Source organism: Scyliorhinus torazame, chromosome X (genome assembly GCF_047496885.1).
Source record: "Scyliorhinus torazame isolate Kashiwa2021f chromosome X, sScyTor2.1, whole genome shotgun sequence".
Lineage (NCBI taxonomy): Eukaryota > Metazoa > Chordata > Chondrichthyes > Carcharhiniformes > Scyliorhinidae > Scyliorhinus > Scyliorhinus torazame.
The window spans coordinates 45,815,464-45,883,243 of NC_092738.1; positions in this window are offsets into that span (position 1 = coordinate 45,815,464).

Here is a 67,780-nt window from a genome sequence, read left to right on the forward strand (position 1 = left end):
CTGTTTCACCCTCCTTCGTCTCGTTTCACCCTCTTTGACCTTCCTTCATCTCGTTTCGCTCTCTTTGACCCTCCTTCGTCTCCTTTAGCTCTCTTTCACGTTCCTTCGTCTCGTTTCGCTCTCTTTAACCCTCCTTCGTCTCGTTTCACTCTCTTTCATCCTCCTTCCTCTCGTTTCGCTCTCTTTCACCCTCCTTCATCTCGTTTCGCTCTCTTTCACCCTCCTTCCTCTCGTTTCGCTCTCTTTCACCCTCCTTCATCTCGTTTCGCTCTCTTTCACCCTCCTTCCTCTCTTTTCGCTCTCTTTCACCCTCCATCATCTCGTTTCACTCTCTTTTACCCTCTTTCGTCTTGTTTCGCTCTCTTTTACCCTCCTTCATCTTGTTTCGCTCTCTTTCATGCTCCTTCGTCTCGCTTCGCCCTGTTCCACCCGCCTTCGTCTCGTTTCGCCGTCTTTCACCCTCCTTCGTCTCGTTTCGCTCTCTTTCACCCTCCTTCATCTCGTTTCGCTCTCTTTCACCCTCCTTTGTCTCGTTTTGCTCCCTTTCACCCTCCTTTGTCTCGTTTCACTCTCTTTCACCTTCCTTCGTCTCGTTTCTCTCTCTTTCACCCTCTTTGGTCTCGTTTCGCTCTCTTTCACCTTCCTTCGTCTCGTTTCACTCTCTTTCACCTTCCTTCGTCTCGTTTCGCTCTCTTCCACCCTCCTTCATTTCGTTTTGCTCTCTTTCACCCTCCTTCGTCTCGTTTCGCTCTCTTTCACGCTCATTCTTCTCGTTTCGCTCTCTTTCACCCTCCTTCGTCTCGTTTCACTCTCTTTCACCCTCCTTCGTCTCGTTTCAGTCTCTTTCACCCTCCTTTGTCTTGTTTCGCTCTCTTTCACCCTCCTTCGTCTCTTTTCGCTCTCTTTCACCCTCCTTCGTCTCGTTCCGCTCTCTTTCACCCTCCTTCGTCTCGTTTCCCTCTCTTTCACCGTCCACCGTCTCGTTTCGCTCTCTTTCACCCTTCTTTGGCTCGTTTCACTCTCTTTCACGCTCCTTCGTCTCGTTTCGCTCTCTTTCACCCTCCTTCCTCTCTTTTCGCTCTCTTTCACCCTCCATCGTCTCGTTACATTCTCTTTTACCCCCTTTCGTCTCGTTTCGCTATCTTTTACCCTCCTTCATCTCGTTTCGCTCTCTTTCATGCTCCTTCGTCTCGCTTCGCCCTGTTTCACACTCCTTCGTCTCGTTTCGCCCTCTTTGACCCTCCTTCATCTCGTTTCGCTCTCTTTGACCTCCTTCGTCTCGTTTCGCTCTCTTTTACCCTCCTTCATCTCGTTTTGCTCTCTTTCATGCTCCTTCGTCTCGCTTCGCCCTGTTTCACCCTCCTTCGTCTCGTTTCACCCTCTTTGACCTTCCTTCATCTCGTTTCGCTCTCTTTGACCCTCCTTCGTCTCCTTTAGCTCTCTTTCACGTTCCTTCGTCTCGTTTCGCTCTGTTTCACACTCCTTCGTCTCGTTTTGCTCTCTTTCACCCTCCTTCGTCTCGTTTCGCTCTCTTTCACCCTCCTTCATCTCGTTCCGCTCTCTTTCACCCTCCTTCGACTCCTTTCGCTCTCTTTCACCCTCCTTCGTCTTGTTACGCTCTCTTTCACCCTCCTTTGTCTCCTTCCGCTCTCTTTCACCCTCCTTCGTCTCGTTTCGCTCTCTTTAACCCTTCTTCGTCTCGTTTCGCTCTCTTTCACCCTCCTTCATCTCGTTTCGCTCTCTTTCACCCTCCTTTGTCTCGTTTCGCTCTCTTTCACCTTCCTTCTTCTCGTTTCTCTCTCTTTCTCCCTCTTTGGTCTCGTTTCACTCCCTTTCACCTTCCTACATCTCGTTTCACTCTCTTTCACCCTCCTTCGTCTCTTTTCTTTCTCTTTCACCCTCCTTCCTCTCTTTTCGCTCTCTTTCACCCTCCATCGTCTCGTTTCACTCTCTTTTACCCTCTTTCATCTCGTTTCGCTCTCTTTTACTCTCCTTCACCTCGTTTCACTCTCTTTCACCCTCCTTCGTCTCGTTTGGCTCTCTTTCACCCTCCTTCCTCTCTTTTCGCTCTCTTTCACCCTCCACCGTCTCGTTTCGCTCTCTTTCACCCTTCTTTGGTTCGTTTCACTCTCTTTCATGCACCTTCGTCTCGTTTTGCTCTCTTTCACCCTCCTTCCTCTCTTTTCGCTCTCTTTCACCCTCCATCGTCTCGTTTCATTCTCTTTTACCCCCTTTCGTCTCGTTTCGCTCTCTTTTACCCTCCTTCATCTCGTTTCGCTCTCTTTCATGCTCCTTCGTATCGCTTCGCCCTGTTTCACACTCCTTCGTCTCGTTTCGCCCTCTTTGACCTCCTTCATCTCGTTTCGCTCTCTTTGACCTCCTTCGTCTCGTTTCGCTCTCTTTTACCCTCCTTCATCTCGTTTTGCTCTCTTTCATGCTCCTTCGTCTCGCTTCGCCCTGTTTCACCCTCCTTCGTCTCGTTTCACCCTCTTTGACCTTCCTTCATCTCGTTTCGCTCTCTTTGACCCTCCTTCGTTTCCTTTAGCTCTCTTTCACGTTCCTTCGTCTCGTTTCGCTCTCTTTAACCCTCCTTCGTCTCGTTTCACTCTCTTTCATCCTCCTTCCTCTCGTTTCGCTCTCTTTCACCCTCCTTCATCTCGTTTCGCTCTCTTTCACCCTCCTTCCTCTCTTTTCGCTCTCTTTCACCCTCCATCATCTCGTTTCACTCTCTTTTACCCTCTTTCGTCTTGTTTCGCTCTCTTTTACCCTCCTTCATCTTGTTTCCCTCTCTTTCATGCTCCTTCGTCTCGCTTCGCCCTGTTTCACCCGCCTTCGTCTCGTTTCGCCGTCTTTCACCCTCCTTCGTCTCGTTTCGCTCTCTTTCACCCTCCTTCATCTCGTTTCGCTCTCTTTCACCCTCCTTTGTCTCGTTTTGCTCCCTTTCACCCTCCTTTGTCTCGTTTCACTCTCTTTCACCTTCCTTCGTCTCGTTTCTCTCTCTTTCACCCTCTTTGGTCTCGTTTCGCTCTCTTTCACCTTCCTTCGTCTCGTTTCACTCTCTTTCACCTTCCTTCGTCTCGTTTCGCTCTCTTCCACCCTCCTTTATTTCGTTTTGCTCTCTTTCACCCTCCTTCGTCTCGTTTCGCTCTCTTTCACGCTCATTCTTCTCGTTTCGCTCTCTTTCACCCTCCTTCGTCTCGTTTCCCTCTCTTTCACCGTCCACCGTCTCGTTTCGCTCTCTTTCACCCTTCTTTGGCTCGTTTCACTCTCTTTCACGCTCCTTCGTCTCGTTTCGCTCTCTTTCACCCTCCTTCCTCTCTTTTCGCTCTCTTTCACCCTCCATCGTCTCGTTTCATTCTCTTTTACCCCCTTTCGTCTCGTTTCGCTATCTTTTACCCTCCTTCATCTCGTTTCGCTCTCTTTCATGCTCCTTCGTCTCGCTTCGCCCTGTTTCACACTCCTTCGTCTCGTTTCGCCCTCTTTGACCCTCCTTCATCTCGTTTCGCTCTCTTTGACCTCCTTCGTCTCGTTTCGCTCTCTTTTACCCTCCTTCATCTCGTTTTGCTCTCTTTCATGCTCCTTCGTCTCGCTTCGCCCTGTTTCACCCTCCTTCGTCTCGTTTCACCCTCTTTGACCTTCCTTCATCTCGTTTCGCTCTCTTTGACCCTCCTTCGTCTCCTTTAGCTCTCTTTCACGTTCCTTCGTCTCGTTTCGCTCTGTTTCACACTCCTTCGTCTCGTTTTGCTCTCTTTCACCCTCCTTCGTCTCGTTTCGCTCTCTTTCACCCTCCTTCATCTCGTTCCGCTCTCTTTCACCCTCCTTCGACTCCTTTCGCTCTCTTTCACCCTCCTTCGTCTTGTTACGCTCTCTTTCACCCTCCTTTGTCTCCTTCCGCTCTCTTTCACCCTCCTTCGTCTCGTTTCGCTCTCTTTAACCCTTCTTCGTCTCGTTTCGCTCTCTTTCACCCTCCTTCATCTCGTTTCGCTCTCTTTCACCCTCCTTTGTCTCGTTTCGCTCTCTTTCACCTTCCTTCTTCTCGTTTCTCTCTCTTTCTCCCTCTTTGGTCTCGTTTCACTCCCTTTCACCTTCCTACATCTCGTTTCACTCTCTTTCACCCTCCTTCGTCTCGTTTCGCTCTCTTTCACCCTCCTTCCTCTCTTTTCGCTCTCTTTCATCCTCCATCGTCTCGTTTCACTCTCTTTTACCCTCTTTCATCTCGTTTCGCTCTCTTTTACCCTCCTTCACCTCGTTTCACTCTCTTTCACCCTCCTTCGTCTCGTTTGGCTCTCTTTCACCCTCCTTCCTCTCTTTTCGCTCTCTTTCACCCTCCATCGTCTCGTTTCACTCACTTTTACCCTCTTTCGTCTCGTTTCGCTCTCTTTTACCCTCCTTCATTGTGTTTCGCTCTCTTTCACCCTCCTTCATCTCGTTTCGCCCTCTTTGACCCTCCTTCACCTCGTTTCGCTCTCTTTGACTCTCCTTCATCTCGTTTAGCTCTCTTTCACCCTCCTTCGTCTCGTTTCGCTCTGTTTCACCTTCCTTCTTCTCGTTTCTCTCTCTTTCTCCCTCCTTGGTCTCGTTTCACTCTCTTTCACCTTCCTTCATCTCGTTTCACTATCTTTCACCCTCCTCCGTCTCGTTTCGCTCTCTTTCACCATCCTTCCTCTCTTTTCGCTCTCTTTCACCCTCCATCGTCTCGTTTCACTCACTTTTACCCTCTTTCGTCTCGTTTCGCTCTCTTTTACCGTCCTTCATTGTGTTTCGCTCTCTTTCATGCTCCTTCATCTCGCTTCGCCCTGTTTCACCCTCCTTCATCTCGTTTCGCCCTCTTTGACCCTCCTTCATCTCGTTTCGCTCTCTTTGACTCTCCTTCATCTCGTTTAGCTCTCTTTCACTCTCCTTCGTCTCGTTTCGCTCTGTTTCACACTCCTTCGTCTTGTTTTGCTCTCTTTCACCCTCCTTCGTCTCGTTTCGCTCTCTTTCACCCTCCTTCCTCTCGTTTCGCTCTCTTTCACCCTCCTTCGTCTCTTTTCGCTCTCTTTCACCTTCCTTCTTCTCGTTTCTCTCTCTTTCTCCCTCTTTGGTCTCGTTTCACTCTCTTTCACCTTCCTTCATCTCGTTTCACTATCTTTCACCCTCCTTCGTCTCGTTTCGCTCTCTTTCACCATCCTTCCTCTCTTTTCGCTCTCTTTCCCCCTCCATCGTCTCGTTTCACTCACTTTTACCCTCTTTCGTCTCGTTTCGCTCTCTTTTACCCTCCTTCATTGTGTTTCGCTCTCTTTCACCCTCCTTCATCTCGTTTCGCCCTCTTTGACCCTCCTTCACCTCGTTTCGCTCTCTTTGACTCTCCTTCATCTCGTTTAGCTCTCTTTCACCCTCCTTCGTCTCGTTTCGCTCTGTTTCACCTTCCTTCTTCTCGTTTCTCTCTCTTTCTCCCTCCTTGGTCTCGTTTCACTCTCTTTCACCTTCCTTCATCTCGTTTCACTATCTTTCACCCTCCTCCGTCTCGTTTCGCTCTCTTTCACCATCCTTCCTCTCTTTTCGCTCTCTTTCACCCTCCATCGTCTCGTTTCACTCACTTTTACCCTCTTTCGTCTCGTTTCGCTCTCTTTTACCGTCCTTCATTGTGTTTCGCTCTCTTTCATGCTCCTTCATCTCGCTTCGCCCTGTTTCACCCTCCTTCATCTCGTTTCGCCCTCTTTGACCCTCCTTCATCTCGTTTCGCTCTCTTTGACTCTCCTTCATCTCGTTTAGCTCTCTTTCACTCTCCTTCGTCTCGTTTCGCTCTGTTTCACACTCCTTCGTCTTGTTTTGCTCTCTTTCACCCTCCTTCGTCTCGTTTCGCTCTCTTTCACCCTCCTTCCTCTCGTTTCGCTCTCTTTCACCCTCCTTCGTCTCTTTTCGCTCTCTTTCACCCTCCTTCGTCTCGTTCCGCTCTCTTTAACCCTCCTTCGACTCCTTTCGCTCTCTTTCACCCTCCTTCGTCTCGTTTCGCTCACTTTCACCCTCCTTCGTCTCCTTTCGCTCTCTTTCACCCTCCTTCGTCTCGTTTCGCTCTCTTTCACCCTTCTTCGTCTCGTTTCGCTCTCTTTCACCCTCCTTCATCTCGTTTCGCTCTCTTTTACCCTCCTTTGTCTCGTTTCGCTCTCTTTCACCTTCCTTCTTCTCGTTTCTCTCTCTTTCACCCTCTTTGGTCTCTTTTTGCTCTCTTTCACCTTTCTTCGTCTCGTTTCAATCTCTTTCACCCTCCTTCATCTCGGATCGCTCTCTTCCACCCTCCTTCATCTTGTTTCGCTCTCTTTCGCCCTCCTTCGTCTCGTTTCGCTCTCTTTCACCCTCCTTCTTCTCGTTTCGTTCTCTTTCACCCTCCTTCGTCTCGTTCCGCTTTCTTTCACCCTCCTTCGATTCCTTTCGCTCTCTTTCACCCTCATTCATCTCGTTTAGCTCTCTTTCACGCTCCTTCGTCTCGTTTCGCTCTGTTTCACACTCCTTCGTCTTGTTTTGCTCTCTTTCACCCTCCTTCGTCTCGTTTCGCTCTCTTTCACCCTCCTTCCTCTCGTTTCGCTCTCTTTCACCCTCCTTCATCTCTTTTCGCTCTCTTTCACCCTCCATTGTCTCGTTTCACTCTCTTTTACCCTCTTTCGTCTCGTTTCGCTCTCTTTTACCCTCCTTCATCTTGTTTCGCTCTCTTTCATGCTCCTTCGTCTCGCTTCGCCCTGTTCCACCCGCCTTCGTCTCGTTTCGCCGTCTTTCACCCTCCTTCGTCTCGTTTCGCTCTCTTTCACCCTCCTTCATCTCGTTTCGCTCTCTTTCACCCTCCTTTGTCTCGTTTTGCTCCCTTTCACCCTCCTTTGTCTCGTTTCACTCTCTTTCACCTTCCTTCGTCTCGTTTCTCTCTCTTTCACCCTCTTTGGTCTCGTTTCGCTCTCTTTCACCTTCCTTCGTCTCGTTTCACTCTCTTTCACCTTCCTTCGTCTCGTTTCGCTCTCTTCCACCCTCCTTCATTTTGTTTTGCTCTCTTTCACCCTCCTTCGTCTCGTTTCGCTCTCTTTCACGCTCATTCTTCTCGTTTCGCTCTCTTTCACCCTCCTTCGTCTCGTTTCGGTCTCTTTCACCCTCCTTTGTCTTGTTTCGCTCTCTTTCACCCTCCTTTGTCTCTTTTCGCTCTCTTTCACCCTCCTTCGTCTCGTTCCGCTCTCTTTCACCCTCCTTCGTCTCGTGTCCCTCTCTTTCACCCTCCACCGTCTCGTTTCGCTCTCTTTCACCCTTCTTTGGTTCGTTTCACTCTCTTTCATGCACCTTCGTCTCGTTTTGCTCTCTTTCACCCTCCTTCCTCTCTTTTCGCTCTCTTTCACCCTCCATCGTCTCGTTTCATTCTCTTTTACCCCCTTTCGTCTCGTTTCGCTCTCTTTTACCCTCCTTCATCTCGTTTCGCTCTCTTTCATGCTCCTTCGTATCGCTTCGCCCTGTTTCACACTCCTTCGTCTCGTTTCGCTTTCTTTGACCCTCCTTCATCTCGTTTCGCTCTCTTTGACCTCCTTCGTCTCGTTTCGCTCTCTTTTACCCTCCTTCATCTCGTTTTGCTCTCTTTCATGCTCCTTCGTCTCGCTTCGCCCTGTTTCACCCTCCTTCGTCTCGTTTCACCCTCTTTGACCTTCCTTCATCTCGTTTAGCTCTCTTTGACTCTCCTTCATCTCGTTTAGCTCTCTTTCACTCTCCTTCGTCTCGTTTCGCTCTGTTTCACACTCCTTCGTCTTGTTTTGCTCTCTTTCACCCTCCTTCGTCTCGTTTCGCTCTCTTTCACCCTCCTTCCTCTCGTTTCGCTCTCTTTCACCCTCCTTCGTCTCTTTTCGCTCTCTTTCACCCTCCTTCGTCTCGTTCCGCTCTCTTTAACCCTCCTTCGACTCCTTTCGCTCTCTTTCATCCTCCTTCGTCTCGTTTCGCTCACTTTCACCCTCCTTCGTCTCCTTTCGCTCTCTTTCACCCTCCTTCGTCTCGTTTCGCTCTCTTTCACCCTTCTTCGTCTCGTTTCGCTCTCTTTCACCCTCCTTCATCTCGTTTCGCTCTCTTTTACCCTCCTTTGTCTCGTTTCGCTCTCTTTCACCTTCCTTCTTCTCGTTTCTCTCTCTTTCACCCTCTTTGGTCTCTTTTTGCTCTCTTTCACCTTTCTTCATCTCGTTTCAATCTCTTTCACCCTCCTTCATCTCGGATCGCTCTCTTCCACCCTCCTTCATCTTGTTTCGCTCTCTTTCGCCCTCCTTCGTCTCGTTTCGCTCTCTTTCACCCTCCTTCTTCTCGTTTCGTTCTCTTTCACCCTCCTTCGTCTCGTTCCGCTTTCTTTCACCCTCCTTCGATTCCTTTCGCTCTCTTTCACCCTCATTCATCTCGTTTAGCTCTCTTTCACGCTCCTTCGTCTCGTTTCGCTCTGTTTCACACTCCTTCGTCTTGTTTTGCTCTCTTTCACCCTCCTTCGTCTCGTTTCGCTCTCTTTCACCCTCCTTCCTCTCGTTTCGCTCTCTTTCACCCTCCTTCGTCTCTTTTCGCTCTCTTTCACCCTCCATCGTCTCGTTTCACTCTCTTTTACCCTCTTTCGTCTCGTTTCGCTCTCTTTTACCCTCCTTCATCTTGTTTCGCTCTCTTTCATGCTCCTTCGTCTCGCTTCGCCCTGTTCCACCCGCCTTCGTCTCGTTTCGCCGTCTTTCACCCTCCTTCGTCTCGTTTCGCTCTCTTTCACCCTCCTTCATCTCGTTTCGCTCTCTTTCACCCTCCTTTGTCTCGTTTTGCTCCCTTTCACCCTCCTTTGTCTCGTTTCACTCTCTTTCACCTTCCTTCGTCTCGTTTCTCTCTCTTTCACCCTCTTTGGTCTCGTTTCGCTCTCTTTCACCTTCCTTCGTCTCGTTTCACTCTCTTTCACCTTCCTTCGTCTCGTTTCGCTCTCTTCCACCCTCCTTCATTTTGTTTTGCTCTCTTTCACCCTCCTTCGTCTCGTTTCGCTCTCTTTCACGCTCATTCTTCTCGTTTCGCTCTCTTTCACCCTCCTTCGTCTCGTTTCACTCTCTTTCACCCTCCTTCGTCTCGTTTCGGTCTCTTTCACCCTCCTTTGTCTTGTTTCGCTCTCTTTCACCCTCCTTTGTCTCTTTTCACTCTCTTTCACCCTCCTTCGTCTCGTTCCGCTCTCTTTCACCCTCCTTCGTCTCGTTTCCCTCTCTTTCACCCTCCACCGTCTCGTTTCGCTCTCTTTCACCCTTCTTTGGTTCGTTTCACTCTCTTTCATGCACCTTCGTCTCGTTTTGCTCTCTTTCACCCTCCTTCCTCTCTTTTCGCTCTCTTTCACCCTCCATCGTCTCGTTTCATTCTCTTTTACCCCCTTTCGTCTCGTTTCGCTCTCTTTTACCCTCCTTCATCTCGTTTCGCTCTCTTTCATGCTCCTTCGTATCGCTTCGCCCTGTTTCACACTCCTTCGTCTCGTTTCGCCCTCTTTGACCCTCCTTCATCTCGTTTCGCTCTCTTTGACCTCCTTCGTCTCGTTTCGCTCTCTTTTACCCTCCTTCATCTCGTTTTGCTCTCTTTCATGCTCCTTCGTCTCGCTTCGCCCTGTTTCACCCTCCTTCGTCTCGTTTCACCCTCTTTGACCTTCCTTCATCTCGTTTCGCTCTCTTTGACCCTCCTTCGTCTCCTTTAGCTCTCTTTCACGTTCCTTCGTCTCGTTTCGCTCTCTTTAACCCTCCTTCGTCTCGTTTCACTCTCTTTCATCCTCCTTCCTCTCGTTTCGCTCTCTTTCACCCTCCTTCATCTCGTTTCGCTCTCTTTCACCCTCCTTCCTCTCGTTTCGCTCTCTTTCACCCTCCTTCATCTCGTTTCGCTCTCTTTCACCCTCCTTCCTCTCTTTTCGCTCTCTTTCACCCTCCATCATCTCGTTTCACTCTCTTTTACCCTCTTTCGTCTTGTTTCGCTCTCTTTTACCCTCCTTCATCTTGTTTCGCTCTCTTTCATGCTCCTTCGTCTCGCTTCGCCCTGTTCCACCCGCCTTCGTCTCGTTTCGCCGTCTTTCACCCTCCTTCGTCTCGTTTCGCTCTCTTTCACCCTCCTTCATCTCGTTTCGCTCTCTTTCACCCTCCTTTGTCTCGTTTTGCTCCCTTTCACCCTCCTTTGTCTCGTTTCACTCTCTTTCACCTTCCTTCGTCTCGTTTCTCTCTCTTTCACCCTCTTTGGTCTCGTTTCGCTCTCTTTCACCTTCCTTCGTCTCGTTTCACTCTCTTTCACCTTCCTTCGTCTCGTTTCGCTCTCTTCCACCCTCCTTCATTTCGTTTTGCTCTCTTTCACCCTCCTTCGTCTCGTTTCGCTCTCTTTCACGCTCATTCTTCTCGTTTCGCTCTCTTTCACCCTCCTTCGTCTCGTTTCACTCTCTTTCACCCTCCTTCGTCTCGTTTCAGTCTCTTTCACCCTCCTTTGTCTTGTTTCGCTCTCTTTCACCCTCCTTCGTCTCTTTTCGCTCTCTTTCACCCTCCTTCGTCTCGTTCCGCTCTCTTTCACCCTCCTTCGTCTCGTTTCCCTCTCTTTCACCGTCCACCGTCTCGTTTCGCTCTCTTTCACCCTTCTTTGGCTCGTTTCACTCTCTTTCACGCTCCTTCGTCTCGTTTCGCTCTCTTTCACCCTCCTTCCTCTCTTTTCGCTCTCTTTCACCCTCCATCGTCTCGTTACATTCTCTTTTACCCCCTTTCGTCTCGTTTCGCTATCTTTTACCCTCCTTCATCTCGTTTCGCTCTCTTTCATGCTCCTTCGTCTCGCTTCGCCCTGTTTCACACTCCTTCGTCTCGTTTCGCCCTCTTTGACCCTCCTTCATCTCGTTTCGCTCTCTTTGACCTCCTTCGTCTCGTTTCGCTCTCTTTTACCCTCCTTCATCTCGTTTTGCTCTCTTTCATGCTCCTTCGTCTCGCTTCGCCCTGTTTCACCCTCCTTCATCTCGTTTCACCCTCTTTGACCTTCCTTCATCTCGTTTCGCTCTCTTTGACCCTCCTTCGTCTCCTTTAGCTCTCTTTCACGTTCCTTCGTCTCGTTTCGCTCTGTTTCACACTCCTTCGTCTCGTTTTGCTCTCTTTCACCCTCCTTCGTCTCGTTTCGCTCTCTTTCACCCTCCTTCATCTCGTTCCGCTCTCTTTCACCCTCCTTCGACTCCTTTCGCTCTCTTTCACCCTCCTTCGTCTTGTTACGCTCTCTTTCACCCTCCTTTGTCTCCTTCCGCTCTCTTTCACCCTCCTTCGTCTCGTTTCGCTCTCTTTAACCCTTCTTCGTCTCGTTTCGCTCTCTTTCACCCTCCTTCATCTCGTTTCGCTCTCTTTCACCCTCCTTTGTCTCGTTTCGCTCTCTTTCACCTTCCTTCTTCTCGTTTCTCTCTCTTTCTCCCTCTTTGGTCTCGTTTCACTCCCTTTCACCTTCCTACATCTCGTTTCACTCTCTTTCACCCTCCTTCGTCTCTTTTCTTTCTCTTTCACCCTCCTTCCTCTCTTTTCGCTCTCTTTCACCCTCCATCGTCTCGTTTCACTCTCTTTTACCCTCTTTCATCTCGTTTCGCTCTCTTTTACTCTCCTTCACCTCGTTTCACTCTCTTTCACCCTCCTTCGTCTCGTTTGGCTCTCTTTCACCCTCCTTCCTCTCTTTTCGCTCTCTTTCACCCTCCACCGTCTCGTTTCGCTCTCTTTCACCCTTCTTTGGTTCGTTTCACTCTCTTTCATGCACCTTCGTCTCGTTTTGCTCTCTTTCACCCTCCTTCCTCTCTTTTCGCTCTCTTTCACCCTCCATCGTCTCGTTTCATTCTCTTTTACCCCCTTTCGTCTCGTTTCGCTCTCTTTTACCCTCCTTCATCTCGTTTCGCTCTCTTTCATGCTCCTTCGTATCGCTTCGCCCTGTTTCACACTCCTTCGTCTCGTTTCGCCCTCTTTGACCTCCTTCATCTCGTTTCGCTCTCTTTGACCTCCTTCGTCTCGTTTCGCTCTCTTTTACCCTCCTTCATCTCGTTTTGCTCTCTTTCATGCTCCTTCGTCTCGCTTCGCCCTGTTTCACCCTCCTTCGTCTCGTTTCACCCTCTTTGACCTTCCTTCATCTCGTTTCGCTCTCTTTGACCCTCCTTCGTTTCCTTTAGCTCTCTTTCACGTTCCTTCGTCTCGTTTCGCTCTCTTTAACCCTCCTTCGTCTCGTTTCACTCTCTTTCATCCTCCTTCCTCTCGTTTCGCTCTCTTTCACCCTCCTTCATCTCGTTTCGCTCTCTTTCACCCTCCTTCCTCTCTTTTCGCTCTCTTTCACCCTCCATCATCTCGTTTCACTCTCTTTTACCCTCTTTCGTCTTGTTTCGCTCTCTTTTACCCTCCTTCATCTTGTTTCCCTCTCTTTCATGCTCCTTCGTCTCGCTTCGCCCTGTTTCACCCGCCTTCGTCTCGTTTCGCCGTCTTTCACCCTCCTTCGTCTCGTTTCGCTCTCTTTCACCCTCCTTCATCTCGTTTCGCTCTCTTTCACCCTCCTTTGTCTCGTTTTGCTCCCTTTCACCCTCCTTTGTCTCGTTTCACTCTCTTTCACCTTCCTTCGTCTCGTTTCTCTCTCTTTCACCCTCTTTGGTCTCGTTTCGCTCTCTTTCACCTTCCTTCGTCTCGTTTCACTCTCTTTCACCTTCCTTCGTCTCGTTTCGCTCTCTTCCACCCTCCTTTATTTCGTTTTGCTCTCTTTCACCCTCCTTCGTCTCGTTTCGCTCTCTTTCACGCTCATTCTTCTCGTTTCGCTCTCTTTCACCCTCCTTCGTCTCGTTTCCCTCTCTTTCACCGTCCACCGTCTCGTTTCGCTCTCTTTCACCCTTCTTTGGCTCGTTTCACTCTCTTTCACGCTCCTTCGTCTCGTTTCGCTCTCTTTCACCCTCCTTCCTCTCTTTTCGCTCTCTTTCACCCTCCATCGTCTCGTTTCATTCTCTTTTACCCCCTTTCGTCTCGTTTCGCTATCTTTTACCCTCCTTCATCTCGTTTCGCTCTCTTTCATGCTCCTTCGTCTCGCTTCGCCCTGTTTCACACTCCTTCGTCTCGTTTCGCCCTCTTTGACCCTCCTTCATCTCGTTTCGCTCTCTTTGACCTCCTTCGTCTCGTTTCGCTCTCTTTTACCCTCCTTCATCTCGTTTTGCTCTCTTTCATGCTCCTTCGTCTCGCTTCGCCCTGTTTCACCCTCCTTCGTCTCGTTTCACCCTCTTTGACCTTCCTTCATCTCGTTTCGCTCTCTTTGACCCTCCTTCGTCTCCTTTAGCTCTCTTTCACGTTCCTTCGTCTCGTTTCGCTCTGTTTCACACTCCTTCGTCTCGTTTTGCTCTCTTTCACCCTCCTTCGTCTCGTTTCGCTCTCTTTCACCCTCCTTCATCTCGTTCCGCTCTCTTTCACCCTCCTTCGACTCCTTTCGCTCTCTTTCACCCTCCTTCGTCTTGTTACGCTCTCTTTCACCCTCCTTTGTCTCCTTCCGCTCTCTTTCACCCTCCTTCGTCTCGTTTCGCTCTCTTTAACCCTTCTTCGTCTCGTTTCGCTCTCTTTCACCCTCCTTCATCTCGTTTCGCTCTCTTTCACCCTCCTTTGTCTCGTTTCGCTCTCTTTCACCTTCCTTCTTCTCGTTTCTCTCTCTTTCTCCCTCTTTGGTCTCGTTTCACTCCCTTTCACCTTCCTACATCTCGTTTCACTCTCTTTCACCCTCCTTCGTCTCGTTTCGCTCTCTTTCACCCTCCTTCCTCTCTTTTCGCTCTCTTTCATCCTCCATCGTCTCGTTTCACTCTCTTTTACCCTCTTTCATCTCGTTTCGCTCTCTTTTACCCTCCTTCACCTCGTTTCACTCTCTTTCACCCTCCTTCGTCTCGTTTGGCTCTCTTTCACCCTCCTTCCTCTCTTTTCGCTCTCTTTCACCCTCCATCGTCTCGTTTCACTCTCTTTTACCCTCTTTCTTCTCGTTTCGCTCTCTTTTACCCTCCTTCACCTTGTTTCGCTCTCTTTCATCCTCCTTCATCTCGTTTCGCCCTCTTTGACCCTCCTTCATCTCGTTTCGCTCTCTTTGACTCTCCTTTGTCTCGTTTAGCTCTCTTTCACCCTCCTTCGTCTCGTTTCACTCTCTTTCACCCTCCTTCGACTCGTTTCGCTCTCTTCCACCCTCCTTGATCTCGTTTTGCTCTCTTTCACCCTCCTTCATCTCGTTTCGCTCTCTTTCACCCTCCTTCTTCTCGTTTCGCTCTCTTTCACCCTCCTTTGTCTCGTTTCGCTCTCATTCACCCTCCTTCGTCTCGTTTCGGTCTCTTTCACCCTCCTTCATCTCATTTCGGTCTCTTTCACCCTCCTTCATCTCGTTCCGCTCTCTTTCACCCTCCGTCGACTCCTTTCGCTCTCTTTCACCCTCCTTCGTCTCGTTTTGATCTCTTACACCCTCCTTCGTCTCGTTTCGCTCTCTTTCACCCTCCTTCCTCTCGTTTCGCTCTCTTCCACCCTCCTTCGTCTCGTTTCGCTCTCTTTCACCCTCTGTCGTCTCGTTTCGCTCTCTTTTACCCTCCTTCATCTTGTTTCACTCTCTTTCATGCTCCTTCGTCTTGCTTCGCCCTGTTTCACCCTCCTTCGCCTCGTTTCGCCCTCTTTGACCCTCCTTCATCTCGTTTCGCTCTCTTTGACCCTCCTTTGTCTCGTTTAGCGCTCTTTCACGCTCTTTCATCTCGTTTCGCCCTGTTTCACACTCCTTCGTCTCGTTTTGCTCTCTTTCACCCTCCTTCGTCTCGTTCCGCTCTCTTTCACCCTCCTTGCTCTCGTTTCGCCCTCTTTGACCCTCCTTCATCTCGTTTCGCTCTCTTTGACCCTCCTTCGTCTCGTTTAGCGCTCTTTCACACTCTTTCATCTCGTTTCTCTCTGTTTCACACTCCTTCGTCTCGTTTTGCTCTCTTTCACCCTCCTTCGTCTCGTTTCGCTCTCTTTCACCCTCCTTGCTCACGTTTCGCCCTCTTAGACCCTCCTTCATCTCGTTTCGCTCTCTTTGACCCTCCTTCATCTCGTTTAGCGCTCTTTCACGCTCTTTCATCTTGTTTCACTCTCTTTCATGCTCCTTCGTCTCGCATCGCCCTGTTTCACCCTCCTTCGTCTCGTTTCGCCCTCTTTGACCCTCCTTCATCTCGTTTCGCTCTCTTTGACCCTCCTTCGTCTCGTTTAGCGCTCTTTCACGCTCTTTCATCTCGTTTCGCTCTGTTTCACACTCCTTCGTCTCGTTTTGCTCTCTTTCACCCACCTTCGTCTCGTTTCGCTCTCTTTCACCCTCCTTGCTCTCGTTTCGCCCTCTTCCACCCTCCTTCATCTTGTTACGCTCTCTTTCACCCTCCTTCGTCTCGTTTCGCTCACTTTCACCCTCCTTCTTCTCGTTTTGTTCTCTTTCACCCTCCTTCGACTCCTTTCGCTCTCTTTCACCCTCCTTCGTCTAGTTTCGCTTTCTTTCACCCTCCTCCGTCTCGTTTCGCTCTCTTTCACCCTCCTTCATCTCGTTTTGCTCTGTTTCACCCTCCTTCCTCTCGTTTCGCTCTCTTTCACCCTCCTTCGTCTCCTTTCGCTCTCTTTCACCCTCCTTCGACTCGTTCCGCTCTCTTTCACCCACCTTTGTCTCCTTTCGCTCTCTTTCACCCTCCTTCGTCTCGTTTCGCTCTCTTTCACCCTTCTTTGGCTCGTTTCACTCTCTTTCACGCTCCTTCGTCTCGTTTCGCTCTCTTTCACCCTCCTTCCTCTCGTTTCGCTCCCATTCACCCTCCTTCATCTCGTTTCGCTCTCTTTCACCCTCCTTCCTCTCTTTTCGCTCTCTTTCACCCTCCATCGTCTCTTTTCATTCTCTTTTACCCCCTTTCGTCTCGTTTCGCTCTCTTTTACCCTCCTTCATCTCGTTTTGCTCTCTTTCATGCTCCTTCGTCTCGCTTCGCCCTGTTTCACCCTCCTTCGTCTCGTTTCGCCCTCTTTGACCCTCCTTCATCTCGTTTCGCTCTCTTTGACCTCCTTCGTCTCGTTTCGCTCTCTTTTACCCTCCTTCATCTCGTTTCGCTCTCTTAGACCCTCCTTCGTCTCCTTTAGCTCTCTTTCACACTCCTTCGTCTCGTTTTGCTCTCTTTCACCCTCCTTCGTCTCGTTTCGCTCTCTTTCACCCTCCTTCCTCTCGTTTCGCTCTCTTTCACCCTCCTTCGTCTCCTTTCACTCTCTTTCACCCTCCTTCGTCTCGTTCAGCTCTCTTTCACCCTCCTTCGACTCCTTTCGCTCTCTTTCACCCTCCTTCGTCTTGTTTCGCTCTCTTTCACCCTCCTTTGTCTCCTTTCGCTCTCTTTCACCCTCCTTCGTCTCGTTTTGCTCTCTTTCACCCTTCTTCGTCTCGTTTCGCTCTCTTTCACCCTCCTTCATCTCGTTTCGCTCTCTTTCACCCTCCTTCGTCTCGTTTTGCTCTCTTTCACCCTTCTTCGTCTCGTTTCGCTCTCTTTCACCCTCCTTCGTCTCGTTTCGCTCTCTTTCACCCTCTTTGTTCTCGTTTTGCTCTCTTGCACCTTCCTTCGTCTCGTTTCACTCTCTTTGACTCTCCTTTGTCTCGTTTAGCTCTCTTTCACCCTCCTTCATCTCGTTTCGCTCTGTTTCACACTCCTTCGTCTTGTTTTGCTCTCTTCCACCCTCCTTCGTCTCGTTTCGCTCTCTTTCACCCTCCTCCCTCTCGTTTCGCTCTCTTTCACCCTCCTTCGTCTCTTTTCGCTCTCTTTCACCCTCCTTCGTCTCGTTCCGCTCTCTTTCACCCTCCTTCGACTCCTTTCGCTCTCTTTCACCCTCCTTCGTCTCCTTTCGCTCTCTTTCACCCTCCATCGTCTTGTTCCGCTCTCTTTCACCCTCCTTCGACTCCTTTCGCTCTCTTTCACCCTCCTTCGTCTCCTTTCGCTCTCTTTCACCCTCCTTCGTCTCGTTTTGATCTCTTACACCCTCCTTCGCCTCGTTTCGCTCTCTTTCACCCTCCTTCCTCTCGTTTCGCTCTCTTCCACCCTCCTTCGTCTCGTTTCGCTCTCTTTCACCCTCTGTCGTCTCGTTTCGCTCTCTTTTACCCTCCTTCATCTTGTTTCACTCTCTTTCATGCTCCTTCGTCTTGCTTCGCCCTGTTTCACCCTCCTTCGCCTCGTTTCGCCCTCTTTGACCCTCCTTCATCTCGTTTCGCTCTCTTTGACCCTCCTTCGTCTCGTTTAGCACTCTTTCACGCTCTTTCATCTCGTTTCGCCCTGTTTCACACTCCTTCGTCTCCTTTCGCTCTCTTTCACCCTCCTTCGTCTCGTTCCGCTCTCTTTCACCCTCCTTGCTCTCGTTTCGCCCTCTTTGACCCTCCTTCATCTCGTTTCGCTCTCTTTGACCCTCCTTCGTCTCGTTTAGCGCTCTTTCACACTCTTTCATCTCGTTTCTCTCTGTTTCACACTCCTTTGTCTCGTTTTGCTCTCTTTCACCCTCCTTCGTCTCGTTTCGCTCTCTTTCACCCTCCTTGCTCTCGTTTCGCCCTCTTTGACCCTCCTTAATCTCGTTTCGCTCTCTTTGACCCTCCTTCGTCTCGTTTAGCGCTCTTTCACGCTCTTTCATCTTGTTTCACTCTCTTTCATGCTCCTTCGTCTCGCTTCGCCCTGTTTCACCCTCCTTCGTCTCGTTTCGCCCTCTTTGACCCACCTTCATCTCGTTTCGCTCTCTTTGACCCTCCTTCGTCTCGTTTAGCGCTCTTTCACGCTCTTTCATCTCGTTTCGCTCTGTTTCACACTCCTTCGTCTCGTTTTGCTCTCTTTCACCCACCTTCGTCTCGTTTCGCTCTCTTTCACCCTCCTTGCTCTCGTTTCGCCCTCTTCCACCCTCCTTCATCTTGTTACGCTCTCTTTCACCCTCCTTCGTCTCGTTTCGCTCACTTTCACCCTCCTTCTTCTCGTTTTGTTCTCTTTCACCCTCCTTCGACTCCTTTCGCTCTCTTTCACCCTCCTTCGTCTAGTTTCGCTTTCTTTCACCCTCCTTCGTCTCGTTTCGCTCTCTTTCACCCTCCTTCATCTCGTTTTGCTCTGTTTCACCCTCCTTCCTCTCGTTTCGCTCCCTTTCACCCTCCTTCGTCTCCTTTCGCTCTCTTTCACCCTCCTTCGACTCGTTCCGCTCTCTTTCACCCACCTTTGTCTCCTTTCGCTCTCTTTCACCCTCCTTCGTCTCGTTTCGCTCTCTTTCACCCTTCTTTGGCTCGTTTCACTCTCTTTCACGCTCCTTCGTCTCGTTTCGCTCTCTTTCACTCTCCTTCGTCTCGTTTAGCGCTCTTTCACGCTCTTTCATCTCGTTTCGCTCTGTTTCACACTCCTTCGTCTCGCTTCGCCCTGTTTCACCCTCCTTCGTCTCGTTTTGCTCTCTTTCACCCTTCTTCGTCTCGTTTCGCTCTCTTTCACCCTCCTTCGTCTCGTTTCGCTCTCTTTCACCCTCCTTCCTCTCTTTTCGCTCTCTTTCACCCTCCATCGTCTCGTTTCACTCTCTTTTACCCTCTTTCGTCTCGTTTCGCTCTCTTTTACCCTCCTTCAACTTGTTTCGCTCTCTTTCATCCTCCTTCGTCTCGCTTCGCCCTGTTTCACCCTCCTTCATCTCGTTTCGCCCTCTTTGACCCTCCTTCATCTCGTTTCACTGTCTTTGACTCTCCTTTGTCTCGTTTAGCTCTCTTTCACCCTCCTTCATCTCGTTTCGCTCTGTTTCACACTCCTTCGTCTTGTTTTGCTCTCTTCCACCCTCCTTCGTCTCGTTTCGCTCTCTTTCACCCTCCTCCCTCTCGTTTCGCTCTCTTTCACCCTCCTTCGTCTCTTTTCGCTCTCTTTCACCCACCTTCGTCTCGTTCCGCTCTCTTTCACCCTCCTTCGACTCCTTTCGCTCTCTTTCACCCTCCTTCGTCTCCTTTCGCTCTCTTTCACCCTCCATCGTCTTGTTCCGCTCTCTTTCACCCTCCTTCGACTCCTTTCGCTCTCTTTCACCCTCCTTCGTCTCGTTTCGCTCTCTTTCACCCTCCTTCGTCTCCTTTCGCTCTCTTTCACCCTTCTTCGTCTCCTTTCGCTCTCTTTCACCCTCCTTCCTCTCGTTTCGCTCTCTTTCACCCTCCTTCCTCTCGTTTCGCTCTCTTTCACCCTCCTTCGTCTCCTTTCGCTCTCTTTCACCCTCATTCATCTCGTTCCGCTCTCTTTCACCCTCCTTCGACTCCTTTCGCTCTCTTTCACCCTCCTTCATCTCGTTTCGCTCACTTTCACCCTTCTTCGTCTCGTTTCGCTCTCTTTCACCCTTCTTCGTCTTGTTTCGCTCTCTTTCACCCTCCTTCGTCTCGTTTCGCTCCCTTTCACCCTCGTTTGTCTCGTTTCGCTCTCTTTCACCTTCCTTCTTCTCGTTTCTCTCTCTTTCACCCTCTTTGGTCTCGTTTCGCTCACTTTCACCCACCTTCGTCTCGTTTCGCTCTCTTCCATCCTCCTTCATCTTGTTACGCACTCTTTCACCCTCCTTCGTCTCGCTTCGCTCTCTTTCACCCTCCTTCTACTCGTTTCGTTCTCTTTCACCCTCCTTCGTCTCGTTCCGCTCTCTTTCACCCTCCTTCGACTCCTTTCGCTCTCTTTCACCCTCCTTCGTCTCGTTTCGCTCTCTTTCACCCTCCTTCGACTCCTTTCGCTCTCTTTCACCCTCCTTCGTCTCTTTTCGCTCTCTTTCACCCTCCTTCATCTCGTTTCGCTCTCTTTCACCCTTCTTCGTCTCGTTTCGCTCTCTTTCACCCTTCTTCGTCTTGTTTCGCTCTCTTTCACCCTCCTTCGTCTCGTTTCGCTCTCTTTCACCCTCCTTTGTCTCGTTTCGCTCTCTTTCACCTTCCTTCTTCTCGTTTCTCTCTCTTTCACCCTCTTTGGTCTCGTTTCGCTCACTTTCACCCACCTTCGTCTCGTTTCGCTCTCTTCCATCCTCCTTCATCTTGTTACGCACTCTTTCACCCTCCTTCGTCTCGTTTCGCTCTCTTTCACCCTCCTTCTACTCGTTTCGTTCTCTTTCACCCTCCTTCGTCTCGTTCCGCTCTCTTTCACCCTCCTTCGACTCCTTTCGCTCTCTTTCACCCTCCTTCGTCTCGTTTCGCTTTCTTTCACCCTCCTTCGTCTCTTTTCGCTCTCTTTCACCCTCCTTCATCTCGTTTTGCTCTCTTTCACCCTCCTTCATCTCGTTTTGCTCTCTTTCACCCTCCTTCGTCTCGTTTAGCTCTCTTTCACCCTCCTTCCTCTCGTTTCGCTCTCATTCACCCTCCTTCATCTCGTTTCGCTCTCTTTCACCCTCCTTCCTCTCTTTTCGCTCTCTTTCACCCTCCATCGTCTCGTTTCATTCTCTTTTACCCTCTTTCGTCTCGTTTCGCTATCTTTTACCCTCCGTCATCTCGTTTCACTCTCTTTCATGCTTCTTCGTCTCGCTTCGCCCTGTTTCACCCTCCTTCGTCTCGTTTCGCCGTCTTTGACCCTCCTTCATCTCGTTTCACTCTCTTTGACCCACCTTTGTCTCGTTTCGCTCTCTTTTACCCTCCTTCATCTCGTTTTGCTCTCTTTCATGCTCCTTCGTCTCGCTTCGCTCTCTTTCACCCTCCTTCGTCTCGTTTTGCTCTCTTTCACCCTCCTTCCTCTCGTTTCGCTCTCTTTCACCCTCCTTCATCTCCTTTCGCTCTCTTTCACCCTCCTTCGTCTCGTTCCGCTCTCTTTCACCCTCCTTCGACTCCTTTCGCTCTCTTTCAACCTCCTTCGTCTCGTTTTGCTCTCTATCACCCTCCTTCGTCTCCTTTCGCTCTCTTTCACCCTCCTTCGTCTCGTTCCGCTCTCTTTCACCCTCCTTCGACTCCTTTCGCTCTCTTTCACCCTCCTTCGTCTCGTTTCGCTCTCTTTCACCCTCCTTCGTCTCGTTTCGCTCTCTTTCACCCTTCTTCGTCTCGTTTCGCTTTCTTTCACCCTCCTTCGTCTCGTTTCGCTCTCTTTCACCCTCCTTTGTCTCATTTCGCCCTCTTCCACCTTCCTTCTGCTCGTTTCTCTCTCTTTCACTCTCTTTGGTCTCGTTTCGCTCTCTTTCACCCTTCTTCGTCTCGTTTCGCTCTCTTCCACCCTCCTTCATCTTGTTACGGTCTCTTTCACCCTCCTTCGTCTCGTTTCGCTCTCTTTCACCCTCCTTCCTCTCGTTTTGTTCTCTTTCACCCTCCTTCGTCTCGTTCCACTCTCTTTCACCCTCCTTCGACTCCTTTCGCTCTCTTTCACCCTCCTTCGTCTCGTTTCGCTTTCTTTCACCCTCCTTCGTCTCTTTTCCCTCTCTTTCACCCTCCTTCGTCTCGTTTTGCTCTCTTTCACCCTCCTTCGTCTCGTTTCGCTCTCTTTCACCCTCCTTCGTCTCGTTTCGCTCTCTTTCACCCTCCATCCTCTCGTTTCGCTCTCTTTAACCCTCCATCGTCTCGTTTCGCTCTCTTTCACCCTCCTACCTCTCGTTTCGCTCTCTTTAACCCTCCATCGTCTCGTTTCACACTCTTTCACCCTCTGTCGTCTCGTTTCGCTCTCTTTTACCCTCCTTCATCTTGTTTCACTCTCTTTCATGCTCCATCGTCTCGCTTCGCCCTGTTTCACCCTCCTTCGTCTCGTTTCGCCCTCTTTGACCCTCCTTCATCTCGTTTCGCTCTCTTTGACCCTCCTTCGTCTCGTTTAGCGCTCTTTCACGCTCTTTCATCTCGTTTCGCTCTGTTTCACACTCCTTCGTCTCGTTTTGCTCTCTTTCACCCTCCTTCGTCTCGTTTCGCTCTCTTTCACCCTCCTTGCTCTCGTTTCGCTCTCTTCCACCCTCCTTCATCTTGTCACGCTCTCTTTCACCCTCCTTCGTCTCGTTTCGCTCACTTTCACCCTCCTTCTTCTCGTTTTGTTCTCTTTCACCCTCCTTCGTCTCGTTCCGCTCTCTTTCACCCTCCTTCGACTCCTTTCGCTCTCTTTCACCCTCCTTCGTCTCGTTTCGCTTTCTTTCACCCTCCTTCGTCTCGTTTCGCTCTGTTTCACACTCCTTCGTCTCGTTTTGCTCTCTTTCACCCTCCTTCGTCTCGTTTCGCTCTCTTTCACCCTCCTTGCTCTCGTTTCGCTCTCTTCCACCCTCCTTCATCTTGTTACGGTCTCTTTCACCCTCCTTCGTCTCGTTTCGCTCTCTTTCACCCTCCTTCTTCTCGTTTCGTTCTCTTTCACCCTCCTTCGTCTCGTTCCACTCTCTTTCACCCTCCTTCGACTCCTTTCGCTCTCTTTCACCCTCCTTCGTCTCGTTTCGCTTTCTTTCACCCTCGTTCGTCTCTTTTCGCTATCTTTCACCCTCCTTCATCTCGTTTTGCTCTCTTTCACCCTCCTTCGTCTCGTTTCGCTCTCTTTCACCCTCCTTCGTCTCGTTTCGCTCTCTTTCACCCTCCATCCTCTCGTTTCGCTCTCTTTAACCCTCCATCGTCTCGTTTCGCTCTCTTTCACCCTCCTACCTCTCGTTTCGCTCTCTTTAACCCTCCATCGTCTCGTTTCACACTCTTTCACCCTCTGTCGTCTCGTTTCGCTCTCTTATACCCTCCTTCATCTTGTTTCACTCTCTTTCATGCTCCATCGTCTCGCTTCGCCCTGTTTCACCCTCCTTCGTCTCGTTTCGCCCTCTTTGACCCTCCTTCATCTCGTTTCGCTCTCTTTCACCCTCCTTCGTCTCGTTTCGCTCACTTTCACCCTCCTTCTTCTCGTTTTGTTCTCTTTCACCCTCCTTCGTCTCGTTCCGCTCTCTTTCACCCTCCTTCGACTCCTTTCGCTCTCTTTCACCCTCCTTCGTCTCGTTTCGCTTTCTTTCACCCTCCTTCGTCTCGTTTCGCTCTGTTTCACACTCCTTCGTCTCGTTTTGCTCTCTTTCACCCTCCTTCGTCTCGTTTCGCTCTCTTTCACCCTCCTTGCTCTCGTTTCGCTCTCTTCCACCCTCCTTCATCTTGTTACGGTCTCTTTCACCCTCCTTCGTCTCGTTTCGCTCTCTTTCACCCTCCTTCTTCTCGTTTCGTTCTCTTTCACCCTCCTTCGTCTCGTTCCACTCTCTTTCACCCTCCTTCGTCTCGTTTCGCTCTGTTTCACACTCCTTCGTCTCGTTTTGCTCTCTTTCACCCTCCTTCGTCTCGTTTCGCTCTCTTTCACCCTCCTTGCTCTCGTTTCGCTCTCTTCCACCCTCCTTCATCTTGTTACGGTCTCTTTCACCCTCCTTCGTCTCGTTTCGCTCTCTTTCACCCTCCTTCTTCTCGTTTCGTTCTCTTTCACCCTCCTTCGTCTCGTTCCACTCTCTTTCACCCTCCTTCGACTCCTTTCGCTCTCTTTCACCCTCCTTCGTCTCGTTTCGCTTTCTTTCACCCTCCTTCGTCTCTTTTCGCTATCTTTCACCCTCCTTCATCTCGTTTTGCTCTCTTTCACCCTCCTTCGTCTCGTTTCGCTCTCTTTCACCCTCCTTCGTCTCGTTTCGCTCTCTTTCACCCTCCATCCTCTCGTTTCGCTCTCTTTAACCCTCCATCGTCTCGTTTCGCTCTCTTTCACCCTCCTACCTCTCGTTTCGCTCTCTTTAACCCTCCATCGTCTCGTTTCACACTCTTTCACCCTCTGTCGTCTCGTTTCGCTCTCTTATACCCTCCTTCATCTTGTTTCACTCTCTTTCATGCTCCATCGTCTCGCTTCGCCCTGTTTCACCCTCCTTCGTCTCGTTTCGCCCTCTTTGACCCTCCTTCATCTCGTTTCGCTCTCTTTGACCCTCCTTCGTCTCGTTTAGCGCTCTTTCACCCTCTTTCATCTCGTTTCGCTCTGTTTCACACTCCTTCGTCTCGTTTTGCTCTCTTTCACCCTCCTTCGTCTCGTTTCGCTCTCTTTCACCCTCCTTGCTCTCGTTTCGCTCTCTTCCACCCTCCTTCATCTTGTTACGCTCTCTTTCACCCTCCTTCGTCTCGTTTCGCTCACTTTCACCCTCCTTCTTCTCGTTTTGTTCTCTTTCACCCTCCTTCGTCTCGTTCCGCTCTCTTTCACCCTCCTTCGACTCCTTTCGCTCTCTTTCACCCTCCTTCGTCTCGTTTCGCTTTCTTTCACCCTCCTTCGTCTCGTTTCGCTCTCTTTCACCCTCCTTCATCTCGTTTTGCTCTGTTTCACCCTCCTTCCTCTCGTTTCGCTCTCTTTCACCCTCCTTCGTCTCCTTTCGCTCTCTTTCCCCCTCCTTCGTCTCGTTCCGCTCTCTTTCACCCACCTTTGTCTCCTTTCGCTCTCTTTCACCCTCCTTCGTCTCGTTTTGCTCTCTTTCACCCTTCTTTGGCTCGTTTCACTCTCTTTCACGCTCCTTCGTCTCGTTTCGCTCTCTTTCACCCTCCTTCCTCTCGTTTCGCTCTCATTCACCCTCCTTCATCTCGTTTCGCTCTCTTTCACCCTCCTTCCACTCTTTTCGCTCTCTTTCACCCTCCATCGTCTCGTTTCATTCTCTATTACCCCCTTTCGTCTCGTTTCGCTCTCTTTTACCCTCCTTCATCTCGCTTCGCACTGTTTCACCCTCCTTCGTCTCGTTTTGCCCTCTTTGACCCTCCTTCATCTCGTTTCGCTCTCTTTGACCTCCTTCGTCTCGTTTCGCTCTCTTTTACCCTCCTTCATCTCGTTTTGCTCTCTTTCATGCTCCTTCGTCTCGCTTCGCCCTGTTTCACCCTCCTTCGTCTCGTTTCACCCTCTTTGACGTTCCTTCATCTCGTTTCGCTCTCTTTGACCCTCCTTCGTCTCCTTTAGCTCTCTTTCACGTTCCTTCGTCTCGTTTCGCTCTGTTTCACACTCCTTCGTCTCGTTTTGCTCTCTTTCACCCTCCTTCGTCTCGTTTCGCTCTCTTTCACCCTCCTTCCTCTTGTTTCGCTCTCTTTCACCCTCCTTCATCTCCTTTCACTCTCTTTCACCCTCCGTCGTCTCGTTTCGCTCTCTTTCACCCTCCTTCCTCTCTTTTCGCTACTTTCACGCTCCTTCGTCTCTTTTAGCTCTCTTTCACCCTCCATCCTCTCGTTTCGCTCTCATTCACCCTCCTTCATCTCGTTTCGCTCTCTTTCACCCTCCTTCCTCTCTTTTCGCTCTCTTTCACCCTCCATCGTCTCGTTTCATTCTCTTTTACCCTCTTTCGTCTCGTTTCGCTCTCTTTTACCCTCCGTCATCTCGTTTCACTCTCTTTCATGCTCCTTCGTCTCGCATCGCCCTGTTTCACCCTCCTGCGTCTCGTTTCGCCCTCTTTGACCCTCCTTCATCTCGTTTCACTCTCTTTGACCCTCCTTTGTCTCGTTTCGCTCTCTTTCACCCTCCTTCGTCTAGTTTTGCTCTCTTTCACCCTCCTTCATCTCGTTTCGCTCTCTTTCACCCTCCTTCCTCTCGTTTCGCTCTCTTTCACCCTCCTTCGTCTCCTTTCGCTCTCTTTCACCCTCCTTCGTCTCGTTCCGCTCTCTTTCACCCTCCTTCGACTCCTTTCGCTCTCTTTCACCCTCCTTCGTCTCGTTTTGCTCTCTATCACCCTCCTTCGTCTCCTTTCGCTCTCTTTCACCCTCCTTCGTCTCGTTCCGCTCTCTTTCACCCTCCTTCGACTCCTTTCGCTCTCTTTCACCCTCCTTCGTCTCGTTTCGCTCTCTTTCACCCTCCTTCGTCTCGTTTCGCTCTCTTTCACCCTTCTTCGTCTCGTTTTGCTTTCTTTCACCCTCCTTCATCTCGTTTCGCTCTCTTTCACCCTCCTTTGTCTCGTTTCGCCCTCTTTCACCTTCCTTCTTCTCGTTTCTCTCTCTTTCACCCTCTTTGGTCTCGTTTCGCTCTCTTTCACCCTTCTTCGTCTCGTTTCGCTCTCTTCCACCCTCCTTCATTTTGTTACGCTCTCTTTCACCCTCCTTCGTCTCGTTTCGCTCTCTTTCACCCTCCTTCTTCTCGTTTCGTTCTCTTTCACCATCCTTCGTCTCGTTCCGCTCTCTTTCACCCTCCTTCGACTCCTTTCGCTCTCTTTCACCCTCCTTCGTCTCGTTTCGCTTTCTTTCACCCTCCTTCGTCTCTTTTCGCTCTCTTTCACCCTCCTTCATCTCGTTTTGCTCTCTTTCACCCTCCTTCCTCTCGTTTCGCTCTCTTTCACCCTCCTTCGTCTCCTTTCGCTCTCTTTCACCCTCCTTCATCTCGTTCCGCACTCTTTCACCCACCTTTGTCTCCTTTCCCTCTCTTTCACCCTCCTTCGTCTCATTTCGCTCTCTTTCACCCTTCTTTGGCTCGTTTCGCTCTCTTTCAAGCTCTTTCGTCTCGTTTCGCTCTCTTTCACCCTCCATCCTCTCGTTTCGCTCTCATTCACCCTCCTTCATCTCGTTTCGCTCTCTTTCACCCTCCTTCCTCTCTTTTCGCTCTCTTTCACCTTCCATCGTCTCGTTTCATTCTCTTTTACCCTCTTTCGTCTCGTTTCGCTCTCTTTTACCCTCCGTCATATCGTTTCGCTCTCTTTCATGCTCTTTCGTCTCGCTTCGCCCTGTTTCACCTTCCTTCATCTCGTTTCGCCCTCTTTGACCCTCCTTCGACTCCTTTCGCTCTCTTTCACCCTCCTTCGTCTCGTTTCACTCTCTTTCACCCTCCTTCGTCTCGTTTCGCTCTCTTTCACCCTCCTTCGTCTCGTTTCGCTCTCTTTCACCCTCCTTCGTCTCGTTTCGCTCTCTTTCACCCTCCTTTGTCTCGTTTTGCTCTCTTTCACCATCCTTCTTCTCGTTTCTCTCTCTTTCACCCTCTTTGCTCTCGTTTCGCTCTCTTTCACCCTCCTTTGTCTCGTTTCGCTCTCTTCCACCCTCCTTCATCTTGTTACGCTCTCTTTCACCATCCTTCGTCTTGTTTCACTCTCTTTCACCCTCCTTCTTCATGTTTCGTTCTCTTTCACCCTACTTCGTCTCGTTCCGCTCTCTTTCACCCTCCTTCGACTCCTTTCGCTCTCTTTCACCCTCCTTCGTCTCGTTTCGCTTTCTTTCACCCTCCTTCGTCTCGTTCCGCTCTCTTTCACCCACCTTTGTCTCGTTTCACTCTCTTTCACCCTCCTTCGTCTCTTTTCGCTCTCTTTCACCCTCCTTCATCTCGTTTTGCTCTCTTTCACTCTCCTTCCTCTCGTTTCGCTCTCTTTCACCCTCCTTCGACTCCTTTCGCTCTCTTTCACCCTTCTTTGGCTCGTTCCGCTCTCTTTCACCCACCTTTGTCTCGTTTCGCTCTCTTTCACCCTCCTTCGTCTCGTTTCGCTCTCTTTCACCCTTCTTTGGCTCGTTTCGCTCTCTTTCACGCTCCTTCGTCTCGTTTCGCTCTCTCTCACCCTCCTTCCTCTCTTTTCTCTCTCTTTCACCCTCCATCGTCTCGTTTCATTCTCTTCTACCCTCTTTCGTCTCGTTTCGCTCTCTTTTACCCTCCGTCATCTCGTTTCGCTCTCTTTCATGCTCCTTCGTCTCGCTTCGCCCTGTTTCACCCTGCTTCGTCTCGTTTCGCCCTCTTTGACCCTCCTTCATCTTGTTTCACTCTCTTTGACCCTCCTTCGTCTCGTTTCGCTCTCTTTTACCCTCCTTCATCTCGTTTTGCTCTCTTTCATGCTCCTTCGTCTCGCTTCGCTCTCTTTCACCCTCCTTCGTCTCGTTTTGCTCTCTTTCACCCTCCTTCATCTCGTTTCGCTCTCTTTCACCCTCCTTCCTCTCGTTTCGTTCTCTTTCACCCTCCTTCGTCTCCTTTCGCTCTCTTTCACCCTCCTTCGTCTCGTTCCGCTCTCTTTCACCCTCCTTCGACTCCTTTCGCTCTCTTTCACCCTCCATCGTCTCGTTTCGCTCTCTTTCACCCTCCTTCGTCTCCTTTCGCTCTCTTTCACCCTCCTTCGTCTCGTTTCGCTCTGTTTCACCTTTCTTCGTCTCGTTTTGCTCTCTTTCACCCTCCTTCGTCTCGTTTCGCTCTCTTTCACCCTCATTTGTCTCGTTTCGCTCTCTTTCACCTTCCTTCTTCTCGTTTCTCTCTCTTTCACCCTCTTTCGTCTCGTTTCGCTCTCATTCACCCTCCTTCATCTCGTTTCGCTCTCTTTCACCCTCCTTCTTCTCGTTTCGTTCTCTTTCACCCTCCTTCGTCTCGTTCCACTCTCTTTCACCCTCCTTCGACTCCTTTCGCTCTCTTTCACCCTCCTTCGTCTCGTTTCGCTTTCTTTCACCCTCCTTCTTCTCTTTTCGCTCTCTTTCACCCTCCTTCATCTCGTTTTTCTCTCTTTCACCCTCCTTCCTCTCGTTCCGCTCTCTTTCACCCTCCTTCGTCTCCTTTCGCTCTCTTTCACCCTCCTTCGTCTCGTTCCGCTCTCTTTCACCCATCTTTGTCTCCTTTCGCTCTCTTTCACGCTCCTTCGTCTCGTTTCGCTCTCTTTCACCCTCCTTCCTCTCGTTTCGCTCTCATTCACCCTCCTTCATCTCGTTTCGCTCTCTTTCACCCTCCTTCCTCTCTTTTCACTCTCTTTCACCCTCCATCGTCTCGTTTCATTCTCTTTTACCCTCTTTCGGCTCGTTTCACCCTCTTTGACCCTCCTTCATCTCGTTTCGCTCTCTTTGACCCTCCTTCGTCTCCTTTAGCTCTCTTTCACCCTCCTTCGTCTCGTTTCGCTCTGTTTCACACTCCTTCGACTCATTTTGCTCTCTTTCACCCTCCTTCGTCTCGTTTCGCTCTCTTTCACCCTCCTTCCTCTCGTTTCGCTCTCTTTCACCCTCCTTCGTCTCCTTTCGCTCTCTTTCACCGTCCTTCGTCTCGTTCCGCTGTTTTTCACCCTCCTTCGACTCCTTTCGCTCTCTTTCACCCTCTATCGTCTCGTTTCGCTCTCTTTCACCCTCGTTTGTCTCCTTTCGCTCACTTTCACCCTCCTTTGTCTCGTTTCGCTCTCTTTCACCCTTCTTCGTCTCGTTTCGCTCTCTTTCACCCTCCTTCGTCTTGTTTCGCTCTCTTTCACCCTCCTTTGTCTCGTTTCGCTCTCTTTCACCTTCCTTCTCGTTTCTCTCCCTTTCTCCCTCTTTGGTCTCGTTTCACTCTCTTTCACCTTCCTTCATCTCGTTTCACTCTCTTTCACCCTCCTTCGTCTCGTTTCGCTCTCTTTCACCCTCCTTCCTCTCTTTTCGCTCTCTTTCACCCTCCATCGTCTCGTTTCACTCTCTTTTACCCTCTTTCGTCTCGTTTCGCTCTCTTTTCCCCTCCTTCACCTTGTTTCGCTCTCTTTCATGCTCCTTCGTCTCGCTTCGCCCTGTTTCACCCTCCTTCATCTCGTTTCACCCTCTTTGACCCTCCTTCATCTCGTTTCGCTCTCTTTGACTCTCCTTCATCTCGTTTAGCTCTCTTTCACCCTCCTTCGTCTCGTTTCGCTCTGTTTCACACTCCTTCGTCTTGTTTTGCTCTCTTCCACCCTCCTTCGTCTCGTTTCGCTCTCTTTCACCCTCCTTCCTCTCGTTTCGTTCTCTTTCACCCTCCTTCGTCTCTTTTCGCTCTCTTTCACCCTCCTTCGTCTCCTTTCGCTCGCTTTCACCCTCCTTCGTCTCGTTCCGCTCTCTTTCACCCTCCTTCGACTCCTTTCGCTCTCTTTCACCCTCCTTCATCTCGTTTCGCTCTCTTTCACCCTCCTTCCTCTCGTTTCGCTCTCTTTCACCCTCCTTCGTCTCCTTTCGCTCTCTTTCACCCTCCTTCGTCTCGTTCCGCTCTCTTTCACCCTCCTTCCTCTCGTTTCGTTCTCTTTCACCCTCCTTCATCTCGTTTAGCTCTCTTTCACCCTCCTTCGTCTCGTTTCGCTCTGTTTCACCTTTCTTCGTCTCGTTTTGCTCTCTTTCACCCTCCTTCGTCTCGTTTCGCTCTCTTTCACCCTCATTTGTCTCGTTTCGCTCTCTTTCACCTTCCTTCTTCTCGTTTCTCTCTCTTTCACCCTCTTTCGTCTCGTTTCGCTCTCATTCACCCTCCTTCATCTCGTTTCGCTCTCTTTCACCCTCCTTCTTCTCGTTTCGTTCTCTTTCACCCTCCTTCGTCTCGTTCCACTCTCTTTCACCCTCCTTCGACTCCTTTCGCTCTCTTTCACCCTCCTTCGTCTCGTTTCGCTTTCTTTCACCCTCCTTCTTCTCTTTTCGCTCTCTTTCACCCTCCTTCATCTCGTTTTTCTCTCTTTCACCCTCCTTCCTCTCGTTCCGCTCTCTTTCACCCTCCTTCGTCTCCTTTCGCTCTCTTTCACCCTCCTTCGTCTCGTTCCGCTCTCTTTCACCCATCTTTGTCTCCTTTCGCTCTCTTTCACGCTCCTTCGTCTCGTTTCGCTCTCTTTCACCCTCCTTCCTCTCGTTTCGCTCTCATTCACCCTCCTTCATCTCGTTTCGCTCTCTTTCACCCTCCTTCCTCTCTTTTCACTCTCTTTCACCCTCCATCGTCTCGTTTCATTCTCTTTTACCCTCTTTCGGCTCGTTTCACCCTCTTTGACCCTCCTTCGTCTCCTTTAGCTCTCTTTCACCCTCCTTCGTCTCGTTTCGCTCTGTTTCACCGTCCTTCGTCTCGTTCCGCTGTTTTTCACCCTCCTTCGACTCCTTTCGCTCTCTTTCACCCTCCTTCGTCTCGTTTCGCTCTCTTTCACCCTCCTTCCTCTCGTTTCGCTCTCTTTCACCCTCCTTCGTCTCCTTTCGCTCTCTTTCACCGTCCTTCGTCTCGTTCCGCTGTTTTTCACCCTCCTTCGACTCCTTTCGCTCTCTTTCACCCTCTATCGTCTCGTTTCGCTCTCTTTCACCCTCGTTTGTCTCCTTTCGCTCACTTTCACCCTCCTTTGTCTCGTTTCGCTCTCTTTCACCCTTCTTCGTCTCGTTTCGCTCTCTTTCACCCTCCTTCATCTTGTTTCGCTCTCTTTCACCCTCCTTTGTCTCGTTTCGCTCTCTTTCACCTTCCTTCTCGTTTCTCTCCCTTTCTCCCTCTTTGGTCTCGTTTCACTCTCTTTCACCTTCCTTCATCTCGTTTCACTCTCTTTCACCCTCCTTCGTCTCGTTTCGCTCTCTTTCACCCTCCTTCCTCTCTTTTCGCTCTCTTTCACCCTCCATCGTCTCGTTTCACTCTCTTTTACCCTCTTTCGTCTCGTTTAGCTCTCTTTTCCCCTCCTTCACCTTGTTTCGCTCTCTTTCATGCTCCTTCGTCTCGCTTCGCCCTGTTTCACCCTCCTTCATCTCGTTTCACCCTCTTTGACCCTCCTTCATCTCGTTTCGCTCTCTTTGACTCTCCTTCATCTCGTTTAGCTCTCTTTCACCCTCCTTCGTCTCGTTTCGCTCTGTTTCACACTCCTTCGTCTTGTTTTGCTCTCTTCCACCCTCCTTCGTCTCGTTTCGCTCTCTTTCACCCTCCTTCCTCTCGTTTCGTTCTCTTTCACCCTCCTTCGTCTCTTTTCGCTCTCTTTCACCCTCCTTCGTCTCCTTTCGCTCGCTTTCACCCTCCTTCGTCTCGTTCCGCTCTCTTTCACCCTCCTTCGACTCCTTTCGCTCTCTTTCACCCTCCTTCATCTCGTTTCGCTCTCTTTCACCCTCCTTCCTCTCGTTTCGCTCTCTTTCACCCTCCTTCGTCTCCTTTCGCTCTCTTTCACCCTCCTTCGTCTCGTTCCGCTCTCTTTCACCCTCCTTCGACTCCTTTCGCTCTCTTTCATCCTCCTTCATCTCGTTTCGCTCTCTTTCACCCTCCTTCGTCTCCTTTCGCTCTCTTTCACCCTCCTTCGACTCCTTTCGCTCTCTTTCACCCTCCTTCGTCTCGTTTCGCTCTCTTTCACCCTCCTTTGTCTCGTTTCGCTCTCTTTCACCTTTTTTCTTCTCGTTTCTCTCTCTTTCTCCCTCTTTGGTCTCGTTTCACTCTCTTTCACCTTCCTTCATCTCGTTTCACTCTCTTTCACCCACCTTCGTCTCATTTCGCTCTCTTTCACCCTCCTTCCTCTCTTTTCGCTCTCTTTCACCCTCCATCGTCTCGTTTCACTCTCTTTTACCCTCTTTCGTCTCGTTTCGCTCTCTTTTACCCTCCTTCACCTTGTTTCGCTCTCTTTCATGCTCCTTCGTCTCGCTTCGCCCTGTTTCACCCTCCTTCATCTCGTTTCGCCCTCTTTGACCCTCCTTCATCTCGTTTCGCTCTCTTTCACCCTCCATCGTCTCGTTTCGCTCTGTTTCACACTCCTTCGTCTTGTATTGCTCTCTTCCACCCTCTTTCGTCTCGTTTCGCTCTCTTTCAACCTCCTTCCTCTCGTTTCGCTCTGTTTCACCCTCCTTCGTCTCTTTTCGCTCTCTTTCACCCTCCTTCGTCTCCTTTCGCTCTCTTTCAACCTCCTTCGTCTCGTTTCGCTCTCTTTAACCCTCCTTCGTCTCCTTTCGCTCTCTTTCGCCCTCCTTCGTCACGTTTCGCTCTCTTTCACCCTTCTTCGTCTCGTTTCGCTCTCTTTCACCCTCCTTCGTCTCGTTTAGCTCTCTTTCACCCTCCTTTGTCTCGTTTCGCTCTCCTTCACCTTCCTTCTTCTCGTTTCTCTCTCTTTCACCCTCCTTCGTCTCCTTTCGCTCTCTTTCACCCTCCTTCGTCTCGTTTTGCTCTCTTTCACCCTTCTTCGTCTCGTTTCGCTCTCTTTCACCCTCCTTCATCTCGTTTCGCTCTCTTTCACCCTCCTTTGTCTCGTTTTGCTCTCTTTCACCTTCCTTCTTCTCGTTTCTCTCTCTTTCTCACTCTTTGGTCTCGTTTCACTCCCTTTCACCTTCCTACATCTCGTTTCACTCTCTTTCACCCTCCTTCGTCTCGTTTCGCTCTCTTTCACCCTCCTTCCTCTCTTTTCGCTCTCTTTCACCCTCCATCGTCTCGTTTCACTCTCTTTTACCCTCTTTCGTTTCGTTTCGCTCTCTTTTACCCTCCTTCACCTTGTTTCGCTCTCTTTCATCCTCCTTCGTCTCGCTTCGCTCTGTTTCACCCTCCTTCATCTCGTTTCGCTCTCTTTCACCCTCCTCCCTCTCGTTTCGCTCTCTTTCACCCTCCTTTGTCTCTTTTCGCTCTCTTTCACCCTCCTTCGTCTCGTTCCGCTCTCTTTCACCCTCCTTCGACTCCTTTCGCTCTCTTTCACCCTCCTTCGTCTCGTTTTGCTCTCTTTCACCCTCCTTCATCTCGTTTCGCTCTCTTTCACCCTCCTTCCTCTCGTTTCGCTCTCTTTCACCCTCCTTCCTCTCCTTTCGCTCTCTTTCACCCTCCATCGTCTTGTTCCGCTCTCTTTCACCCTCCTTCGACTCCTTTCGCTCTCTTTCACCCTCCTTCGTCTCGTTTCGCTCTCTTTCACCCTCCTTCGTCTCCTTTCGCTCTCTTTCACCCTTCTTCGTCTCGTTTCGCTCTCTTTCACCCTCCTTCCTCTCGTTTCGCTCTCTTTCACCCTCCTTCCTCTCGTTTCGCTCTCTTTCACCCTCCTTCGTCTCCTTTCGCTCTCTTTCACCCTCCTTCGTCTCGTTCCGCTCTCTTTCACCCTCCTTCGACTCCTTTCGCTCTCTTTCACCGTCCTTCGACTCGTTTCGCTCTCTTTCACCCTCCTTCGTCTCGTTTCGCTCTCTTTCACCCTCCTTCGTCTCCTTTCGCTCTCTTTCACCCTCCTTCGTCTCGTTCCGCTCTCTTTCACCCTCCTTCGACTCCTTTTGCTCTCTTTCATCCTCCTTCGTCTCGTTTCGCTCTCTTTCACCCTCCTTCGTCTCCTTTCGCTCTCTTTCACCCTCCTTCGTCTTGTTCCGCTCTCTTTCACCCTCCTTCGTCTCCTTTCGCTCTCTTTCACCCTCCTTCGTCTCCTTTCGCTCTCTTTCACCCTCCTTCGTCTCGTTCCGCTCTCTTTCACCCTCCTTCGACTCCTTTCGCTCTCTTTCATCCTCCTTCATCTCGTTTCGCTCTCTTTCACCCTCCTTCGTCTCCTTTCGCTCTCTTTCACCCTCCTTCGACTCCTTTCGCTCTCTTTCACCCTCCTTCGTCTCGTTTCGCTCTCTTTCACCCTCCTTTGTCTCGTTTCGCTCTCTTTCACCTTTTTTCTTCTCGTTTCTCTCTCTTTCTCCCTCTTTGGTCTCGTTTCACTCTCTTTCACCTTCCTTCATCTCGTTTCACTCTCTTTCACCCACCTTCGTCTCATTTCGCTCTCTTTCACCCTCCTTCCTCTCTTTTCGCTCTCTTTCACCCTCCATCGTCTCGTTTCACTCTCTTTTACCCTCTTTCGTCTCGTTTCGCTCTCTTTTACCCTCCTTCACCTTGTTTCGCTCTCTTTCATGCTCCTTCGTCTCGCTTCGCCCTGTTTCACCCTCCTTCATCTCGTTTCGCCCTCTTTGACCCTCCTTCATCTCGTTTCGCTCTCTTTCACCCTCCATCGTCTCGTTTCGCTCTGTTTCACACTCCTTCGTCTTGTATTGCTCTCTTCCACCCTCTTTCGTCTCGTTTCGCTCTCTTTCAACCTCCTTCCTCTCGTTTCGCTCTGTTTCACCCTCCTTCGTCTCTTTTCGCTCTCTTTCACCCTCCTTCGTCTCCTTTCGCTCTCTTTCAACCTCCTTCGTCTCGTTTCGCTCTCTTTAACCCTCCTTCGTCTCCTTTCGCTCTCTTTCGCCCTCCTTCGTCTCCTTTCGCTCTCTTTCACCCTTCTTCGTCTCGTTTCGCTCTCTTTCACCCTCCTTCCTCTCGTTTCGCTCTCTTTCACCCTCCTTCCTCTCGTTTCGCTCTCTTTCACCCTCCTTCGTCTCCTTTCGCTCTCTTTCACCCTCCTTCGTCTCGTTCCGCTCTCTTTCACCCTCCTTCGACTCCTTTCGCTCTCTTTCACCGTCCTTCGACTCGTTTCGCTCTCTTTCACCCTCCTTCGTCTCGTTTCGCTCTCTTTCACCCTCCTTCGTCTCCTTTCGCTCTCTTTCACCCTCCTTCGTCTCGTTCCGCTCTCTTTCACACTCCTTCGACTCCTTTTGCTCTCTTTCATCCTCCTTCGTCTCGTTTCGCTCTCTTTCACCCTCCTTCGTCTCCTTTCGCTCTCTTTCACCCTCCTTCGTCTCGTTCCGCTCTCTTTCACCCTCCTTCGACTCCTTTCGCTCTCTTTCACCCTCCTTCGTCTCGTTTCGCTCTCTTTCACCCTCCTTTGTCTCGTTTCGCTCTCTTTCACCTTTTTTCTTCTCGTTTCTCTCTCTTTCTCCCTCTTTGGTCTCGTTTCACTCTCTTTCACCTTCCTTCATCTCGTTTCACTCTCTTTCACCCACCTTCGTCTCATTTCGCTCTCTTTCACCCTCCTTCCTCTCTTTTCGCTCTCTTTCACCCTCCATCGTCTCGTTTCACTCTCTTTTACCCTCTTTCGTCTCGTTTCGCTCTCTTTTACCCTCCTTCACCTTGTTTCGCTCTCTTTCATGCTCCTTCGTCTCACTTCACCCTGTTTCACCCTCCTTCATCTCGCTTCGCCCTCTTAGACCCACCTTCATCTCGTTTCGCTCTCTTTCACCCTCCATCGTCTCGTTTCGCTCTGTTTCATACTCCTTCGTCTTGTATTGCTCTCTTCCACCCTCTTTCGTCTCGTTTCGCTCTCTTTCAACCTCCTTCCTCTTGTTTCGCTCTGTTTCACCCTCCTTCGTCTCCTTTCGCTCTCTTTCAACCTCCTTCGTCTCGTTTCGCTCTCTTTAACCCTCCTTCGTCTCCTTTCGCTCTCTTTCGCCCTCCTTCGTCTCGTTTCGCTCTCTTTCACCCTTCTTCGTCTCGTTTCGCTCTCTTTCACCCTCCTTCGTCTCGTTTCGCTCTCTTTCACCCTCCTTTGTCTCGTTTCGCTCTCTTTCACCTTCCTTCTTCTCGTTTCTCTCTCTTTCACCCTCCTTCGTCTCCTTTCGCTCTCTTTCACCCTCCTTTGTTTCGTTTTGCTCTCTTTCACCCTTCTTCGTCTCGTTTCGCTCTCTTTCACCCTCCTTCATCTCGTTTCGCTCTCTTTCACCCTCCTTTGTCTCGTTTTGCTCTCTTTCACCTTCCTTCTTCTCGTTTCTCTCTCTTTCTCACTCTTTGGTCTCGTTTCACTCCCTTTCACCTTCCTACATCTCGTTTCACTCTCTTTCACCCTCCTTCGTCTCTTTTCGCTCTCTTTCACCCTCCATCGTCTTGTTCCGCTCTCTTTCACCCTCCTTCGACTCCTTTCGCTCTCTTTTACCCTCCTTCACCTTGTTTCGCTCTCTTTCATCCTCCTTCGTCTCGCTTCGCCCTGTTTCACCCTCCTTCATCTCGTTTCGCCCTCTTTGACCCTCCTTCATCTCGTTTCGCTCTCTTTGACTCTCCTTTGTCTCGTTTAGCTCTCTTTCACCCTCCTTCGTCTCGTTTCGCTCTGTTTCACACTCCTTCGTCTTGTTTTGCTCTCTTCCACCCTTCTTCGTCTCGTTTCGCTCTCTTTCACCCTCCTCCCTCTCGTTTCGCTCTCTTTCACCCTCCTTCGTCTCTTTTCGCTCTCTTTCACCCTCCTTTGTCTCGTTCCGCTCTCTTTCACCCTCCTTCGACTCCTTTCGCTCTCTTTCACCCTCCTTCGTCTCGTTTTGCTCTCTTTCACCCTCCTTCATCTCGTTTCGCTCTCTTTCACCCTCCTTCGTCTCCTTTCGCTCTCTTTCACCCTCCATCGTCTTGTTCCGCTCTCTTTCACCCTCCTTCGACTCCTTTCGCTCTCTTTCACCCTCCTTCGTCTCGTTTCGCTCTCTTTCACCCTCCTTCGTCTCCTTTCGCTCTCTTTCGCCCTTCTTCGTCTCGTTTCGCTCTCTTTCACCCTCCTTCCTCTCGTTTCGCTCTCTTTCACCCTCCTTCCTCTCGTTTCGCTCTCTTTCACCCTCCTTCGTCTCCTTTCGCTCTCTTTCACCCTCCTTCGTCTCGTTCCGCTCTCTTTCACCCTCCTTCGACTCCTTTCGCTCTCTTTCACCCTCCTTCGACTCCTTTCGCTCTCTTTCACCCTCCTTCGTCTCGTTTCGCTCTCTTTCACCCTCCTTCGTCTCCTTTCGCTCTCTTTCACCCTTCTTCGTCTCGTTTCGCTCTCTTTCACCCTCCTTCCTCTCGTTTCGCTCTCTTTCACCCTCCTTCCTCTCGTTTCGCTCTCTTTCACCCTCCTTCGTCTCCTTTCGCTCTCTTTCACCCTCCTTCGTCTCGTTCCGCTCTCTTTCACCCTCCTTCGACTCCTTTCGCTCTCTTTCACCCTCCTTCGACTCGTTTCGCTCTCTTTCACCCTCCTTCGTCTCGTTTCGCTCTCTTTCACCCTCCTTCGTCTCGTTTCGCTCTCTTTCACCCTCCTTCTTCTCGTTTCGTTCTCTTTCACCCTCCTTTGTCTCGTTCCGCTCTCTTTCACCCTCCTTCGACTCCTTTTGCTCTCTTTCACCCTCCTTCATCTCGTTTCGCTTTGTTTCACCCTCCTTCATCTCTTTTCGCTCTCTTTCACCCTCCTTCATCTCGTTTTGCTCTCTTTCACCCTCCTTCATCTCGTTTTGCTCTCTTTCACCCTCCTTCCTCTCGTTTCGCTCTCTTTCACCCTCCTTCGTCTCCTTTCGCTCTCTTTCACCCTCCTTCGTCTCGTTCCGCTCTCTTTCACCCACCTTTGTCTCCTTTCGCTCTCTTTCACCCTCCTTCGTCTCGTTTCGCTCTCTTTCACCCTTCTTTGGCTCGTTTCGCTCTCTTTCACGCTCCTTCGTCTCGTTTCGCTCTCATTCACCCTCCTTCGACTCGTTTCGCTCTCATTCACCCTCCTTCCTCTCTTTTCGCTCTCTTCCACGCTCCTTCGTCTCGTTTAGCTCTCTTTCACCCTCCTTCCTCTCGTTTCGCTCTCATTCACCCTCCTTCATCTCGTTTCGCTCTCTTTCACCCTCCTTCCTCTCTTTTCGCTCTCTTTCACCCTCCATCGTCTCGTTTCATTCTCTTTTACCCTCTTTCGTCTCGTTTCACTCTCTTTTACCCTCCGTCATCTCGTTTCACTCTCTTTCATGCTCCTTCGTCTCGCATCGCCCTGTTTCACCCTCCTGCGTCTCGTTTCGCCCTCTTTGACCCTCCTTCATCTCGTTTCACTCTCTTTGACCCTCCTCTGTCTCGTTTCGCTCTCTTTTACCCTCCTTCATCTCGTTTTGCTCTCTTTCATGCTCCTTCGTCTCGCTTCACTCTCTTTCACCCTCCTTCGTCTCGTTTTGCTCTCTTTCACCCTCCTTCATCTCGTTTCGCTCTCTTTCACCCTCCTTCCTCTCGTTTCGCTCTCTTTCACCCTCCTTCGTCTCCTTTCGCTCTCTTTCACCCTCCTTCGTCTCGTACCGCTCTCTTTCACCCTCCTTCGACTCCTTTCGCTCTCTTTCACCCTCCTTCGTCTCGTTTTGCTCTCTATCACCCTCCTTCGTCTCCTTTCGCTCTCTTTCACCCTCCTTCGTCTCGTTCCGCTCTCTTCCACCCTCCTTCGACTCCTTTCGCTCTCTTTCACCCTCCTTCGTCTCGTTTCGCTCTCTTTCACCCTCCTTCGTCTCGTTTCGCTCTCTTTCACCCTTCTTCGTCTCGTTTCGCTTTCTTTCACCCTCCTTCGTCTCGTTTCGCTCTCTTTCACACTCCTTTGTCTCGTTTCGCCTTCTTTCACCTTCCTTCTTCTCGTTTCTCTCTCTTTCACCCTCTTTCGTCTCGTTTCGCTCTCTTTTACCCTCCTTCACCTTGTTTCGCTCTCTTTCATGCTCCTTCGTCTCGCTTCGCCCTGTTTCACCCTCCTTCATCTCGTTTCGCCCTCTTTGACCCTCCTTCATCTCGTTTCGCTCTCTTTCACCCTCCATCGTCTCGTTTCGCTCTGTTTCACACTCCTTCGTCTTGTATTGCTCTCTTCCACCCTCTTTCGTCTCGTTTCGCTCTCTTTCAACCTCCTTCCTCTCGTTTCGCTCTGTTTCACCCTCCTTCGTCTCTTTTCGCTCTCTTTCACCCTCCTTCGTCTCCTTTCGCTCTCTTTCAACCTCCTTCATCTCGTTTCGCTCTCTTTAACCCTCCTTCGTCTCCTTTCGCTCTCTTTCGCCCTCCTTCGTCTCGTTTCGCTCTCTTTCACCCTTCTTCGTCTCGTTTCGCTCTCTTTCACCCTCCTTCGTCTCGTTTAGCTCTCTTTCTCCCTCCTTTGTCTCGTTTCGCTCTCTTTCACCTTCCTTCTTCTCGTTTCTCTCTCTTTCACCGTCCTTCGTCTCCTTTCGCTCTCTTTCACCCTCCTTCGTCTCGTTTTGCTCTCTTTCACCCTTCTTCGTCTCGTTTCGCTCTCTTTCACCCTCCTTCATCTCGTTTCGCTCTCTTTCACCCTCCTTTGTCTCGTTTTGCTCTCTTTCACCTTCCTTCTTCTCGTTTCTCTCTCTTTCTCACTCTTTGGTCTCGTTTCACTCCCTTTCACCTTCCTACATCTCGTTTCACTCTCTTTCCCCCTCCTTCGTCTCGTTTCGCTCTCTTTCACCCTCCTTCCTCTCTTTTCGCTCTCTTTCACCCTCCATCGTCTCGTTTCACTCTCTTTTACCCTCTTTCGTCTCGTTTCGCTCTCTTTTACCCTCCTTCACCTTGTTTCGCTCTCTTTCATGCTCCTTCGTCTCACTTCACCCTGTTTCACCCTCCTTCATCTCGCTTCGCCCTCTTAGACCCACCTTCATCTCGTTTCGCTCTCTTTCACCCTCCATCGTCTCGTTTCGCTCTGTTTCATACTCCTTCGTCTTGTATTGCTCTCTTCCACCCTCTTTCGTCTCGTTTCGCTCTCTTTCAACCTCCTTCCTCTCGTTTCGCTCTGTTTCACCCTCCTTCGTCTCCTTTCGCTCTCTTTCAACCTCCTTCGTCTCGTTTCGCTCTCTTTAACCCTCCTTCGTCTCCTTTCGCTCTCTTTAGCCCTCCTTCGTCTCGTTTCGCTCTCTTTCACCCTTCTTCGTCTCGTTTCGCTCTCTTTCACCCTCCTTCGTCTCGTTTCGCTCTCTTTCACCCTCCTTTGTCTCGTTTCGCTCTCTTTCACCTTCCTTCTTCTCGTTTCTCTCTCTTTCACCCTCCTTCGTCTCCTTTCGCTCTCTTTCACCCTCCTTTGTTTCGTTTTGCTCTCTTTCACCCTTCTTCGTCTCGTTTCGCTCTCTTTCACCCTCCTTCATCTCGTTTCGCTCTCTTTCACCCTCCTTTGTCTCGTTTTGCTCTCTTTCACCTTCCTTCTTCTCGTTTCTCTCTCTTTCTCACTCTTTGGTCTCGTTTCACTCCCTTTCACCTTCCTACATCTCGTTTCACTCTCTTTCACCCTCCTTCGTCTCTTTTCGCTCTCTTTCACCCTCCATCGTCTTGTTCCGCTCTCTTTCACCCTCCTTCGACTCCTTTCGCTCTCTTTTACCCTCCTTCACCTTGTTTCGCTCTCTTTCATCCTCCTTCGTCTCGCTTCGCCCTGTTTCACCCTCCTTCATCTCGTTTCGCCCTCTTTGACCCTCCTTCATCTCGTTTCGCTCTCTTTGACTCTCCTTTGTCTCGTTTAGCTCTCTTTCACCCTCCTTCGTCTCGTTTCGCTCTGTTTCACACTCCTTCGTCTTGTTTTGCTCTCTTCCACCCTTCTTCGTCTCGTTTCGCTCTCTTTCACCCTCCTCCCTCTCGTTTCGCTCTCTTTCACCCTCCTTCGTCTCTTTTCGCTCTCTTTCACCCTCCTTTGTCTCGTTCCGCTCTCTTTCACCCTCCTTCGACTCCTTTCGCTCTCTTTCACCCTCCTTCGTCTCGTTTTGCTCTCTTTCACCCTCCTTCATCTCGTTTCGCTCTCTTTCACCCTCCTTCGTCTCCTTTCGCTCTCTTTCACCCTCCATCGTCTTGTTCCGCTCTCTTTCACCCTCCTTCGACTCCTTTCGCTCTCTTTCACCCTCCTTCGTCTCGTTTCGCTCTCTTTCACCCTCCTTCGTCTCCTTTCGCTCTCTTTCGCCCTTCTTCGTCTCGTTTCGCTCTCTTTCACCCTCCTTCCTCTCGTTTCGCTCTCTTTCACCCTCCTTCCTCTCGTTTCGCTCTCTTTCACCCTCCTTCGTCTCCTTTCGCTCTCTTTCACCCTCCTTCGTCTCGTTCCGCTCTCTTTCACCCTCCTTCGACTCCTTTCGCTCTCTTTCACCCTCCTTCGACTCCTTTCGCTCTCTTTCACCCTCCTTCGTCTCGTTTCGCTCTCTTTCACCCTCCTTCGTCTCCTTTCGCTCTCTTTCACCCTTCTTCGTCTCGTTTCGCTCTCTTTCACCCTCCTTCCTCTCGTTTCGCTCTCTTTCACCCTCCTACCTCTCGTTTCGCTCTCTTTCACCCTCCTTCGTCTCCTTTCGCTCTCTTTCACCCTCCTTCGTCTCGTTCCGCTCTCTTTCACCCTCCTTCGACTCCTTTCGCTCTCTTTCACCCTCCTTCGACTCGTTTCGCTCTCTTTCACCCTCCTTCGTCTCGTTTCGCTCTCTTTCACCCTCCTTCGTCTCGTTTCGCTCTCTTTCACCCTCCTTCTTCTCGTTTCGTTCTCTTTCACCCTCCTTCGTCTCGTTCCGCTCTCTTTCACCCTCCTTCGACTCCTTTTGCTCTCTTTCACCCTCCTTCATCTCGTTTCGCTTTGTTTCACCCTCCTTCATCTCTTTTCGCTCTCTTTCACCCTCCTTCATCTCGTTTTGCTCTCTTTCACCCTCCTTCATCTCGTTTTGCTCTCTTTCACCCTCCTTCCTCTCGTTTCGCTCTCTTTCACCCTCCTTCGTCTCCTTTCGCTCTCTTTCACCCTCCTTCGTCTCGTTCCGCTCTCTTTCACCCACCTTTGTCTCCTTTCGCTCTCTTTCACCCTCCTTCGTCTCGTTTCGCTCTCTTTCACCCTTCTTTGGCTCGTTTCGCTCTCTTTCACGCTCCTTCGTCTCGTTTCGCTCTCATTCACCCTCCTTCGACTCGTTTCGCTCTCATTCACCCTCCTTCCTCTCTTTTCGCTCTCTTCCACGCTCCTTCGTCTCGTTTAGCTCTCTTTCACCCTCCTTCCTCTCGTTTCGCTCTCATTCACCCTCCTTCATCTCGTTTCGCTCTCTTTCACCCTCCTTCCTCTCTTTTCGCTCTCTTTCACCCTCCATCGTCTCGTTTCATTCTCTTTTACCCTCTTTCGTCTCGTTTCACTCTCTTTTACCCTCCGTCATCTCGTTTCACTCTCTTTCATGCTCCTTCGTCTCGCATCGCCCTGTTTCACCCTCCTGCGTCTCGTTTCGCCCTCTTTGACCCTCCTTCATCTCGTTTCACTCTCTTTGACCCTCCTCTGTCTCGTTTCGCTCTCTTTTACCCTCCTTCATCTCGTTTTGCTCTCTTTCATGCTCCTTCGTCTCGCTTCACTCTCTTTCACCCTCCTTCGTCTCGTTTTGCTCTCTTTCACCCTCCTTCATCTCGTTTCGCTCTCTTTCACCCTCCTTCCTCTCGTTTCGCTCTCTTTCACCCTCCTTCGTCTCCTTTCGCTCTCTTTCACCCTCCTTCGTCTCGTACCGCTCTCTTTCACCCTCCTTCGACTCCTTTCGCTCTCTTTCACCCTCCTTCGTCTCGTTTTGCTCTCTATCACCCTCCTTCGTCTCCTTTCGCTCTCTTTCACCCTCCTTCGTCTCGTTCCGCTCTCTTCCACCCTCCTTCGACTCCTTTCGCTCTCTTTCACCCTCCTTCGTCTCGTTTCGCTCTCTTTCACCCTCCTTCGTCTCGTTTCGCTCTCTTTCACCCTTCTTCGTCTCGTTTCGCTTTCTTTCACCCTCCTTCGTCTCGTTTCGCTCTCTTTCACACTCCTTTGTCTCGTTTCGCCTTCTTTCACCTTCCTTCTTCTCGTTTCTCTCTCTTTCACCCTCTTTCGTCTCGTTTCGCTCTCTTTTACCCTCCTTCACCTTGTTTCGCTCTCTTTCATGCTCCTTCGTCTCGCTTCGCCCTGTTTCACCCTCCTTCATCTCGTTTCGCCCTCTTTGACCCTCCTTCATCTCGTTTCGCTCTCTTTCACCCTCCATCGTCTCGTTTCGCTCTGTTTCACACTCCTTCGTCTTGTATTGCTCTCTTCCACCCTCTTTCGTCTCGTTTCGCTCTCTTTCAACCTCCTTCCTCTCGTTTCGCTCTGTTTCACCCTCCTTCGTCTCTTTTCGCTCTCTTTCACCCTCCTTCGTCTCCTTTCGCTCTCTTTCAACCTCCTTCGTCTCGTTTCGCTCTCTTTAACCCTCCTTCGTCTCCTTTCGCTCTCTTTCGCCCTCCTTCGTCTCGTTTCGCTCTCTTTCACCCTTCTTCGTCTCGTTTCGCTCTCTTTCACCCTCCTTCGTCTCGTTTAGCTCTCTTTCTCCCTCCTTTGTCTCGTTTCGCTCTCTTTCACCTTCCTTCTTCTCGTTTCTCTCTCTTTCACCGTCCTTCGTCTCCTTTCGCTCTCTTTCACCCTCCTTCGTCTCGTTTTGCTCTCTTTCACCCTTCTTCGTCTCGTTTCGCTCTCTTTCACCCTCCTTCATCTCGTTTCGCTCTCTTTCACCCTCCTTTGTCTCGTTTTGCTCTCTTTCACCTTCCTTCTTCTCGTTTCTCTCTCTTTCTCACTCTTTGGTCTCGTTTCACTCCCTTTCACCTTCCTACATCTCGTTTCACTCTCTTTCACCCTCCTTCGTCTCGTTTCGCTCTCTTTCACCCTCCTTCCTCTCTTTTCGCTCTCTTTCACCCTCCATCGTCTCGTTTCACTCTCTTTTACCCTCTTTCGTTTCGTTTCGCTCTCTTTTACCCTCCTTCACCTTGTTTCGCTCTCTTTCATCCTCCTTCGTCTCGCTTCGCTCTGTTTCACCCTCCTTCATCTCGTTTCGCTCTCTTTCACCCTCCTCCCTCTCGTTTCGCTCTCTTTCACCCTCCTTTGTCTCTTTTCGCTCTCTTTCACCCTCCTTCGTCTCGTTCCGCTCTCTTTCACCCTCCTTCGACTCCTTTCTCTCTCTTTCACCCTCCTTCGTCTCGTTTTGCTCTCTTTCACCCTCCTTCATCTCGTTTCGCTCTCTTTCACCCTCCTTCCTCTCGTTTTGCTCTCTTTCACCCTCCTTCCTCTCCTTTCGCTCTCTTTCTCCCTCCATCGTCTTGTTCCGCTCTCTTTCACCCTCCTTCGACTCCTTTCGCTCTCTTTCACCCTCCTTCGTCTCCTTTCGCTCTCTTTCACCCTCCTTCGTCTCCTTTCGCTCTCTTTCACCCTTCTTCGTCTCGTTTCGCTCTCTTTCACCCTCCTTCCTCTCGTTTCGCTCTCTTTCACCCTCCTTCCTCTCGTTTCGCTCTCTTTCACCCTCCTTCGTCTCCTTTCGCTCTCTTTCACCCTCCTTCGTCTCGTTCCGCTCTCTTTCACCCTCCTTCGACTCCTTTCGCTCTCTTTCACCCTCCTTCGACTCGTTTCGCTCTCTTTCACCCTCCTTCGTCTCGTTTCGCTCTCTTTCACCCTTCTTCGTCTTGTTTCGCTCTCTTTCACCCTCCTTCGTCTCGTTTCGCTCTCTTTCACCCTCCTTTGTCTCGTTTCGCTCTCTTTCACCTTCCTTCTTCTCGTTTCTCTCTCTTTCACCCTCTTTGGTCTCGTTTCGCTCACTTTCACCCACCTTCGTCTCGTTTCGCTCTCTTCCACCCTCCTTCATCTTGTTACGCACTCTTTCACCCTCCTTCGTCTCGTTTCGCTCTCTTTCACCCTCCTTCTTCTCGTTTCGTTCTCTTTCACCCTCCTTCGTCTCGTTCCGCTCTCTTTCACCCTCCTTCGACTCCTTTCGCTCTCTTTCACCCTCCTTCATCTCGTTTCGCTTTCTTTCACCCTCCTTCATCTCTTTTCGCTCTCTTTCACCCTCCTTCATCTCGTTTTGCTCTCTTTCACCCTCCTTCATCTCGTTTTGCTCTCTTTCACCCTCCTTCCTCTCGTTTCGCTCTCTTTCACCCTCCTTCGTCTCCTTTCGCTCTCTTTCACCCTCCTTCGTCTCGTTCCGCTCTCTTTCACCCACCTTTGTCTCCTTTCGCTCTCTTTCACCCTCCTTCGTCTCGTTTCGCTCTCTTTCACCCTTCTTTGGCTCGTTTCGCTCTCTTTCACGCTCCTTCGTCTCGTTTCGCTCTCATTCACCCTCCTTCGACTCGTTTCGCTCTCATTCACCCTCCTTCCTCTCTTTTCGCTCTCTTTCACGCTCCTTCGTCTCGTTTAGCTCTCTTTCACCCTCCTTCCTCTCGTTTCGCTCTCATTCACCCTCCTTCATCTCGTTTCGCTCTCTTTCACCCTCCTTCCTCTCTTTTCGCTCTCTTTCACCCTCCATCGTCTCGTTTCATTCTCTTTTACCCTCTTTCATCTCGTTTCACTCTCTTTTACCCTCCGTCATCTCGTTTCACTCTCTTTCATGCTCCTTCGTCTCGCATCGCCCTGTTTCACCCTCCTGCGTCTCGTTTCGCCCTCTTTGACCCTCCTTCATCTCGTTTCACTCTCTTTGACCCTCCTCTGTCTCGTTTCGCTCTCTTTTACCCTCCTTCATCTCGTTTTGCTCTCTTTCATGCTCCTTCGTCACGCTTTACTCTCTTTCACCCTCCTTCGTCTCGTTTTGCTCTCTTTCACCCTCCTTCATCTCGTTTCGCTCTCTTTCACCCTCCTTCCTCTCGTTTCGCTCTCTTTCACCCTCCTTCGTCTCCTTTCGCTCTCTTTCACCCTCCTTCGTCTCGTACCGCTCTCTTTCACCCTCCTTCGACTCCTTTCGCTCTCTTTCACCCTCCTTCGTCTCGTTTTGCTCTCTATCACCCTCCTTCGTCTCCTTTCGCTCTCTTTCACCCTCCTTCGTCTCGTTCCGCTCTCTTCCACCCTCCTTCGACTCCTTTCGCTCTCTTTCACCCTCCTTCGTCTCGTTTCGCTCTCTTTCACCCTCCTTCGTCTCGTTTCGCTCTCTTTCACCCTTCTTCGTCTCGTTTCGCTTTCTTTCACCCTCCTTCGTCTCGTTTCGCTCTCTTTCACCCTCCTTTGTCTCGTTTCGCCTTCTTTCACCTTCCTTCTTCTCGTTTCTCTCTCTTTCACCCTCTTTCGTCTCGTTTCGCTCTCTTTTACCCTCCTTCACCTTGTTTCGCTCTCTTTCATGCTCCTTCGTCTCGCTTCGCCCTGTTTCACCCTCCTTCATCTCGTTTCGCCCTCTTTGACCCTCCTTCATCTCGTTTCGCTCTCTTTCACCCTCCATCGTCTCGTTTCGCTCTGTTTCACACTCCTTCGTCTTGTATTGCTCTCTTCCACCCTCTTTCGTCTCGTTTCGCTCTCTTTCAACCTCCTTCCTCTCGTTTCGCTCTGTTTCACCCTCCTTCGTCTCTTTTCGCTCTCTTTCACCCTCCTTCGTCTCCTTTCGCTCTCTTTCAACCTCCTTCGTCTCGTTTCGCTCTCTTTAACCCTCCTTCGTCTCCTTTCGCTCTCTTTCGCCCTCCTTCGTCTCGTTTCGCTCTCTTTCACCCTTCTTCGTCTCGTTTCGCTCTCTTTCACCCTCCTTCGTCTCGTTTAGCTCTCTTTCTCCCTCCTTTGTCTCGTTTCGCTCTCTTTCACCTTCCTTCTTCTCGTTTCTCTCTCTTTCACCGTCCTTCGTCTCCTTTCGCTCTCTTTCACCCTCCTTCGTCTCGTTTTGCTCTCTTTCACCCTTCTTCGTCTCGTTTCGCTCTCTTTCACCCTCCTTCCTCTCTTTTCGCTCTCTTTCACCCTCCATCGTCTCGTTTCACTCTCTTTTACCCTCTTTCGTTTCGTTTCGCTCTCTTTTACCCTCCTTCACCTTGTTTCGCTCTCTTTCATCCTCCTTCGTCTTGCTTCGCTCTGTTTCACCCTCCTTCATCTCGTTTCGCTCTCTTTCACCCTCCTCCCTCTCGTTTCGCTCTCTTTCACCCTCCTTTGTCTCTTTTCGCTCTCTTTCACCCTCCTTCGTCTCGTTCCGCTCTCTTTCACCCTCCTTCGACTCCTTTCGCTCTCTTTCACCCTCCTTCGTCTCGTTTTGCTCTCTTTCACCCTCCTTCATCTCGTTTCGCTCTCTTTCACCCTCCTTCCTCTCGTTTTGCTCTCTTTCACCCTCCTTCCTCTCCTTTCGCTCTCTTTCACCCTCCATCGTCTTGTTCCGCTCTCTTTCACCCTCCTTCGACTCCTTTCGCTCTCTTTCACCCTCCTTCGTCTCGTTTCGCTCTCTTTCACCCGCCTTCGTCTCCTTTCGCTCTCTTTCACCCTTCTTCGTCTCGTTTCGCTCTCTTTCACCCTCCTTCCTCTCGTTTCGCTCTCTTTCACCCTCCTTCCTCTCGTTTCGCTCTCTTTCACCCTCCTTCGTCTCCTTTCGCTCTCTTTCACCCTCCTTCGTCTCGTTCCGCTCTCTTTCACCCTCCTTCGACTCCTTTCGCTCTCTTTCACCCTCCTTCGACTCGTTTCGCTCTCTTTCACCCTCCTTCGTCTCGTTTCGCTCTCTTTCACCCTCCTTCGTCTCCTTTCGCTCTCTTTCACCCTCCTTCGTCTCGTTCCGCTCTCTTTCACCCTCCTTCGACTCCTTTTGCTCCTTTTCATCCTCCTTCGTCTCGTTTCGCTCTCTTTCACCCTCCTTCGTCTCCTTTCGCTCTCGTTCACCCTCCTTCGTCTCGTTCCGCTCTCTTTCACCCTCCTTCGTCTCCTTTCGCTCTCTTTCACCCTCCTTCGTCTCGTTTCGCTCTCTTTCACCCTCCTTTGTCTCGTTTCGCTCTCTTTCACCTTTTTTCTTCTCGTTTCTCTCTCTTTCTCCCTCTTTGGTCTCGTTTCACTCTCTTTCACCTTCCTTCATCTCGTTTCACTCTCTTTCACCCACCTTCGTCTCATTTCGCTCTCTTTCACCCTCCTTCCTCCCTTTTCGCTCTCTTTCACCCTCCATCGTCTCGTTTCACTCTCTTTTACCCTCTTTCGTCTCGTTTCGCTCTCTTTTACCCTCCTTCACCTTGTTTCGCTCTCTTTCATGCTCCTTCGTCTCACTTCACCCTGTTTCACCCTCCTTCATCTCGCTTCGCCCTCTTTGACCCTCCTTCATCTCGTTTCGCTCTCTTTCACCCTCCATCGTCTCGTTTCGCTCTGTTTCATACTCCTTCGTCTTGTATTGCTCTCTTCCACCCTCTTTCGTCTCGTTTCACTCTCTTTCAACCTCCTTCCTCTCGTTTCGCTCTGTTTCACCCTCCGTCGTCTCCTTTCGCTCTCTTTCAACCTCCTTCGTCTCGTTTCGCTCTCTTTAACCCTCCTTCATCTCCTTTCGCTCTCTTTCGCCCTCCTTCGTCTCGTTTCGCTCTCTTTCACCCTTCTTCGTCTCGTTTCGCTCTCTTTCACCCTCCTTCGTCTCGTTTCGCTCTCTTTCACCCTCCTTCATCTCGTTTCGCTCTCTTTCACCCTCCTTTGTCTCGTTTTGCTCTCTTTCACCTTCCTTCTTCTCGTTTCTCTCTCTTTCTCACTCTTTGGTCTCGTTTCACTCCCTTTCACCTTCCTACATCTCGTTTCACTCTCTTTCACCCTCCTTCGTCTCGTTTCGCTCTCTTTCACCCTCCTTCCTCTCTTTTCGCTCTCTTTCACCCTCCATCGTCTCGTTTCACTCTCTTTTACCCTCTTTCGTTTCGTTTCGCTCTCTTTTACCCTCCTTCACCTTGTTTCGCTCTCTTTCATCCTACTTCGTCTCGCTTCGCTCTGTTTCACCCTCCTTCATCTCATTTTGCTCTCTTTCACCCTCCTCCCTCTCGTTTCGCTCTCTTTCACCCTCCTTTGTCTCTTTTCGCTCTCTTTCACCCTCCTTCGTCTCGTTCCGCTCTCTTTCACCCTCCTTCCTCTCCTTTCGCTCTCTTTCACCCTCCATCGTCTTGTTCCGCTCTCTTTCACCCTCCTTCGACTCCTTTCGCTCTCTTTCACCCTCCTTCGTCTCGTTTCGCTCTCTTTCACCCTCCTTCGTCTCCTTTCGCTCTCTTTCACCCTTCTTCGTCTCGTTTCGCTCTCTTTCACCCTCCTTCCTCTCGTTTCGCTCTCTTTCACCCTCCTTCCTCTCGTTTCGCTCTCTTTCACCCTCCTTCGTCTCCTTTCGCTCTCTTTCACCCTCCTTCGTCTGGTTCCGCTCTCTTTCACCCTCCTACGTCTCCTTTCGCTCTCTTTCACCCTCCTTCGACTCGTTTCGCTCTCTTTCACCCTCCTTCGTCTCGTTTCGCTCTCTTTCACCCTCCTTCGTCTCCTTTCGCTCTCTTTCACCCTCCTTCGTCTCGTTCCGCTCTCTTTCACCCTCCTTCGACTCCTTTTGCTCTCTTTCATCCTCCTTCGTCTCGTTTCGCTCTCTTTCACCCTCCTTCGTCTCCTTTCGCTCTCTTTCACCCTCCTTCGTCTCGTTCCGCTCTCTTTCACCCTCCTTCGACTCCTTTCGCTCTCTTTCACCCTCCTTCGTCTCGTTTCGCTCTCTTTCACCCTCCTTTGTCTCGTTTCGCTCTCTTTCACCTTTTTTCTTCTCGTTTCTCTCTCTTTCTCCCTCTTTGGTCTCGTTTCACTCTCTTTCACCTTCCTTCATCTCGTTTCACTCTCTTTCACCCACCTTCGTCTCATTTCGCTCTCTTTCACCCTCCTTCCTCTCTTTTCGCTCTCTTTCACCCTCCATCGTCTCGTTTCACTCTCTTTTACCCTCTTTCGTCTCGTTTCGCTCTCTTTTACCCTCCTTCACCTTGTTTCGCTCTCTTTCATGCTCCTTCGTCTCACTTCACCCTGTTTCACCCTCCTTCATCTCGCTTCGCCCTCTTAGACCCACCTTCATCTCGTTTCGCTCTCTTTCACCCTCCATCGTCTCGTTTCGCTCTGTTTCATACTCCTTCGTCTTGTATTGCTCTCTTCCACCCTCTTTCGTCTCGTTTCGCTCTCTTTCAACCTCCTTCCTCTCGTTTCGCTCTGTTTCACCCTCCTTCGTATCCTTTCGCTCTCTTTCAACCTCCTTCGTCTCGTTTCGCTCTCTTTAACCCTCCTTCGTCTCCTTTCGCTCTCTTTCGCCCTCCTTCGTCTCGTTTCGCTCTCTTTCACCCTTCTTCGTCTCGTTTCGCTCTCTTTCACCCTCCTTCGTCTCGTTTCGCTCTCTTTCACCCTCCTTTGTCTCGTTTCGCTCTCTTTCACCTTCCTTCTTCTCGTTTCTCTCTCTTTCACCCTCCTTCGTCTCCTTTCGCTCTCTTTCACCCTCCTTTGTTTCGTTTTGCTCTCTTTCACCCTTCTTCGTCTCGTTTCGCTCTCTTTCACCCTCCTTCATCTCGTTTCGCTCTCTTTCACCCTCCTTTGTCTCGTTTTGCTCTCTTTCACCTTCCTTCTTCTCGTTTCTCTCTCTTTCTCACTCTTTGGTCTCGTTTCACTCCCTTTCACCTTCCTACATCTCGTTTCACTCTCTTTCACCCTCCTTCGTCTCTTTTCGCTCTCTTTCACCCTCCATCGTCTTGTTCCGCTCTCTTTCACCCTCCTTCGACTCCTTTCGCTCTCTTTTACCCTCCTTCACCTTGTTTCGCTCTCTTTCATCCTCCTTCGTCTCGCTTCGCCCTGTTTCACCCTCCTTCATCTCGTTTCGCCCTCTTTGACCCTCCTTCATCTCGTTTCGCTCTCTTTGACTCTCCTTTGTCTCGTTTAGCTCTCTTTCACCCTCCTTCGTCTCGTTTCGCTCTGTTTCACACTCCTTCGTCTTGTTTTGCTCTCTTCCACCCTTCTTCGTCTCGTTTCGCTCTCTTTCACCCTCCTCCCTCTCGTTTCGCTCTCTTTCACCCTCCTTCGTCTCTTTTCGCTCTCTTTCACCCTCCTTTGTCTCGTTCCGCTCTCTTTCACCCTCCTTCGACTCCTTTCGCTCTCTTTCACCCTCCTTCGTCTCGTTTTGCTCTCTTTCACCCTCCTTCATCTCGTTTCGCTCTCTTTCACCCTCCTTCGTCTCCTTTCGCTCTCTTTCACCCTCCATCGTCTTGTTCCGCTCTCTTTCACCCTCCTTCGACTCCTTTCGCTCTCTTTCACCCTCCTTCGTCTCGTTTCGCTCTCTTTCACCCTCCTTCGTCTCCTTTCACTCTCTTTCGCCCTTCTTCGTCTCGTTTCGCTCTCTTTCACCCTCCTTCCTCTCGTTTCGCTCTCTTTCACCCTCCTTCCTCTCGTTTCGCTCTCTTTCACCCTCCTTCGTCTCCTTTCGCTCTCTTTCACCCTCCTTCGTCTCGTTCCGCTCTCTTTCACCCTCCTTCGACTCCTTTCGCTCTCTTTCACCCTCCTTCGACTCCTTTCGCTCTCTTTCACCCTCCTTCGTCTCGTTTCGCTCTCTTTCACCCTCCTTCGTCTCTTTTCGCTCTCTTTCACCCTTCTTCGTCTCGTTTCGCTCTCTTTCACCCTCCTTCCTCTCGTTTCGCTCTCTTTCAGCCTCCTTCCTCTCGTTTCGCTCTCTTTCACCCTCCTTCGTCTCCTTTCGCTCTCTTTCACCCTCCTTCGTCTCGTTCCGCTCTCTTTCACCCTCCTTCGACTCCTTTCGCTCTCTTTCACCCTCCTTCGACTCGTTTCGCTCTCTTTCACCCTCCTTCGTCTCGTTTCGCTCTCTTTCACCCTTCTTCGTCTTGTTTCGCTCTCTTTCACCCTCCTTCGTCTCGTTTCGCTCTCTTTCACCCTCCTTTGTCTCGTTTCGCTCTCTTTCACCTTCCTTCTTCTCGTTTCTCTCTCTTTCACCCTCTTTGGTCTCGTTTCGCTCACTTTCACCCACCTTCGTCTCGTTTCGCTCTCTTCCACCCTCCTTCATCTTGTTACGCACTCTTTCACCCTCCTTCGTCTCGTTTCGCTCTCTTTCACCCTCCTTCTTCTCGTTTTGTTCTCTTTCACCCTCCTTCGTCTCGTTCCGCTCTCTTTCACCCTCCTTCGACTCCTTTCGCTCTCTTTCACCCTCCTTCATCTCGTTTCGCTTTCTTTCACCCTCCTTCATCTCTTTTCGCTCTCTTTCACCCTCCTTCATCTCGTTTTGCTCTCTTTCACCCTCCTTCATCTCGTTTTGCTCTCTTTCACCCTCCTTCCTCTCGTTTCGCTCTCTTTCACCCTCCTTCGTCTCCTTTCGCTCTCTTTCACCCTCCTTCGTCTCGTTCCGCTCTCTTTCACCCACCTTTGTCTCCTTTCGCTCTCTTTCACCCTCCTTCGTCTCGTTTCGCTCTCTTTCACCCTTCTTTGGCTCGTTTCGCTCTCTTTCACGCTCCTTCGTCTCGTTTCGCTCTCATTCACCCTCCTTCGACTCGTTTCGCTCTCATTCACCCTCCTTCCTCTCTTTTCGCGCTCTTTCACGCTCCTTCGTCTCGTTTTGCTCTCTTTCACCCTCCTTCCTCTCGTTTCGCTCTCATTCACCCTCCTTCATCTCGTTTCGCTCTCTTTCACCCTCCTTCCTCTCTTTTCGCTCTCTTTCACCCTCCATCGTCTCGTTTCATTCTCTTTTACCCTCTTTCGTCTCGTTTCACTCTCTTTTACCCTCCGTCATCTCGTTTCACTCTCTTTCATGCTCCTTCGTCTCGCATCGCCCTGTTTCACCCTCCTGCGTCTCGTTTCGCCCTCTTTGACCCTCCTTCATCTCGTTTCACTCTCTTTGACCCTCCTCTGTCTCGTTTCGCTCTCTTTTACCCTCCTTCATCTCGTTTTGCTCTCTTTCATGCTCCTTCGTCTCGCTTCACTCTCTTTCACCCTCCTTCGTCTCGTTTTGCTCTCTTTCACCCTCCTTCATCTCGTTTCGCTCTCTTTCACCCTCCTTCCTCTCGTTTCGCTCTCTTTCACCCTCCTTCGTCTCCTTTCGCTCTCTTTCACCCTCCTTCGTCTCGTACCGCTCTCTTTCACCCTCCTTCGACTCCTTTCGCTCTCTTTCACCCTCCTTCGTCTCGTTTTGCTCTCTATCACCCTCCTTCGTCTCCTTTCGCTCTCTTTCATCCTCCTTCGTCTCGTTCCGCTCTCTTCCACCCTCCTTCGACTCCTTTCGCTCTCTTTCACCCTCCTTCGTCTCGTTTCGCTCTCTTTCACCCTCCTTCGTCTCGTTTCGCTCTCTTTCACCCTTCTTCGTCTCGTTTCGCTTTCTTTCACCCTCCTTCGTCTCGTTTCGCTCTCTTTCACCCTCCTTTGTCTCGTTTCGCCTTCTTTCACCTTCCTTCTTCTCGTTTCTCTCGCTTTCACCCTCTTTGGTCTCGTTTCGCTCTCTTTCACCCTTCTTCGTCTCGTTTCGCTCTCTTCCACCCTTCTTCATCTTGTTACGCTCTCTTTCACCCTCCTTCGTCTCGTTTCGCTCTCTTTCACCCTCCTTCTTCTCGTTTCGTTCTCTTTCACCTTCCTTCTTCTCGTTTCTCTCTCTTTCACCCTCCTTCGTCTCCTTTCGCTCTCTTTCACCCTCCTTCGTCTCGTTTTGCTCTCTTTCACCCTTCTTCGTCTCGTTTCGCTCTCTTTCACCCTCCTTCATCTCGTTTCGCTCTCTTTCACCCTCCTTCACCTTGTTTCGCTCTCTTTCATGCTCCTTCGTCTCACTTCACCCTGTTTCACCCTCCTTCATCTCGCTTCGCCCTCTTAGACCCACCTTCATCTCGTTTCGCTCTCTTTCACCCTCCATCGTCTCGTTTCGCTCTGTTTCATACTCCTTCGTCTTGTATTGCTCTCTTCCACCCTCTTTCGTCTCGTTTCGCTCTCTTTCAACCTCCTTCCTCTCGTTTCGCTCTGTTTCACCCTCCTTCGTATCCTTTCGCTCTCTTTCAACCTCCTTCGTCTCGTTTCGCTCTCTTTAACCCTCCTTCGTCTCCTTTCGCTCTCTTTCGCCCTCCTTCGTCTCGTTTCGCTCTCTTTCACCCTTCTTCGTCTCGTTTCGCTCTCTTTCACCCTCCTTCGTCTCGTTTCGCTCTCTTTCACCCTCCTTTGTCTCGTTTCGCTCTCTTTCACCTTCCTTCTTCTCGTTTCTCTCTCTTTCACCCTCCTTCGTCTCCTTTCGCTCTCTTTCACCCTCCTTTGTTTCGTTTTGCTCTCTTTCACCCTTCTTCGTCTCGTTTCGCTCTCTTTCACCCTCCTTCATCTCGTTTCGCTCTCTTTCACCCTCCTTTGTCTCGTTTTGCTCTCTTTCACCTTCCTTCTTCTCGTTTCTCTCTCTTTCTCACTCTTTGGTCTCGTTTCACTCCCTTTCACCTTCCTACATCTCGTTTCACTCTCTTTCACCCTCCTTCGTCTCTTTTCGCTCTCTTTCACCCTCCATCGTCTTGTTCCGCTCTCTTTCACCCTCCTTCGACTCCTTTCGCTCTCTTTTACCCTCCTTCACCTTGTTTCGCTCTCTTTCATCCTCCTTCGTCTCGGTTCGCCCTGTTTCACCCTCCTTCATCTCGTTTCGCCCTCTTTGACCCTCCTTCATCTCGTTTCGCTCTCTTTGACTCTCCTTTGTCTCGTTTAGCTCTCTTTCACCCTCCTTCGTCTCGTTTCGCTCTGTTTCACACTCCTTCGTCTTGTTTTGCTCTCTTCCACCCTTCTTCGTCTCGTTTCGCTCTCTTTCACCCTCCTCCCTCTCGTTTCGCTCTCTTTCACCCTCCTTCGTCTCTTTTCGCTCTCTTTCACCCTCCTTTGTCTCGTTCCGCTCTCTTTCACCCTCCTTCGACTCCTTTCGCTCTCTTTCACCCTCCTTCGTCTCGTTTTGCTCTCTTTCACCCTCCTTCATCTCGTTTCGCTCTCTTTCACCCTCCTTCGTCTCCTTTCGCTCTCTTTCACCCTCCATCGTCTTGTTCCGCTCTCTTTCACCCTCCTTCGACTCCTTTCGCTCTCTTTCACCCTCCTTCGTCTCGTTTCGCTCTCTTTCACCCTCCTTCGTCTCCTTTCACTCTCTTTCGCCCTTCTTCGTCTCGTTTCGCTCTCTTTCACCCTCCTTCCTCTCGTTTCGCTCTCTTTCACCCTCCTTCCTCTCGTTTCGCTCTCTTTCACCCTCCTTCGTCTCCTTTCGCTCTCTTTCACCCTCCTTCGTCTCGTTCCGCTCTCTTTCACCCTCCTTCGACTCCTTTCGCTCTCTTTCACCCTCCTTCGACTCCTTTCGCTCTCTTTCACCCTCCTTCGTCTCGTTTCGCTCTCTTTCACCCTCCTTCGTCTCTTTTCGCTCTCTTTCACCCTTCTTCGTCTCGTTTCGCTCTCTTTCACCCTCCTTCCTCTCGTTTCGCTCTCTTTCAGCCTCCTTCCTCTCGTTTCGCTCTCTTTCACCCTCCTTCGTCTCCTTTCGCTCTCTTTCACCCTCCTTCGTCTCGTTCCGCTCTCTTTCACCCTCCTTCGACTCCTTTCGCTCTCTTTCACCCTCCTTCGACTCGTTTCGCTCTCTTTCACCCTCCTTCGTCTCGTTTCGCTCTCTTTCACCCTTCTTCGTCTTGTTTCGCTCTCTTTCACCCTCCTTCGTCTCGTTTCGCTCTCTTTCACCCTCCTTTGTCTCGTTTCGCTCTCTTTCACCTTCCTTCTTCTCGTTTCTCTCTCTTTCACCCTCTTTGGTCTCGTTTCGCTCACTTTCACCCACCTTCGTCTCGTTTCGCTCTCTTCCACCCTCCTTCATCTTGTTACGCACTCTTTCACCCTCCTTCGTCTCGTTTCGCTCTCTTTCACCCTCCTTCTTCTCGTTTCGTTCTCTTTCACCCTCCTTCGTCTCGTTCCGCTCTCTTTCACCCTCCTTCGACTCCTTTCGCTCTCTTTCACCCTCCTTCATCTCGTTTCGCTTTCTTTCACCCTCCTTCATCTCTTTTCGCTCTCTTTCACCCTCCTTCATCTCGTTTTGCTCTCTTTCACCCTCCTTCATCTCGTTTTGCTCTCTTTCACCCTACTTCCTCTCGTTTCGCTCTCTTTCACCCTCCTTCGTCTCCTTTCGCTCTCTTTCACCCTCCTTCGTCTCGTTCCGCTCTCTTTCACCCACCTTTGTCTCCTTTCGCTCTCTTTCACCCTCCTTCGTCTCGTTTCGCTCTCTTTCACCCTTCTTTGGCTCGTTTCGCTCTCTTTCACGCTCCTTCGTCTCGTTTCGCTCTCATTCACCCTCCTTCGACTCGTTTCGCTCTCATTCACCCTCCTTCCTCTCTTTTCGCTCTCTTTCACGCTCCTTCGTCTCGTTTTGCTCTCTTTCACCCTCCTTCCTCTCGTTTCGCTCTCATTCACCCTCCTTCATCTCGTTTCGCTCTCTTTCACCCTCCTTCCTCTCTTTTCGCTCTCTTTCACCCTCCATCGTCTCGTTTCATTCTCTTTTACCCTCTTTCGTCTCGTTTCACTCTCTTTTACCCTCCGTCATCTCGTTTCACTCTCTTTCATGCTCCTTCGTCTCGCATCGCCCTGTTTCACCCTCCTGCGTCTCGTTTCGCCCTCTTTGACCCTCCTTCATCTCGTTTCACTCTCTTTGACCCTCCTCTGTCTCGTTTCGCTCTCTTTTACCCTCCTTCATCTCGTTTTGCTCTCTTTCATGCTCCTTCGTCTCGCTTCACTCTCTTTCACCCTCCTTCGTCTCGTTTTGCTCTCTTTCACCCTCCTTCATCTCGTTTCGCTCTCTTTCACCCTCCTTCCTCTCGTTTCGCTCTCTTTCACCCTCCTTCGTCTCCTTTCGCTCTCTTTCACCCTCCTTCGTCTCGTACCGCTCTCTTTCACCCTCCTTCGACTCCTTTCGCTCTCTTTCACCCTCCTTCGTCTCGTTTTGCTCTCTATCACCCTCCTTCGTCTCCTTTCGCTCTCTTTCACCCTCCTTCGTCTCGTTCCGCTCTCTTCCACCCTCCTTCGACTCCTTTCGCTCTCTTTCACCCTCCTTCGTCTCGTTTCGCTCTCTTTCACCCTTCTTCGTCTCGTTTCGCTCTCTTCCACCCTTCTTCATCTTGTTACGCTCTCTTTCACCCTCCTTCGTCTCGTTTCGCTCTCTTTCACCCTCCTTCTTCTCGTTTCGTTCTCTTTCACCTTCCTTCTTCTCGTTTCTCTCTCTTTCACCCTCCTTCGTCTCCTTTCGCTCTCTTTCACCCTCCTTCGTCTCTTTTTGCTCTCTTTCACCCTTCTTCGTCTCGTTTCGCTCTCTTTCACCCTCCTTCATCTCGTTTCGCTCTCTTTCACCCTCCTTTGTCTCGTTTTGCTCTCTTTCACCTTCCTTCTTCTCGTTTCTCTCTCTTTCTCACTCTTTGGTCTCGTTTCACTCCCTTTCACCTTCCTACATCTCGTTTCACTCTCTTTCACCCTCCTTCGTCTCGTTTCGCTCTCTTTCACCCTCCTTCCTCTCTTTTCGCTCTCTTTCACCCTCCATCGTCTCGTTTCACTCTCTTTTACCCTCTTTCGTTTCGTTTCGCTCTCTTTTACCCTCCTTCACCTTGTTTCGCTCTCTTTCATCCTCCTTCGTCTCGCTTCGCTCTGTTTCACCCTCCTTCATCTCGTTTCGCTCTCTTTCACCCTCCTCCCTCTCGTTTCGCTCTCTTTCACCCTCCTTTGTCTCTTTTCGCTCTCTTTCACCCTCCTTCGTCTCGTTCCGCTCTCTTTCACCCTCCTTCGACTCCTTTCGCTCTCATTCACCCTCCTTTGTCTCGTTTTGCTCTCTTTCACCCTCCTTCATCTCGTTTCGCTCTCTTTCACCCTCCTTCCTCTCGTTTCGCTCTCTTTCACCCTCCTTCCTCTCCTTTCGCTCTCTTTCACCCTCCATCGTCTTGTTCCGCTCTCTTTCACCCTCCTTCGACTCCTTTCGCTCTCTTTCACCCTCCTTCGTCTCGTTTCGCTCTCTTTCACCCTCCTTCGACTCCTTTCACTCTCTTTCACCCTCCTTCGTCTCGTTTCGCTTTCTTTCACCCTCCTTCGTCTCTTTTCGCTCTCTTTCACCCTCCTTCATCTCGTTTTGCTCTCTTTCACCCTCCTTCCTCTCGTTTCGCTCTCTTTCACCCTCCTTCGTCTCCTTTCGCTCTCTTTCACCCTCCTTCGTCTCGTTCCGCACTCTTTCACCCACCTTTGTCTCCTTTCGCTCTCTTTCACCCTCCTTCGTCTCATTTCGCTCTCTTTCACCCTTCTTTGGCTCGTTTCGCTCTCTTTCACGCTCTTTCGTCTCGTTTCGCTCTCTTTCACCCTCCTTCCTCTCGTTTCGCTCTCATTCACCCTCCTTCATCTCGTTTCGCTCTCTTTCACCCTCCTTCCTCTCCTTTCGCTCTCTTTCACCCTCCATCGTCTCGTTTCGCTCTCTTTCACCCTTCTTCGTCTCGTTTCGCTCTCTTTCACCCTCCTTCGTCTCGTTTCGCTCTCTTTCACACTCCTTTTTCTCGTTTCGCTCTCTTTCACCGTCCTTCTTCTCGTTTCTCTCTCTTTCACCCACTTTGGTCTCGTTTCGCTCTCTTTCACCCTCCTTCGTCTCGTTTCGCCCTCTTCCACCCTCCTTCATCTTCTTACGCTCTCTTTCACCCTCCTTCGTCTTGTTTCGCTCTCTTTCACCCTCCTTCTTCATGTTTCGTTCTCTTTCACCCTCCTTCGTCTCGTTCCGCTCTCTTTCACCCTCCTTCGACTCCTTTCGCTCTCTTTCACCCTCCTTCGTCTCGTTTCGCTTTCTTTCACCCTCCTTCGTCTCGTTCCGCTCTCTTTCACCCACCTTTGTCTCGTTTCACTCTCTTTCACCCTCCTTCGTCTCTTTTCGCTCTCTTTCACCCTCCGTCATCTCGTTTTGCTCTCTTTCACTCTCCTTCCTCTCGTTTCGCTCTCTTTCACCCTCCTTCGTCTCCTTTCGCTCTCTTTCACCCTCCTTCGTCTCGTTCCGCTCTCTTTCACCCACCTTTGTCTCGTTTCGCTCTCTTTCACCCTCCTTCGTCTCGTTTCGCTCTCTTTCACCCTTCTTTGGCTCGTTTCGCTCTCTTTCACACTCCTTCGTCTCGTTTCGCTCTCTTTCACCCTCCTTCCTCTCGTTTCGCTCTCATTCACCCTCCTTCATCTCGTTTCGCTCTCTTTCACCCTCCTTCCTCTCTTTTCTCTCTCTTTCACCCTCCATCATCTCGTTTCATTCTCTTCTACCCTCTTTCGTCTCGTTTCGCTCTCTTTTACCCTCCGTCATCTCGTTTCGCTCTCTTTCATGCTCCTTCGTCTCGCTTCGCCCTGTTTCACCCTCCTTCGTCTCGTTTCGCCCTCTTTGACCCTCCTTCATCTTGTTTCACTCTCTTTGACCCTCCTTCGTCTCGTTTTGCTCTCTTTTACCCTCCTTCGTCTCGTTTTGCTCTCTTTCATGCTCCTTCGTCTCGCTTCGCTCTCTTTCACCCTCCTTCGTCTCGTTTCGCTCTCTTTCACCCTCCTTCGTCTCGTTTCGCTCTCTTTCACCCTCCTTTGTCTCGTTTTGCTCTCTTTCACCATCCTTCTTCTCGTTTCGCTCTCTTTCACCCTCTTTGCTCTCGTTTCGCTCTCTTTCACCCTCCTTTGTCTCGTTTCGCTCTCTTCCACCCTCCTTCATCTTGTTACGCTCTCTTTCACCATCCTTCGTCTTGTTTCACTCTCTTTCACCCTCCTTCTTCATGTTTCGTTCTCTTTCACCCTACTTCGTCTCGTTCCGCTCTCTTTCACCCTCCTTCGACTCCTTTCGCTCTCTTTCACCCTCCTTCGTCTCGTTTCGCTTTCTTTCACCCTCCTTCGTCTCGTTCCGCTCTCTTTCACCCACCTTTGTCTCGTTTCACTCTCTTTCACCCTCCTTCGTCTCTTTTCGCTCTCTTTCACCCTCCTTCATCTCGTTTTGCTCTCTTTCACTCTCCTTCCTCTCGTTTCGCTCTCTTTCACCCTCCTTCGACTCCTTTCGCTCTCTTTCACCCTTCTTTGGCTCGTTCCGCTCTCTTTCACCCACCTTTGTCTCGTTTCGCTCTCTTTCACCCTCCTTCGTCTCGTTTCGCTCTCTTTCACCCTTCTTTGGCTCGTTTCGCTCTCTTTCACGCTCCTTCGTCTCGTTTCGCTCTCTCTCACCCTCCTTCCTCTCTTTTCTCTCTCTTTCACCCTCCATCGTCTCGTTTCATTCTCTTCTACCCTCTTTCGTCTCGTTTCGCTCTCTTTTACCCTCCGTCATCTCGTTTCGCTCTCTTTCATGATCCTTCGTCTCGCTTCGCCCTGTTTCACCCTGCTTCGTCTCGTTTCGCCCTCTTTGACCCTCCTTCATCTTGTTTCACTCTCTTTGACCCTCCTTCGTCTCGTTTTGCTCTCTTTTACCCTCCTTCATCTCGTTTTGCTCTCTTTCATGCTCCTTCGTCTCGCTTCGCTCTCTTTCACCCTCCTTCGTCTCGTTTTGCTCTCTTTCACCCTCCTTCATCTCGTTTCGCTCTCTTTCACCCTCCTTCCTCTCGTTTCGTTCTATTTCACCCTCCTTCGTCTCCTTTCGCTCTCTTTCACCCTCCTTCATCTCGTTCCGCTCTCTTTCACTCTCCTTCGACTCCTTTCGCTCTCTTTCACCCTCCATCGTCTCGTTTCGCTCTCTTTCACCCTCCTTCGTCTCCTTTCGCTCTCTTTCACCCTCCTTCGTCTCGTTTCGCTCTGTTTCACCTTTCTTCGTCTCGTTTTGCTCTCTTTCACCCTCCTTCGTCTCGTTTCGCTCTCTTTCACCCTCCTTCGTCTCGTTTCGCTCTCTTTCACCCTCCTTTGTCTCGTTTTGCTCTCTTTCACCATCCTTCTTCTCGTTTCGCTCTCTTTCACCCTCTTTGCTCTCGTTTCGCTCTCTTTCACCCTCCTTTGTCTCGTTTCGCTCTCTTCCACCCTCCTTCATCTTGTTACGCTCTCTTTCACCATCCTTCGTCTTGTTTCACTCTCTTTCACCCTCCTTCTTCATGTTTCGTTCTCTTTCACCCTACTTCGTCTCGTTCCACTCTCTTTCACCCTCCTTCGACTCCTTTCGCTCTCTTTCACCCTCCTTCGTCTCGTTTCGCTTTCTTTCACCCTCCTTCGTCTCGTTCCGCTCTCTTTCACCCACCTTTGTCTCGTTTCACTCTCTTTCACCCTCCTTCGTCTCTTTTCGCTCTCTTTCACCCTCCTTCATCTCGTTTTGCTCTCTTTCACTCTCCTTCCTCTCGTTTCGCTCTCTTTCACCCTCCTTCGACTCCTTTCGCTCTCTTTCACCCTTCTTTGGCTCGTTCCGCTCTCTTTCACCCACCTTTGTCTCGTTTCGCTCTCTTTCACCCTCCTTCGTCTCGTTTCGCTCACTTTCACCCTTCTTTGGCTCGTTTCGCTCTCTTTCACGCTCCTTCGTCTCGTTTCGCTCTCTCTCACCCTCCTTCCTCTCTTTTCTCTCTCTTTCACCCTCCATCGTCTCGTTTCATTCTCTTCTACCCTCTTTCGTCTCGTTTCGCTCTCTTTTACCCTCCGTCATCTCGTTTCGCTCTCTTTCATGATCCTTCGTCTCGCTTCGCCCTGTTTCACCCTGCTTCGTCTTGTTTCGCCCTCTTTGACCCTCCTTCATCTTGTTTCACTCTCTTTGACCCTCCTTCGTCTCGTTTCGCTCTCTTTTACCCTCCTTCATCTCGTTTTGCTCTCTTTCATGCTCCTTCGTCTCGCTTCGCTCTCTTTCACCCTCCTTCATCTCGTTTTGCTCTCTTTCACCCTGCTTCATCTCGTTTCGCTCTCTTTCACCCTCCTTCCTCTCGTTTCGTTCTCTTTCACCCTCCTTCGTCTCCTTTCGCTCTCTTTCACCCTCCTTCGTCTCGTTCCGCTCTCTTTCACCCTCCTTCGACTCCTTTCGCTCTCTTTCACCCTCCATCGTCTCGTTTCGCTCTCTTTCACCCTCCTTCGTCTCCTTTCGCTCTCTTTCACCCTCCTTCGTCTCGTTTCGCTCTGTTTCACCTTTCTTCGTCTCGTTTTGCTCTCTTTCACCCTCCTTCGTCTCGTTTCGCTCTCTTTCACCCTCATTTGTCTCGTTTCGCTCTCTTTCACCTTCCTTCTTCTCGTTTCTCTCTCTTTCACCCTCTTTCGTCTCGTTTCGCTCTCATTCACCCTCCTTCATCTCGTTTCGCTCTCTTTCACCCTCCTTCTTCTCGTTTCGTTCTCTTTCACCCTCCTTCGTCTCGTTCCACTCTCTTTCACCCTCCTTCGACTCCTTTCGATCTCTTTCACCCTCCTTCGTCTCGTTTCGCTTTCTTTCACCCTCCTTCTTCTCTTTTCGCTCTCTTTCACCCTCCTTCATCTCGTTTTTCTCTCTTTCACCCTCCTTCCTCTCGTTCCGCTCTCTTTCACCCTCCTTCGTCTCCTTTCGCTCTCTTTCACCCTCCTTCGTCTCGTTCCGCTCTCTTTCACCCTCCTTCCTCTCGTTTCGCTCTCATTCACCCTCCTTCATCTCGTTTCGCTCTCTTTCACCCTCCTTCCTCTCTTTTCACTCTCTTTCACCCTCCATCGTCTCGTTTCATTCTCTTTTACCCTCTTTCGGCTCGTTTCACCCTCTTTGACCCTCCTTCATCTCGTTTCGCTCTCTTTGACCCTCCTTCGTCTCCTTTAGCTCTCTTTCACCCTCCTTCGTCTCGTTTCGCTCTGTTTCACACTCCTTCGACTCATTTTGCTCTCTTTCACCCTCCTTCGTCTCGTTTCGCTCTCTTTCACCCTCCTTCCTCTCGTTTCGCTCTCTTTCACCCTCCTTCGTCTCCTTTCGCTCTCTTTCACCGTCCTTCGTCTCGTTCCGCTGTTTTTCACCCTCCTTCGACTCCTTTCGCTCTCTTTCACCCTCTTTCGTCTCGTTTCGCTCTCTTTCACCCTCGTTTGTCTCCTTTCGCTCACTTTCACCCTCCTTCGTCTCGTTTCGCTCTCTTTCACCCTTCTTCGTCTCGTTTCGCTCTCTTTCACCCTCCTTCGTCTTGTTTCGCTCTCTTTCACCCTCCTTTGTCTCGTTTCGCTCTCTTTCACCTTCCTTCTCGTTTCTCTCCCTTTCTCCCTCTTTGGTCTCGTTTCACTCTCTTTCACCTTCCTTCATCTCGTTTCACTCTCTTTCACCCTCCTTCGTCTCGTTTCGCTCTCTTTCACCCTCCTTCCTCTCTTTTCGCTCTCTTTCACCCTCCATCGTCTCGTTTCACTCTCTTTTACCCTCTTTCGTCTCGTTTAGCTCTCTTTTCCCCTCCTTCACCTTGTTTCGCTCTCTTTCATGCTCCTTCGTCTCGCTTCGCCCTGTTTCACCCTCCTTCATCTCGTTTCACCCTCTTTGACCCTCCTTCATCTCGTTTCGCTCTCTTTGACTCTCCTTCATCTCGTTTAGCTCTCTTTCACCCTCCTTCGTCTCGTTTCGCTCTATTTCACACTCCTTCGTCTTGTTTTGCTCTCTTCCACCCTCCTTCGTCTCGTTTCGCTCTCTTTCACCCTCCTTCCTCTCGTTTCGTTCTCTTTCACCCTCCTTCGTCTCTTTTCGCTCTCTTTCACCCTCCTTCGTCTCCTTTCGCTCGCTTTCACCCTCCTTCGTCTCGTTCCGCTCTCTTTCACCCTCCTTCGACTCCTTTCGCTCTCTTTCACCCTCCTTCATCTCGTTTCGCTCTCTTTCACCCTCCTTCCTCTCGTTTCGCTCTCTTTCACCCTCCTTCGTCTCCTTTCGCTCTCTTTCACCCTCCTTCGTCTCGTTCCGCTCTCTTTCACCCTCCTTCGACTCCTTTCGCTCTCTTTCATCCTCCTTCATCTCGTTTCGCTCTCTTTCACCCTCCTTCGTCTCCTTTCGCTCTCTTTCACCCTCCTTCCACTCCTTTCGCTCTCTTTCACCCTCCTTCGTCTCGTTTCGCTCTCTTTCACCCTCCTTTGTCTCGTTTCGCTCTCTTTCACCTTTTTTCTTCTCGTTTCGCTCTCTTTCACCCTCCTTCCTCCCTTTTCGCTCTCTTTCACCCTCCATCGTCCCGTTTCACTCTCTTTTACCCTCTTTCGTCTCGTTTCGCTCTCTTTTACCCTCCTTCACCTTGTTTCGCTCTCTTTCATGCTCCTTCATCTCGCTTCGCCCTGTTTCACCCTCCTTCATCTCGTTTCGCCCTCTTTGACCCTCCTTCATCTCGTTTCGCTCTCTTTCACCCTCCATCGTCTCGTTTCGCTCTGTTTCACACTCCTTCGTCTTGTATTGCTCTCTTCCACCCTCCTTCGTCTCGTTTCGCTCTCTTTAACCCTCCTTCGTCTCCTTTCGCTCTCTTTCGCCCTCCTTCGTCTCGTTTCGCTCTCTTTCACCCTTCTTCGTCTCGTTTCGCTCTCTTTCACCCTCCTTCGTCTCGTTTAGCTCTCTTTCACCCTCCTTTGTCTCGTTTCGCTCTCTTTCACCTTCCTTCTTCTCGTTTCGTTCTCTTTCACCCTCCTTCGTCTCCTTTCGCTCTCTTTCACCCTCCTTCGTCTCGTTTTGCTCTCTTTCACCCTTCTTCGTCTCGTTTCGCTCTCTTTCACCCTCCTTCATCTCGTTTCGCTCTCTTTCCCCCTCCTTTGTCTCGTTTTGCTCTCTTTCACCTTCCTTCTTCTCGTTTCTCTATCTTTCTCACTCTTTGGTCTCGTTTCACTCCCTTTCACCTTCCTACATCTCGTTTCACTCTCTTTCACCCTCCTTCTTCTCGTTTCGCTCTCTTTCACCCTCCTTCCTCTCTTTTCGCTCTCTTTCACCCTCCATCGTCTCGTTTCACTCTCTTTTACCCTCTTTCGTTTCGTTTCGCTCTCTTTTACCCTCCTTCACCTTGTTTCGCTCTCTTTCATCCTCCTTCGTCTCGCTTCGCTCTGTTTCACCCTCCTTCATCTCGTTTCGCTCTCTTTCACCCTCCTCCCTCTCGTTTCGCTCTCTTTCACCCTCCTTTGTCTCTTTTCGCTCTCTTTCACCCTCCTTCGTCTCGTTCCGCTCTCTTTCACCCTCCTTCGACTCCTTTCGCTCTCTTTCACCCTCCTTCGTCTCGTTTTGCTCTCTTTCACCTTCCTTCATCTCGTTTCGCTCTCTTTCACCCTCCTTCCTCTCGTTTCGCTCTCTTTCACCCTCCTTCCTCTCCTTTCGCTCTCTTTCACCCTCCTTCGTCTCGTTTCTCTCTCTTTCTCCCTCTTTGGTCTTGTTTCACTCTCTTTCACCTTCCTACATCTCGTTTCACTCTCTTTCACCCTTCTTTGGCTCGTTCCGCTCTCTTTCACCCACCTTTGTCTCGTTTCGCTCTCTTTCACCCTCCTTCGTGTCGTTTCGCTCTCTTTCACCCTTCTTTGGCTCGTTTCGCTCTCTTTCACGCTCCTTCGTCTCGTTTCGCTCTCTCTCACCCTCCTTCCTCTCTTTTCTCTCTCTTTCACCCTCCATCGTCTCGTTTCATTCTCTTCTACCCTCTTTCGTCTCGTTTCGCTCTCTTTTACCCTCCGTCATCTCGTTTCGCTCTCTTTCATGCTCCTTCGTCTCGCTTCGCTCTCTTTCACCCTCCTTCGTCTCGTTTTGCTCTCTTTCACCCTCCTTCATCTCGTTTCGCTCTCTTTCACCCTCCTTCCTCTCGTTTCGTTCTCTTTCACCCTCCTTCGTCTCCTTTCGCTCTCTTTCACCCTCCTTCGTCTCGTTCCGCTCTCTTTCACCCTCCTTCGACTCCTTTCGCTCTCTTTCACCCTCCATCGTCTCGTTTCGCTCTCTTTCACCCTCCTTCGTCTCCTTTCGCTCTCTTTCACCCTCCTTCGTCTCGTTTCGCTCTGTTTCACCTTTCTTCGTCTCGTTTTGCTCTCTTTCACCCTCCTTCGTCTCGTTTCGCTCTCTTTCACCCTCATTTGTCTCGTTTCGCTCTCTTTCACCTTCCTTCTTCTCGTTTCTCTCTCTTTCACCCTCTTTCGTCTCGTTTCGCTCTCATTCACCCTCCTTCATCTCGTTTCGCTCTCTTTCACCCTCCTTCTTCTCGTTTCGTTCTCTTTCACCCTCCTTCGTCTCGTTCCACTCTCTTTCACCCTCCTTCGACTCCTTTCGCTCTCTTTCACCCTCCTTCGTCTCGTTTCGCTTTCTTTCACCCTCCTTCTTCTCTTTTCGCTCTCTTTCACCCTCCTTCATCTCGTTTTTCTCTCTTTCACCCTCCTTCCTCTCGTTCCGCTCTCTTTCACCCTCCTTCGTCTCCTTTCGCTCTCTTTCACCCTCCTTCGTCTCGTTCCGCTCTCTTTCACCCACCTTTGTCTCCTTTCGCTCTCTTTCACCCTCCTTCATCTCGTTTCGCTCTCTTTCACCCTGCTTTGGCTCGTTTCGCTTTCTTTCACGCTCCTTCCTCTCGTTTCGCTCTCATTCACCCTCCTTCATCTCGTTTCGCTCTCTTTCACCCTCCTTCCTCTCTTTTCACTCTCTTTCACCCTCCATCGTCTCGTTTCATTCTCTTTTACCCTCTTTCGGCTCGTTTCACCCTCTTTGACCATCCTTCATCTCGTTTCGCTCTCTTTGACCCTCCTTCGTCTCCTTTAGCTCTCATTCACCCTCCTTCGTCTCGTTTCGCTCTGTTTCACACTCCTTCGACTCATTTTGCTCTCTTTCACCCTCCTTCGTCTCGTTTCGCTCTCTTTCACCCTCCTTCCTCTCGTTTCGCTCTCTTTCACCCTCCTTCGTCTCCTTTCGCTCTCTTTCACCGTCCTTCGTCTCGTTCCGCTGTTTTTCACCCTCCTTCGACTCCTTTCGCTCTCTTTCACCCTCTTTCGTCTCGTTTCGCTCTCTTTCACCCTCCTTCGTCTCCTTTCGCTCTCTTTCACCGTCCTTCGTCTCGCTCCGCTGTTTTTCACCCTCCTTCGACTCCTTTCGCTCTCTTTCACCCTCTTTCGTCTCGTTTCGCTCTCTTTCACCCTCGTTTGTCTCCTTTCGCTCACTTTCACCCTCCTTTGTCTCCTTTCGCTCTCTTTCACCCTCCTTCGTCTCGTTTCGCTCTGTTTCACCTTTCTTCGTCTCGTTTTGCTCTCTTTCACCCTCCTTCGTCTCGTTTCGCTCTCTTTCACCCTCATTTGTCTCGTTTCGCTCTCTTTCACCTTCCTTCTTCTCGTTTCTCTCTCTTTCACCCTCTTTCGTCTCGTTTCGCTCTCATTCACCCTCCTTCATCTCGTTTCGCTCTCTTTCACCCTCCTTCTTCTCGTTTCGTTCTCTTTCACCCTCCTTCGTCTCGTTCCACTCTCTTTCACCCTCCTTCGACTCCTTTCGCTCTCTTTCACCCTCCTTCGTCTCGTTTCGCTTTCTTTCACCCTCCTTCTTCTCTTTTCGCTCTCTTTCACCCTCCTTCATCTCGTTTTTCTCTCTTTCACCCTCCTTCCTCTCGTTCCGCTCTCTTTACCCTCCTTCGTCTCCTTTCGCTCTCTTTCACCCTCCTTCGTCTCGTTCCGCTCTCTTTCACCCACCTTTGTCTCCTTTCGCTCTCTTTCACCCTCCTTCATCTCGTTTCGCTCTCTTTCACCCTGCTTTGGCTCGTTTCGCTCTCTTTCACGCTCCTTCGTCTCGTTTCGCTCTCTTTCACCCTCCTTCCTCTCGTTTCGCTCTCATTCACCCTCCTTCATCTCGTTTCGCTCTCTTTCACCCTCCTTCCTCTCTTTTCACTCTCTTTCACCCTCCATCGTCTCGTTTCATTCTCTTTTACCCTCTTTCGGCTCGTTTCACCCTCTTTGACCATCCTTCATCTCGTTTCGCTCTCTTTGACCCTCCTTCGTCTCCTTTAGCTCTCTTTCACCCTCCTTCGTCTCGTTTCGCTCTGTTTCACACTCCTTCGACTCATTTTGCTCTCTTTCACCCTCCTTCGTCTCGTTTCGCTCTCTTTCACCCTCCTTCCTCTCGTTTCGCTCTCTTTCACCCTCCTTCGTCTCCTTTCGCTCTCTTTCACCCTCCTTCGTCTCGTTCCGCTCTCTTTCACCCTCCTTCGACTCCTTTCGCTCTCTTTCACCCTCCATCGTCTCGTTTCGCTCTC